The sequence below is a fragment of the Camelus bactrianus genome, chromosome 2, assembly GCF_048773025.1.
Source record: "Camelus bactrianus isolate YW-2024 breed Bactrian camel chromosome 2, ASM4877302v1, whole genome shotgun sequence".
Classification (NCBI taxonomy): domain Eukaryota; kingdom Metazoa; phylum Chordata; class Mammalia; order Artiodactyla; family Camelidae; genus Camelus; species Camelus bactrianus.
In genome coordinates this window covers 116,880,889-116,952,977 of record NC_133540.1, presented here as the reverse complement: position 1 = coordinate 116,952,977, position 72,089 = coordinate 116,880,889, and the positions used below count along the sequence as shown (strand labels likewise).

The following is a 72,089-nucleotide window of genomic DNA, read 5'->3' as shown; positions in this document are numbered from 1 at the left end:
TTGTTGTTTATCTTGCTTGATGGAGTGAATGGCCTGAACTAGCTTGGTTTACAAGGAACACTGCTGACATAAATGGTTGTGGCTGAAACAGTGTTTGACAGATATTCATAACAAATTCTACGCCTGAAGTCAAGCTCTCAAATTAAAAGAGCACCTTTTCTGGAAGGATGATGCCCAGCTGATCTTAAAAGGATCGTTCCTTTGGGAGAAGAAGTGAGGTAGAACAAAGTAAAATACAGAAGGTAGAGCAGAGAAAATAGGATGAAAGAGGATGCAAACAGAAAGAAGGAAATCATTGTTATTAGGAGAAAAATAGCATTTTTCTCATAATTTTTGATTCAGCAAAGGAAACTTGGTGAATAACGCTCTTCTATTGGTGGCGTCAGAATGGAAACAGGGAAAGAGAAAGACTCAAAACTATGATAATATTGCTTCTCTGAGGGAAGAAAAACCAATACTTTGACCTGGGGTTGTGCTTTTTCTGTTTTAAATGAGCTGTGCCAGCCTTCTCTTATTGGAACAGGTAATGGAGATGTCACTGGATTCATGAGACCTATGATATCAAGCTTCAGCAACTCTACAGCGGTGTCCTAGACCGAGGCAAGAATAAAACACTCCATAAACACAGTGGTTCGACTTCAGCATACATTTGGAGTGGGTGCCTCGTCTTCTCCAACATTTTTTTTTTCTGACATAGAAAACTTTTAACGTCTGTAGACGCATTAAGTCCTCATTTACTTAAGGGTTTGGGCGTATTGGAAAGTATTATGAGGGAGTCACTATTCTCAAAGTCAAAGCAATCATTTTGTTTGAGAGAGAAGAATAGTTTCTCCCATTCAATGGCTCCTTCACGGCATCCTCTGTGCTCTGTTGAGCAGGCATTGAATACCATCTGCCAATTGAAAAAGGTGTAACTTTCCCTAACCCAAGGCGCTAAGGGTACTTATGCTTCCAACACCAGTTAAAAGCTTGGAGAAAAGCAGAGAACGATGATTATTGCATCTCTCTCTGCTTGGGCTGGAGATAATGAACCACCCCCGCTGCCCTTGTACATGCATAACGCCTACTGATGTCAACCAGAGCCTCATGGTGTGCAGGAGCCGTTAGATTACATGTATCATCCTGAAAATAATAAGGACAAAGGGACACCTTTTTTTTTTTTTTTAACTTGGCAAAGAGAGCGTCTATGGTTCCAAGTCTCTCTAGATAGTCCCAATTAAGAAGAAATAATTTTCCTAGAGTGTCTGCCTGTGTTTCAAGGTGAGCTTTTATGAGGAAAGGACAGAGCAGTTCCCGAGACTGTTTCAGGTTTCCAAAGTCATTTCTCCTGGGAGACATGATTAGGAAGTGTTAGCAGTCCTCTCAGAGATTGATCAAAAACATGTAACTTCTATATATAGCAAGGGGAATGAGGAAAGTTAAAAGCAGAAAGCAAAAAAAGTGAAAATTCTTTCTCAACTGCGGGAGGCGAACTGCTTCTTTTGGAAATTACTTAACTCCTTTGGGCTTTTTGTTTCCTCTTGTAATGAGGGCTTGAGTGCAGATCAGTGTTTCCCAAACTTAGCTCATCATGGGTGTAACTTGGGGAACTTGTTAAAAAAGAAAAATAGTAGATTTATAGTTTCCTCTCTTGGGAATTCTAATTCAGGGGATTCTGGGTAAGTCCTGGCACCCGCATTTTAAGCAAGTTACTTTGATAATTATGTAAGTTGGGAAAACATTGGTAGATGTTCTCTGGTGTTCTGAACATGAGAATTCTTTCTTGTTTTATTGTTCTTTCTGTATGAGATTAGGGACTGGCCTTGTGTAAATAATGACGAGTTGCATTTGGAGAGACCATATCTGGCAACCATGTCTAGTTATTGGCCACAGTGGGCACTCAGAGGACAGATTTCAGAGGTTGGGAAGAAGTCTACTCTGGCAGACAGGACATAATATTAAATGCTATAGCCACAGGGAGCAGACACTGATGCTAGCAAGGTAATGGATCTGTCCAAAGAGTTAGGTAGAGAGGAGATGCTGGTCTCTCAAATTCAGGTCTATCAGAAGGTCTTTGACTTCATTGTTCCTTGTACAACACAAACCACTGTCCCCATGTCATTGCTTCAAACAAAAGCCTATGGTTATCCTTGATTCTTCTCATGCTCTTGCCTCTGAGCATGATTAAGCCTTCACAAGTGGGCTATATCTATCCTCTTTCCAACATATATCCTGAATCTGACTTCTCACCATCATCAAAGCTACAATCTTAGTCTAAGGCCCCACCGTCTCGGGTGTGAACTACTGCAGTAGCTTCCTAACTGGTCTCCTTGTCTCAAATCTTGCTTCCTTGCCATCCTATAGAAGGAACTAGTATAATCTTTTAAAAACATAAATCATGTTATATCACCCCCGTACTTAAACTTCAATCAGGTCTTCTCCCAAAACTCTCTTAGATGCAGGTTATAGTAGAGGGTCTATTTTTTTCCCCAATGGAAAAAACAATTTGAGAATGCTTAAGGTCACTCCATGACTAAATGACACCCAAATGTTTCTTAACTCACAAAAACAACATTTTTTCTGAATTCCCTTTTGCTGCATTGCCTTTGCTGAGGCGTAATTGACTGAAACTTTTGCACATATGAAATCTTCATCTCTCTTAATCATATCAAGTGAATTCGGGAATCCAATTATGCTTGCTGCTTCTCTTGAATGCAGTCAATGGTCTGTAGTTTGCTGTTAGGAGTGCTTTCTCAATCAATTATTTACAGTGACTTTTTTTTTTCCCCCTGAAGTCCCTTTCCTTCACTAAACATTGGATTAAATGATCTCTAGTAATAAAGACAGTCAGGTGAAGTGCTGGAGAAAGGCATTATGGGAAGAGGGAACAGTAGGTCTGAAGGTACAGATGTGTGAAGTAGCAGAACAAATTTAGGACACTGCAAGTCATTCAGGGTCTTTTGACTGAAGTGAACAGTGCTCTAGGAGGCAGAGGGAGGTGAGGTCAGGGATGTGAACAGATACCAGGTCATAAAAGTTCTGGTGAACTGCATTAAGGGATTTATATTGTGAAATTTATGGAGAGCCATGGGATGTAATTCAGGCAAGTTGGATGATAACGTCTGAAGTGTGGAAGGACCTCTCACATCAGTGTAGCGGGAAAGATGGTGGTTAAGGGTATGAAGCCAGACAAAACAGAGGTGGTGGATTGACAAGACATGGGGAGGAAATAAAAATCAGTATCAGGAAATCTTATAGAGTCTACCTTCAAATTATAAATAGAACATGACCAATTCTTACCATGTACACTGTTACCATCTTGGTACAAGACATCGTCATTGCTCTCCTGGTTACTGAAGTGGACATCTAAAAGTTCTCGTGTTTTTGTCCTTGCTTCACCTCTGTCTGTACTTTATTGTCAACCTAGTAGCCAGAATGATACTTTGAGAACATAAATTATATGATATGGCTTTTCTCCGCAAAGGTTTCCAGTGGCTTCTCATCTCACTCAGAATAAAGTCAACGTCACTGTGATAACTACAAGGCCTTACAGAAAATAACCCCTTGTTGTCTCTGTCATCTCATCTGATGAATTTCCCCTTCTCACTCGGTTTCATCTACACCAAACTCCCTCTTCTTTCAAAAGACTAGGCATGTACCTTTTTTAGGGCCTTGCGATGGCTGTTCCCTCTGCCTGGAATGCTCTTCCCACAGATATCCATACACAACTAATTCCTTGATCCCCTTTACGCAATGATCAACCTCTTTTAAAATTGTCACTTACTGCAACTTCCTACCTTGAACACCCTAGATTTCTTTTATCCTGTTCTATTATTTCCCACAACACTTGCCACATTGCAACATACTGTATGATTTACTGACCTTTAATTTTATCATTAATTTATTTATAAATTTTGGTCTATACTGTAAGCTCCACAGGCTGGGGTCTTTTCCAGTTTTATTCAAGGATACAGTCCAAGAGCCTTTCAAAGACAGCAGGCTTGAGAAGAACTGTAGGAATGGGAAAGGTGAGGTTTCCTAGGATGTTTTTTTTCTTCCAGAATTCAAATAAGCATTAAAGGAACAAATATCACTTGCAATTTGTCTCCTAGGGTTTTAGAGTTTTGGGTAATCCAACTCTAGGATCAGCTGATTGCTTTCAAAAGAGATTAAAACCTCAAGTACTCTATCTCCAGGGCCTTGGGATTCCTCTCTGGCTCTATGTCTTTACCATCTATCCAAACAGAGTGGCTATGCCAAGAGTGAGTCTCATCTAACCGTGTGATATTGCTCAGGGGGAATAAATATCTATAGGCAACATTGATTGACTTCCATCTCTTAGAACAGTAGTTCTGAAAGTTGTTTGTGGGGTAAAACTTTTATACATTATGAGAAAAATACTGGCATTTAATTTTTATAGAAATCAAGGAACTTGGATGTAAGCAACAGTAGTTAAGTCCAGTTATTTGAAATAGAAAGATAATCTGTAATCTTCTGGACAGGTGGAGAATCAAGCTTGAAGCTTTCACAGCAGCAACAATGCCCAAGTTTTGCCATGGAAAACAGGACCTCCTGGGCACTGCCACTGAGCACTGCTCCTCAGTATAGATGTCCAAGCTGGCACTACCAGTTCTCAGATGCTGAATATTAGTCATTACAACTAGAGCCATTATTGCCCCTGCTACCTCTGCAAGCTGGATCTCTACAAGATAGTCACCCCTTCTAGTACTCTCACCAAAAACAATTTTGCTCAGACCTTGCTACTTTGTGTTCCCAACTTGGGTTTCAAAGTCTGGGCAGGTGCAGGTGATTAGTGAAGCATGGGAAAGTGAGAATCTGGCATTTTCAACTTCTATTGGTACACAGGAGGCATTCTTTTAGCGTCCTAGGAGGAGAATGCCTTTCCTTTGTTTTGTGAAATTGAGGTTTCAGAAGACAAAGGAAGAAAGATTTTCTTACTGGGTAGCTAAAAAGAATGATGAATGTCTATCAGAATCTGCGTATTAGTAAAAAATGTGCCTGCATTTATGTATACAATGGAAAATGACCTCCAATAAACATGAGTGCAGGTAGCTCAAGCTGTCAAACTGTACATAATCAGGACTCTTTTGTCAGTGGTGAAAGGCATGGACTGGTTGGTGGAAGAAAATTTCCAGATTGAGATTCTTCTATCCATAGATTAATTTTTCTTCTACAAATTAGGCAACCATAGTCAAGATTTATTTTCATTAGCTGATCACCTTGGTTTAACTTTTCAACTTCTGTTTGAGGAGGAGCCTAATTCGAGAAATAGAACTTAGTTATGGGGGGAAGAGAATGGGCGGATGAGGAAAAAGAGGAAGAGGCTGTGGTGAGATGGGAAAGGAGTGGGGGAAGTAAATCTCTCCAAAGGGAAAACTATTCATTCAAATGGTTATCCTGATGGTCTCAAAGATAGCAACTTGTGGTCTAAGACAAAATTCAATGCACAGTTGTGTTTTATTTGGCTTTCATAAAACAACATTTTTAATATATATATTTTTTTCATCTGGAGATTTCTTAGAAAAATCTGGTTTTGTGGTTTCTCTTGAAAAATCAGAAGTAGATTTCTGGTTTCTCTGGAAAAATCTTACCTGGACATCTTGCATTCAGGACTTCCCCTGCATGCTCTTCTGTGCTAATCGGTTGAAGCTGAATAGCTTCTTTCTCATTTGGACAGATGCCACACTCCCCACCACTCCCCACTACCTGCCCATAGCTGAAGTTGTGCGTCAACTACTGCATGTCATTATGCTTTTACTGCCATTTGTCTTTTAGCAGAGAAATGGTTTTCTACCTGTCTCTATAAAAAGTTAGAAAATGTATGCTTTTCTAATGTTAGAAAATGTCAGAAAAGAATGTGTTTCAAGAAAATTGAGAGAAGGCTTTTTTTTGGTGGAAATTAAAAGCATTTATACATGTTTAACCAAGTGTCTGTCAAAAATTCAATGCAAGAGGCCTATGTAAAACAAAGCACAATGAGAACTATGAAAATTGTGTGGGAAAAATGTATATAGAAAAGGTACATGGTGAAAAGTTTAGTGATTTACAAAAGGACGTGGAGAGTAAACTTTCAATAGAGGCTGTTTTTTAAAGTGAATAAGTAAATCAACCTGTATTAACTAGTTCGTTTTACTCACTAGTGTTACCTTCCTAGCCTATGAGGCATATGAATTTAGTACTGGCCTTTGCAGATAGTTAGTTCCCAGAATAAAAGGAAGGGAAGGAACTTTAATGTTTTATAATAATGCTCCTTTTCTCTTCCCAAACTTTCCCACTGATCAGTGTTGTGGTTGACTTGTTGTTCCCAAAAAGACACATTAAAGAGCTCACACCTGGTGCCTGTGAATGTGACCTCATTTGGATATAGTGTCTTTGCAGAAGTAATCAAGTTAAGATTGAGGTCATACTTGACTAGGGTGGACCCTAATCCAATATGACTGGTGAGCTATAAGAAGAGGGGAAGAGGCCCAAAGACAGGCACATTAGGAGAATGCCATGTGATGAGACCCAGGAGAGAGCTCCATTGAAAGGGGGAGAAAGAATGGAATGATGAATATACAAGCCAAGATGCACCAAGGATTGCCCGCGAACATCAGAAGTTACGAAAGGAGCATGGAATAGATTCTTCTTCAGAGCCTCCACTGTGCACCATCCCTGCTGGCACCTTGATTTGGTACTTCTGGCCTCCAGAACTATGAAAGAATACATTTCTGTTGTTTCAAGCCACCGAATTTGTGAAGATTTGTTATGGCAGTTCTAGGACACTAATAAAATCACTTTCAGGATATATTTGGATGACTGGTCTTGACTCAAATCATCTTATTTATTCTTCTGATGCTTCATTGCCAATGACATCAATTTATAGCTGCGGGTATCATGCCTCTGTATCAGACTGTGATTCTTTTATTTTTCTCTGCAGAAACTTAGGACGTTACTTTTCTGTCCATACAAAGTGGTTTAAAGCCATTAATTCGTGTCTCATGCTCAAGGTGAATCTCTGAGCATTCTGCACCAAGTGCATGCTTAACATGTTATGTGCTACTGGCTAATTTGAAAGGCAGGTTAAACTTATCTTTTAGCAGGATACTGTGATAAAGCGAGGCTCTAAATTGCTTGCTGACCCTTCTAAGCAAATTCACTTTACCACCGAAATAATAGTCTTCTTTCAGTGCAAACCTGCTGCTTTTGCTCCCGTGGTGTTACCATTTCACTCCCTTGGAGAAGATAACACGGTAGGCGGACTCATCTGAAGGAAATTGACTAGGATTATTTTCTCAGTGACAGCTTTATTGTCATTCTGCAACACATTCTTAGTTGATGAACTTGATAAACAGGGATGCTTTCTCTATCTACAAGAAAAAAGAAATGTCTCGAAAAACGTAATTTTACTTTTTGTTTCATCTCAGTCGTCTACTCAGAAACCAGTCTATTTGGCCAAGAAGAGAATTTCACTGAGGTCTTAGCTTACAGTCTCTTTTTAACTTGCTAAAATGCAGGCTCATTGATAGGAAACTGAAAAAGAATATAAGCATCATAATTCATTAGCTAGACTTAGTTCGCCCCGTGGTGTCACTTAATTATTACTCAGATTATTTTATTATGTTTATGCAACCTTAAAAATGATTTAAGAGGCCTTTACATTTTCATGCTTTGCTTTCCTTTTTTTGTATAAATTATTTAAATTGTCATAAACTGGGATGCTTTGATGAGCATGTGGCAATAGAGGGGCTGCTGCACCAAGGGAGAAAAACTCTGAGGGCAAAAATTTTTAGAAATTGAGATCGCTTGCCAACAGATCCAGATCACGATGAATGATCTGTGATTGTTATTTGCCTCATTGTTCATAAGGGAGAGTTTCTACTGGGTATTTAGGACCAAACACATACAGTTTTCTTTCTTTTTTTTCTTTTGTTATCTTGGATACACTCTTCTCTATGGTCAGTGTATGCCTCACATTTATTTGTATATTCAGTGAGTTGTTTTTAATAACGTGATAAGCATCTGGGAGTCTGCCATGCAGAACGGACACTAAGACCTTGAAAATAATCCACATCCAGCAGTATGGTTCATCCCTATAGTTTTATCCTCAAGCCAACCCCTTCGTCTGACTCCTGTGTTCATTCCTTTGCTTTTATTTACACTGCCTCTATGCCCATTCTTAAAGCAATATGTCTATTTTCATTATTTTCAGCTTTTAAAACAGGATATAGTGCTTCATGGAATCATTGGAGACTTAGAATTGCACTTAATAGATGACTAAGAGTCATCAGTTTGTTGTGTGAGACCGGAGTTCATTTTAATGCTCTATCATGTGAATACAGCACATTTTGTTTATAGTCTCCAGTGGGCAATTGGGTTATTTCCAGGTTTTCGCTGTTATGGACAGCACTGCCATGAATATTCTCAGTAGATCTTCTTTTAAACCTTCGCAAGAGCTTCTCTCGTGTATATGATAGGAGTTGAATTCCTGAACCTTCAGATACGTGCGAATTCAATACTAGACTATAAAGTCAAACTCTTTTCTAAAGTGATTGTGCTTGTTTGTATCCCTGCCAGAAAAATATGAGAGGGCCGGCTGATCCTTTCTGACATTCGGAATGTTCAGATGTTTTAATTTTTGTGAATTGAAAGACTGTAAAATGGTATCTCATTAGGGCCTTGATTTTTATCTCTCTGATATAATGGCCAGCTCTTCATGTTCATTGGTTATGTTTCCTACTCTTTTTTATTATATCTGGTTTTTTTTTATTGACGTATAATCACTCTAATATGTTGTCACTTTCTGGCGTACAGCACAATACTTCTGTCACACAGGAACATACCTATATTCATATTCATATTCTTCCTCACCATAAGTTACTACAAGATATTGAATATAGTTCCCTGTGCTATACAGTGTGAACTTATTGTTCATCTATTTTATATATATTAGTTAGTATTGCAAATCTCTAAAGTTTCCTATTCTGTGAAGGATTCTAACGTTTCTCTTGCCCATTATTCTATATTTTTATTTGTTCTGGATACTAATTTATATTGTATTATATCATCTTGACATTAACCTTTTGGCTATTGTGCATAATATAAATATCTTGTGCAAGTATGAGATTTTTATTTTCACTTTCTTAAAAAAACCTTAAGTTTTTGTTCGCTGAATGAAATTATTAAATTTAATGCAGCATAATTGATCAATTTTTAGATTTTTACAGTAAACATTATAAGAAATCTTTTCATATCTCAAAGGCTAAAAAATTATAACCTATGCTTTCTAAGAGTTTTCCTTTTTATTTTTGATATTTAAGTCCTAATTCGTATAGAATAGATTTTGCATTATCGTGTGAGGTAGGGATCCAATTTCATTTTTTTCTATATGGTTAACTATTTTTGACCCTGCATTACTGATTGATTAATCTCTGCTTTCTTCATCTTACATAATATATCTGTCATGACCAAGATCCATGGTCATATTATCTATCCATGATTACCGTATTTCATGATGTATAGTAAGAAGATTATTCCCTGCTGTTCCTCTTCAGAATTGTCCTGGCTATGCTTGACACTTTATTTGCCATACAAAATTAGAATAATCTTTACAAAGTTCAATAAAAACATTTTTTGGAAAGTTATTTAAAATTTTATTGCCCTTATAGATCAGCTTTTGGAAAACTGAGATTTTCATGGTGTTAAGTCCTCCCATCCAACATGGTTTATATCTCTTTTTATTTGGGTAATCCTTAATACTGCTTCACAGAGTTTTATAATTTTTTCATTTATAAATATTGGGCATCAATATCTGGATTTATTCTTATGCATTTAGTATTTATTTGACACAGTTCTAAGTAGAGTCCTCTCCTTAATTATATTTTCTATAATTTGGCTGTTGGAGAATAAAAATCCATCTGACTTTTGTATTAAGCTTATATCTATTCACCTTATTAAATGCTGGTATTATTTCTAATTATTTTTCTGGTGTTTATAGGTGAGTGATAATATATCTAAATATGAAAGTTTTATGTCATCCTTTCTAATTCTAGTGACTTTAATTTTTTTTGTTTGCTTAACTCTAGTAGCTAGAATTCAATGCACTGTGGGTTAGAAGTGATAACTGTGCTTCCTTGTATTGTTCTTGATTTTAAAGCTAATGCTTTAGAATAAGGTGCGCCTTTTGGGGTTTTTTAAAATCAGGTTAAAGATATTCCTTTTTATTCCTAATTTACTAATAGCTTATTATCATGAATGAGTTTTGTATTTTATCAAATTTCTGTATCTATTGAGATGATTATATAATTTTCTCTTTTAGCTCATTACTGTGGAAAATTACATTAATGGATTTTATAAACTATTCTTGCATACTTGGAATAAGCCCAATTTGGTCATAGTATATTACCTTCTTAATGCACTGTTGTATTAATTTTTCTTTATTTTGTTTTTTCTTTTTTAGGAATTTTTGTTCTGTACTTATGAGTGAAGTGGGTCCATAATGATTTGTCTGGTTTGGGTATCAGGATTATATTAGGTTTATACTTTCAGTTGAGGAGTAATCCTCCTTTTTTTGTTGATCAGAAGAACAGGTACAGAAATTTGGTGAAAGTTTGGTAGAACTTGTCTTTTAAAACCAACAGGGCCTGGTATTATGTTTATCAATTTTTTTGACCACTGCTTCAGGTTCATTAATGATTACACGAGAGTTCGAGATTTTAATTTCTTCCTGGTAAATTAACTGTTTCCTAAAGCATGGTAAAGAGTTGTGAATACTATTTTCTCATCTTTTTATTCTTCATATTATCTGATTGTATTTATTCATAATACTGCTTCTACTCTCTTTGTCTCTCAAACAGAGTTAACAGGGGTAAATTAATTTTGTTATAATTTTTATTAAAATAACCAACTTTTTCTGTGTTGATCTTTTTTTTTTAGTCTATTTTACATGCATTTATTTTATTCTATTCACGTGTGTTGGTCTTTTTAAAAAATTATGAATTTCTGTTTTTATATTTATCATCCCTTTTCTTCTATTTTGTTTGGGTTTGCTAATGGTTTTCGAGTGGACCACCTAACTTCTTAGTGTGAATAGCTCATTCATTTTGAGGCATTTACAATTTTTAACATAAGTATTTAAGATGATAAATAACTTCAAACAGCTGTGTTTGATGCATTCCACGTATATTGATATATAGTATTTGCTATTATCTTTTAAAAATGTCTATTATGATTTCTTCTTTAACTTGTGAATGATTCAGCAGGATGTTTTTAAAACTTTCTCCTGTAAACACTTAGAGTAGTTTTTATTTGCTTCTTTTGATGAAAGTCTAAACTCTATTTCCTGATCTGTAAAAGTAGAATCTTAATAACACATACCTTGTAGCTTTGTTTTGAGGATTCAATGAGTTAAAGCATGTAAACAACTTAACAAAGTTCTCGGCACATAATCACTTATCAAAAATACTAGCTGAGATAATTTTTACTATATATATTATAAATCATGATCTTTGTCCAAAATTGGAGAATTTAGAGTTTCTAGAGATTCTCAGCATGCTTAAAGATAACATGCCTGGCAAATTCTGTATGAGGAGATTTTTAAAAATTTAATTCCGTATTCAATGGAAAACAAGAATTTGAAAAATGCTGCTATATGGACATATTATTACATTTTCCTATAGCTTCATATGCCTCTCTCTTTGTATATCAGGAAAAAAATCTTGTGCTGTCACTATTATAAGAGATAATCCAAATTCAACAGCTATATCCAAGAGAAAATAAAAGTCATGCCACATCATGCCTTAAATGAAAATAAAATATTTCTGAACAATATGCACTTTTCCATTTATTTTAATTGAATAGCTGCAATCCATAATTAGTGAGCAGAAAATCAGAGAACAAAATGCTAGTAGGAATTTAACACAAATTTACTTGCATAGATTTAAATTGCAGTTTCTATAATAAAAATAGAAAGGCTGCCCTTTCACTTTTGCAGATACTTAATTAGTATCCTTCCTTGGCATGAAAATGCTCTTGCTATAAACAAGACCCTATGCTGAAGGAAATGTAAATGTCTTGGCATAAAAACAATACATTTGCTTTGAGATCTTAGTTTCCTCTATTTGGGCACTAATTGTAATTTAAAAAAAAACATACTTTTTATACAGTGCCTTGCAGTTTTCAGGGCATCTTCCTATTCATAACCTTGTTTGAACCTCACAAATTCTGCTGAGGTCAATGTGAGAATGTTATGATACCCATTTTCCAGATGAAGAAACAGAAGCCCAGATCAATAAAATGACTTACTCAGGATTGGCAAGTCAAGTCTGTAAGTAGCAGAAACAAGACAAAAGCCCAGATTTCCTAACTTCAATCAGTGCCCTTTCTAGCGCTCCCTATTCCCAGACGTACTGTCCACTCCTGCCCCACATGTGTTTGAATCTTAATCAAATTAGCTAACCTGCTTTATACCTGCCCAGGTATTGCGTTCTTAAATGGCAGGGGCCTTTGAGAGGACACATGTATCTACTTGTCTTCAACAAGAACAGCACTGTGTCTTGCTCATTTGCCAATAAATGCTATGAACTATTGAAAAATTATAATGCCCTGCTTAAAAAGATGATCTTATTTTACTCTCACATAACAACACTTTGATGAAGAATTGGACTCAGTACTATTAATTAACTTGTCACACAGTCTATGAATATTGGAGCCAGGAGCCAGTAGTCATCCCTGGCCAGTCTGATTCCAAAGATCCAATTTAATCTCTGTATTACACTACAGCAAAGGAATAAAGATGAAGGAACAAATAAAGTGAGTTTGGTAGCAATGATATTTTCATGCACACTATGGATAAAAATAAAATAATTTTGAGCTCAAAGCATTTTTTAGGTCCAAGAATAAAGATGATTATTTCTCAAGCATTTACTTTTTGCTTGAAGTTTCACAGATATTATTTTTAATTTCCACATCATTACCATAGGAGAGGTATTTTTTTTTCATCATTTTTCCCATTTCATAGATGGGGTAAATACTAAGAATGTGAAATATGGTGTAACAAGTTCAAAGATAACTTGTAAGTGATTGAAATGGGTTTTGAACTCAGTTCCATTCACTGTTAAAGCCCATGCATTTACATTTGTTTGTATGTTTACATTCATTGTGAAAAGAAACAATTAGTCACAGCATATTAAAAAAAAAAAAAGCCATTGAACCAGAGATGAGTTAGTCACAGTATTCAGCATAGCTTCTGATGTCTTGGAGTAAGGAGCCAATGAGGAATCTTACTTTCTTTGCTCACTACCCACAATTCAACTACGGATAAACCACTTCAATGTGCTTCTTTTACATCAACTTTTTCTCGTCTACAAAGCCAGCACTGATCCATGGTTTAATCATTACAGATTATCCAGGTACTTTTTCAAACTCTTCATAAGAAGGTTTTTTTCTTTTTAGTAACATATCAGTCTTCATATTAGAAATATCTAATTAAACAGATACTAGTAAAAGAGTGACTTCTACTGTCAGGAATTCAAGAAAATTTGTGGCAGTTTAAAAAAAGACTCCCAAGCTTTTGACATTCCTTCACTGAGCAGTTGTCTATGTCCCCTTCTCTTAAATTTGAGTGGGCTTATAAATGCTTTGACCAATGAAATATGGCAGGAATAATGCTATGTGACTTCTGAGGTGAGGTCATAAAAAGCCAAAAGGCTTCTACCTGGTTCTTATGGAACACTTTCTCTCTGGAAGTTCCCTCTTGGAATGTCCCCTTTTTGACAGCAGTCACCATGCCATGAGAAGCCCAAGTCCCAGAGACAAGTTGGGCATACATGCTCTAGTTAATAGTCTGAGCTGAGCTAAGCCTTCAGTCCAGGGGCCAGTTGTGAGTGAATAAGGCATCCTGAAAATGAATCCTTCAGTTCCAGTTACTGGAATGCCCAATGTGCAAGTCATCCCTGGCTGTTCAACTTTACCCAGCTGAGGCCCCAAATATCCCAAACACAAGCCATCCCCACTGTGCCCTGTCTGAGTTACTACCTCACAGAACTGTGAGCATGATAAAATTATTTTATTCCACTAAGTTTTGGGATTTTTTTAATGCAGAAATGGCAACTGGGACAAAATTTGGTATCAGAAGTGAGATGCTGCTGTAACAAAACCATAAAATGCACCATTGAGATTGGTGATGTTTAAAAACCTAAAACATGTGCTTTTGAGGTTAGTGATGATTAAACAAGGCCTTTAGGAGCTTATTAATAGAAGCTAGAAAAGCCTCAAGGAAGCTGTTGGTGGGGGCTTAAAAGAGATTGAGGGAAATGTTGTTGAAACCTGAAGGAAAGAAGATCCTTATAATATAGCAATTCAAAAAATTTAAATATTGCCACCAGTAGAAATGTGAAAAAAGGATAACATTCTTAATGAACTGATGCATCTGGCTAAGAAAATTTTCAGAAATAATGTAAAAAGTGTTAACTGGTTTCCTTTAGCTGCATATTATAAGATAAACTATAGAGAAATGAGCTAAAAAGGAGATATTCAGTTTTAAAATAGTTATCTAGAAGAACTAAAACAATATTCAAGACTTTCTGTGCTTGAAAATATTTATCACCCTCAGTGTCTCCTAGGGCAGATAAAATCCAGGACACAAACGGGAATATGTATTCTTAGGGTAAAGAAATCAAGGGTGAGACTATAACATATTTTGTTTAGATCACAAAAATATTTAAATGTGATACTTCATAATTCTTCCCAGCCAAAAAGCAATCTTTATGGTTACACCTCATAGACCCTCTCTGTTTAGCAATAGAGTTTCCGGGAATCTTTAGGAAGTTGTCCCACAATAGCCTCATACCAGGCCTGAGCAAAGCATACCTTAGGAAGAGATTTGTGAGTGTGACTTTTATTCAGGTGTGGACTTATAATTGATACATAAGAAGCTGACAACGTTTTTAAGATAACTATTTTGGCAGAAACACCACCAGCTTGGACTAAAAGTGAGAGAGACAGAGCAAAACAAAAAGGCTCTTGGACCTCCATACTTTAATGGTCAGGGAAAAGGTTGAAAAAAATCCTCAACAAATTTAGGGTTATTTTTATGGAAATGGAAGAATAACTAAAAGGGAGAGTTCAGAGTCTAGAGGCTGGAGCTAAGATCAATGGAGAACAACGCCCATAAACTAGAACAGGACAATAATCTAAGTTCTGGCAACATGTGCCTACTTGGATTTCAGAATTACTATGATCCGGGGATCATGTGCGTCCCAGTATCCTTTTAAAACACAAGTATCTATGTTTATTCTATGCCCATCTTAGTACTGCATGTTGGGTCGTTGTGGGGTTGATAGCCGGTCTTTAGTTCACCACTTTTCAGATAAGAGGATGCTAATGACTCTTTTCCACACTTTAACTTAGTTTAGTTGACACAATCCTAAATTTGACCCAGAGACTGATACTACAATGGGATGATTCTTTGAGTACTATTTAAAGAGAATGAGTGTATTATTTATATGGAAGGAATTCAAATAACTTGTGACCAAAAGACAGCATGTCTTTTGGAGGTTTGGAAATACACTACACAAAATCTTTGGCATTACTTCCTTCAATAGATGGTGATTATGTCCCCTCCCCCAGATTCTGGGCAGTCCTGTGATTTCATATAAAGGGCTTTGCAACTTCTTTTAGGTTCTTTTGGAACTCTCCCTCTCAGGTTGCTGCCTCTTGGAAACCAGCTGTCACGCTTTGAACCTACGCCACGTAGAGAGGTGAGGTGTAGTAGCATCTGTCAACATTCTCAGCTGTTACCAGCATTCTTGTCCTCTCAGCTAGATGTCACATGTTTGAGTGAATAAGTCATCTTGGAAGCAGATCTTTCAGTCTTAGTTCTAGTTCTCATCCCTTGGAGTCACCTCCAACTATTTGATTCCTCCTACCTGAAGCCCCAGTCATTGCAGAACAGAGACAAACCATTCCTGCTATCCTCTGAGCAAATTCCTGACTCACAGAAATCATGAGTATAACAATATAGTTGTTTATGCCACTGACTTTCTGGAGTAAGCTGCCAGATGTGCTATAAGTAACAAGGGCTGCTGTGAGTGTACTTGACATTTTCTGTAAGAATTGGACTTCTAACATCATCATTAACAAAAGACCATATTTGTAGATATTGTGTAGGTGGTATTCATTATATAGATACATAAATATATGTATGTATATATATTCATACATATATGTTTATATATATATACATGTATATACACACATACTTATTAGTCTGTTAGGATTGCCATAACAAATACCACAGACTGGTGGCTTAAACAATAGAAAGTGATTTTTTTGCAATTCTGCAGGATAGAAGTTTGAGATCAAGTTGTTAAGCAAAGTTGATTTCTTCTGTTTTTCTCTCCTTGGCTTGCAGATTGCTGTCTTCTTCCTGCGTCTTCACGCCCTCATATGATTTTTCCTGTGTCTGTGTCCTAGTCTCCTCTTCTTAGAAGGATGTCAGTCATATTGGATAAGGGCGTACCTTGATGACCTCAATTAACCTTAATTAGCTCTGTAAAGACCTCATGTCAAAAGACAGTCACATTCTGAGGTGATGGGGGTTAGGGCTTTCAACATAAGAATTTTGATAGGAAACAATTCAGTACATAGCACTTTCTCTCTCTCTCCATATATATATACACATACACATATATATGGATATGGCTATAGATTCTATCTATCTATCTATCTATCTATCTATCTATCTATCTATCTAATCTCCACCCAGGAGAGGATTAAGCAATTTAACATGCTGACTTTAACTTCATAGACACATTTTGCAGTATCTCTTCCTTCATTCTCTGAGACACTTGCATTTCATCTAGGCATGATTTCAAGTCTTTTCTGAGAGTATCTTTTCTAAAAGAACAGTATCTCATTAACAATACTTCTAGTTTCATCTTTGAGAAAGGAAACGTGGAAAAAATTTCACATTCTTCCTATCAGTTACAGCTGAATATTGGACACCAAGATGCCATCTTACCAAACAGGTGCTGTAAATGCTCAGTTGAGTTATGATCACAGGGGCACAAGATCTGGTCACTAGACATTCTAATTTCTGTATCTCAGCATTCTGAAACACATCAAGTTCAGAGAATCCTTGGCATAAAGAATATAGAGCCTTCATAGAAAATACTTGTGCAATGTTTTCTATTTAACTGTGAGAGAAGAAGCACAGTAAAAATTGAAGATAAAATAATTCCTTAGAAATGTTTCTTTTCTACCTTAAACCTAATAAAAGAGAAAGAAAAATTTGGTGTTTTTTTGCTTTGCTAAAGAAAAATGCCTGTGCACTGTAAACATGAACTGTTTAGACGATAATGCAGTGTGCCAGATATCAAAGCTCTTTCTATATTAGTTGAGAATGTTTCCGAGTCTCCTAAAGAAGGAGAATTATTTTGTGGAGCAACCCAAGGCTCTGTCCTTTTGAGGAATATGTTGTACTTTTGCATGGAACACCATTAAATATAACACACCACATCAGTGGCGAAGACTAAAATAAACTTCTGCCAGAGAGAATAGAGTGAAATTGGAATAATTTATGTCCCATGACTCCAGGTCAGCCAGATTGAAGTCTGCAAGGCCAAACGTTCTGGATCTCTGGACACATTCTTTGTTGTGGGCTGGGTCTCTGTTGCCCACTAGGAAAGATTTTATTTTATGTATTAATGAGAGTAGGCTCACAGAGGCTTAGAGAGCTCCTGGTGATACTGACATGGTTCTCCTGTTGAGAACCACTGACTGAGATCATCTTGGATTTTCACTTGCAGTATTTTATGAATTCACTCTTACGTTCTTCTCTTCTCTCCTCCACTTCCATAGACAGATAAATAAGCAAATTAAGTAATAGTCCTCACTCATGTCAGTGTACTTTCTTACCTGCCTCAGTGAGCAATTTGCAGGTGGGCTGGCCTGGATCGTTCGTAAGACTGGCTTAATTTTTCTCTGGACACTGTGTACTTCCTTGCAGAGACTTTCCTTGATCACCTAGTATCATCTGAAGATTTGTCTGGCCCCTTTCTTCTCTGTCAAAGCATTTTCTCTCCTTCATTCTGCTCATTATAACATACAATTACTTTTTTTTTTCCTGGTCTGCAGTTTGGCTAGTTCACTCTACTGCAGTAGAAGCTCCATGAAGGCTCAGGACTCTGCTTTTCTTGTTTAGCTTTAGTCCCAGTGTATATATTAGATGTTTGACATATATTTATAAATAATGAAGGATTTTGAGAAAACAGCTGCAATGTGGGGTTTCTTTTGTGGTTGTTATATGTTTCTGATCAACTACATTTAGTCCTTATTAAAGATTCTGGTTTATAATAGAATTCAAGGTCATAATATCCACCTCTGGATTTCAGGGAGAACTTACCAGAATCATTTTCCTTTGGATATATACCCAGGAATGGAATTGCTGGGTCATATGGTAGTCCTGTTTTTTTGAGAAACCTCCATACTGTTTTCCACAGTGCCGGCACCAATTTACAACCACACCAACAGTGGCTGAGGGTTCCCTTTTCTCCACATGCTTGCCAACATTTGTTATTTGTGTTCTTTTTGATGACAGCTATTCTGACAGGTGTGAAATGATATCTCACTATCGTTTTGATTTGCATTTCCCTGATGATTAGTGATGTTGAGCATCTTTTCATGTGTCTGTTGGCCATCTGCATGTCCTCTTTGGAAAAATGTCTATTCAGGTCTTCTGCCCATTTTTTAATTAGGTTGTTTGTTTTTTCAATGTTGAGTTGTATGAACTATTTATATATGTTGACTATTAACCCCTTATCGGTCATATTATTTGCAAATGTTTTTCTCCTATTTTATAGATTTTATTTCATTTTTGTCCATGGTTTCTTTGTTCTTTGTTCATGGTCTATTTGCTTATTTTTGTTTTTATTTCCTTTGCTTTAGGAGACAGATGCAAAAAAATATTGCTACCATTTATGTCAAAGGGTGTTAGGCCTACATTTTACTGTAGAGGTTTTATGGTTTCTGGTCTTACATTTAGGCCTTTAATCCATTACGAGTTTATTTTTGTATATGATATTAGAGAATGTTCTAATTTCATCCTTTTACTTGGAGCTGTCCAGCTTTCCCAGCACCACTTATTGAAGAGACTAATTTGAATTTGATACATGTACCTCAGTGTTTACAGCAGCATTATTTACAATTGCCAAGATATGGAAGCAACCCAAATGTCTATCAACAGATGAACAAATAAAGAAGATGTGGTATAGATAAACAATGGAATTAGTATTCAGCCACAAAAAAGATTGAGATTTTGCCATTTTTAACAACTTTGATGGACTTGGAGGGTATCATGCTAAGAAAAATAAGTCAGATACAGAAAGACAAATACTGTATGATTTCACTTATATGTAGAATCTAAAAAATACAGCCAACAAATGAATATAACAAAAAAGAAACAGACTCACAGATATGGAAAACAAATTAGGGATTATCAGTGGGGTGAGGGAAGAGGGGATAGGGAAATATAAGGGTAGAGAATTACGAGGTACAAACTATTATGTATAAAGGAAGCTGCAAGGATATGTTGTATAACCCAGGGAATATAGCCAATAGTTTATAATAACTGTAAGTGGAGCATAACCTTTCAAAATTATAACTTACTATATTGTACACCTGTAACTTATATAATATTGTATACCAACTATACTTCAATCAAAAAAAAAGAATCACCTCTTTTTATTTCAGATAACTAGAAAGGTCTCAGGTTCTCTGATGACAAACAACTTTGCATTCTCTTCCATTAACATGATTTTATCTTTGTAGGATATTTTTTAGGCATTAACAGGGCAATTTAGGTAGATTTTCCAAAATCTGTCGCATTATGGTTAAGGGGCACCTTTGTGTGACTGTTTTGTCATAAATAGCATAAGATGAGTGAGACACATACTTGATGACTATGTAGAATTGTTGGGTTGCTGAAAGAAGTATACAGATTTGGGGCTTACACAGCACTTCGTCTAAAAACAAATGTCATGAAACAACAAAACAAAACCTTGACCTCATGTTGACAACTACATTAAAGGTACCCCAAAGGAAATTTTAAGAAAGAGCAGGGTTTAAGCTAGGTAGTTTAAATGTCTCAGCATATCTGAATCCTACATTTAGGTTGTGTTGACTTTATTGTCATAGGTGTATTTGTTCGTTCTGAATTGCATGCAAAAATTGTGATTACAAAATTCTAAAACTTGGCTTCCACTAATCATCAAAACTACTGACTTTATGATGACACAAAGAGCTTCACAATGTAGCTATTATGATATATCTTAATTCAGAGAGGGATTACTGGTTTGCATTGCAAATGTAAGGAAGAAAGTTTTGGTAATATTGAGGACTCTAATTCACATCATTTGCAAATATTAATTCAATGTGAATCACAGACATATACCTGAAAGATAAAACAATAAAGTTTTTAGAAGATTATCTTCATAGTGTTGGGATTGGTGAAAATTTCTGAACATAATTCAAAAAGTACTAGCAATAAAAAGTAAAAACTGATAAATTGATCTTCTGTTTATCAAAATGCATCATTAAGAAAGGTGAAAGACAAGCCCCAAACTGGGAAGAAAGATTTTCAAAATATTTATCTGATAAAGGACTCATATCCAGAATAGACGAGAAATTTTACAAATCAAAAAAAAAAAAAAACGAAAAAAAAACCCACAGAGAATTCAATGTGAAAAATGGGAAAAGTCTTGAAGCGGTACCAACATGCATATGTAAAAGTGTTCAACATCATTTTGAAGAAATGGAAATTAAAACTATGGTTGAAAACTACTATGTGACCACCAGCACGGTAAAATTTAAAAGGCTGTCAATTACAAATGCTGCCATGAATGTAGAGTTAATGGAAACTCTCATGTATTGTTGATGGGTTGGTTAATTGTTTTAAACACTTTGGGAAAAATTTTTGCAGTGTTCCACTAAAACTAGAGATAACACCAACCCTATGATTCCACAATTCCATTCCACACCCAAGAGAAATGAGTGCATATGACCATGAAAAACATGTACAAGAATATTCACAATGACCCAATTGTTAGGGAGTGGAAAAATATGTTTCAGTATATTCATATTAGGAATTCTCCACAATAAAAGGTAACAAATTCTGATAAGTGCAACCACACAATGAATCCAAGAAAGATGATATTGAATGAAGGAAGACAGGTAAAAAAGTTTCATAATGTACGATTCCACTTTTATGGAGTGCAAGATCAGGCAATTCTAGCTCATGGTTACAGAAGTCACAACAATGCTTTCCCTGCAGGGAAAGGCAAGTATTAACTGGAAAGGGACTCAGTGGGATCTTTTGGAGTAATGGCAATGTCTTGACATTGACCTTGGTGGGTTGCACGGGTGTATACAAATATAAACAATTTATTATGTTGTGCATTTAAGATTTGTGTATTTTACCACATGTAAGTTATAACTCAGTCAAACACGTGTTATGCAGTAATTACTTTTTCTTATTTTTCGTATTCTTGTTGCTCTGGCATCTGAGCCCTCACTGACTTGAGAGAAATTGCCCTGATTCTTAGAGATCACAAATGATTTCTTTCAGGAACATTATTTTAATATGCAAACTAACCAGTCCAGAGCCCATATTCCAAACCACCCCTTTTATATGGCTTTTACTCCAAGAGACAATATTCCTTTGCTGTAATCATCCCAAGGCCAGGTGCCAGGCAACTAGAGATAGCCCTTTTACCCCAGAGGTGCTGTACCTGGAAAATTTTTAAACTAGCCCAGTAATTAATAAAAACTCTTAGAAAGACAGAATATGTAATTACCAGGAGAGTAGGTAATAGGGGATGGTGAGATCAAATGGCATAGATATAATTAAGCAGAAAAAAATTTAAATGGCTTTTTCATCAATGTATTATTTATGAAGCATATTTTACATAGCATCTCCAGGTAATCATTGATATAAAATAGCATAGCATTATTAGAACTATTTGTATATTGCAAGCAACAGAAGAGGCAAATCAGAGGAAGAAGGAAAGAAAGAAAGAAAGAAAGAAACAAACAAACAAACAAACAAACAAACAACAAAGAAATTTTCTGGCTGACAAAATTAAGCCAGCATGGAAGAGTCAACATCTCAAAATAACATGGGCAACATTGTTGGACACCTGATGTCTATTAAACCATTTACCAAGAGAAGAAGAAGTAAAGGAATTGAGGTGGTGTTGATGGGAATGAAGGTTGAGAAGTTATTTAAAACAGCAAAATGTATATTATAAAATTGTGCTTGGAGTCCTTTCTCTTCTTCCTATCTCTCCAGATATTATTACTTCTTATTAAAAAATCTGAAATGTGAATCAGAAAACCTCATCATAGTCTTTTAAAGGTATCTGATGATTCATGAATATACATATATATGACAAAATCACTTTTTTGATTTTGGATAAAATTGTGGTCTTATTTGTTTTTGACAAGCTAGTTTAGAATGCCTGAAGGTGTAGTAAGTTTTCCACACACACCTCCTCAGTAGTTGTCCTTCTGTAGTCCCACCATGCTTACTGAGGTTTATCCATGTAGATGCCAGGAGAGATTGCAGCTGACAGTTTGAAATAGTTGTGAAGGATTAACTGTCAATTCCTCAAAAAACCATCAGGAGAAATGGTTATTCAAACAAAGCTAAGTTCATTAAACCTACAGTGAGGGAGAGGGCTACTTTGACAGTCTCAGTAGTGTCTCAAAAAGGAGAAGTTTGGGGTAGATACTGATAGGAGTTTGGATTCTGGGATCAAATGCTTTAAGATAGGTCTTTCAAGGCACATTATCTGATAGGGATTGGGTAATGCTCATGATGCAGTATTTTTAGTTTGGTGGGCACAGGGAAGCAAGAATCTTGAAGGGAGTTTTGATAAATAAGCAGCTGTTTAATAAGTGAGTTGTTTGGCCAAGTGAACCATCATTGTTCCTAGAGCAGGGGCTGTTTGACCAGATAAGCAAACTATTCATTCAAATGTATTGGCTTTTAGGAAATTCCTGGAACCAATAGTGAAGTTATTTATTGGTTTACAGCCTTATCTTCCTGGACAAGAATCTCCTGGAACAAATAATTTAGAGTCATGTTGACACAAGTGGCTTCAGATTTCAGTCTAGATAGTTAAAGCTATGTGGATGCAGGTGGTCTTGGTTCTCAAAATTAAATGCAGAGGATGGAGAATGAAATTTGGTTGTAAGGGCTCTGAAACCATTGGGATGGTATGTGGATTTGAGAGAGCTCAATGAGACAGAAAGTCAACTTTGAAGATGTTTCGGGTGCATCTGAAGATTTAAAACTAGTCTAGATTTTCTTTGATTGTGAGATGAATTTTTCACCCAAGTGCATTGATTATAACTGGCTGTGTTTTATTTCACAAAATCCAAGACCTCCATTTGCCTCAGGATATTAAGAATAGAAGCCTTCCATATTCCTATTCACACGTATGACCATGTGGGAAGTCACTGTTACTTGATATTCTGGCTTCTGAGGTTAATTATTTATATGATTCCAGTTTTTGGTTGTTTGCTTGCTTGTTTTGCTCCTATCCTCACTCCACATGTATAATAGTTGAAAAGCATGGCCCATCCTTCCATCAAGACAATAGGCTTCAATGGTAAGTCACCAGTAGGTAACCCTTCCTTCTTCTATGACTTACAGCAGTTTAGCACAGACTTGTTGATATAAACATAAATTCTGGAGATTTGACAGAGATCAAGTGGCCTCTACCTGTGTCTTTCTATCACATTATGGTCACAATATCTGTCCTAGTATTGAGCTGAGTTGAGTCGTGGTTAAAGGGTAAACAGTTTTTGAGTTACTGAAGGGCTACTGATGCAGAGGGGGACAAATACCTTCCATTCAGAAGAAGTTCCAAAGCGATAGATGTATAAACCCAGAGAATACATGAAAGAAAATATTTAATCAACCCCAGTAATCCCTGGCCTTGGTTAGTTGTTCTGGGGATCTCTTACTCTAATACATGGAATCTATATGACATCACTCAATACCTTTGCTTGTTGGGATTTGGAACTGAGCTTTCTGACATTGCCAAGAGACTTGCTACAGGATGTTAGGAATTATTCAATCAGATGTTTTGAATGAAGTGAAAAAAAATCATAATATTTCCCAGTTAGAAAGCAGATCTCTTGTCTAGGAGGTCTCATCACAGACAAGAAAAAGTGGCAGAAAGAGTAGTTAGTACTTGTATTCCCAGCTCTTTCCAGATGTACGATGGTAAGTGTTGTAGGTCTTGGAGAATAAGCTGGAATTTGCAGCTGTACTCTGGAAGACAGATTCTGCAGCTAGGTCCAAGCTTCATCCCATTCCTACTTATTTTCTCACTCAAAAGTATCATGGAAAACTTGAACTTTGATTGCTCCTTCCCCAAATAACACATCTTACTTTTCCCGTGTTACTTAAAGGACTACTCCATAATATATCTGGCTTCCATTATGGTTGCATATTGTCTTTTCTCATCTCATACAATATTAAGATCCTTTAAGCTCACAGACTTGATGCATTCATGCAATTTTTAGTAGGTGCCAACTACATGACAGTTCTGTGATCGTTACTAGGGCAACAAAAAGGAAGACATCATGCCTGTCCTCAAATAGCCCATTTAACAATTTTCATTTTACTCATGCACTTGACTCCTTAAGTCCTTTGCATCTTATCTTATGCACTATTCACATCCCACAAGTATACCTTGTCCTTAGTTAGATTGACATTTGTCATTTAAGAATGAGGACTTTAAAGTCACCCTAACTGAATTGGGATCAATTCCCCCAGGGTGTGTAATCATTTTATATGTTATTACAAGTATAAATAAAGTGAAGCACATAATAAAGTTGTTAGTATAGTATGTGGAACATATAAAGTGCTCCAGAAATGTGAAATTTTCATTAGTCATTATTATCTAATTCAGGGGTCTTTAAACTTCTGTAAATATTTTTGGATTTATGCTCAGATATATGGTCCCAGGGACAAGTACTCAACTTTGACATCTTGGCACAAAAGCAGCCCCAAACAGCATGTTAACAAATGGATGTGATGTGTTCCAATAAAACTTCACATGTGAATGTGGGTGGCAGGCTGGATTTGGGGCACAAACTGCAGTTTTCTGATCTAATTCAACTTTCCAAATTTATAGAAAAGAAAATGAAAGTTGCAGCAGAAAATTCAATTATCCTGCATGCCACATACATGTTTGTCTTGTTAAAAGCATTACATTTGCACCATCTTCCCAGTCAGTTGAAATGCTGATGGTTAAGTTTACATAAATCAGGTGGTAATTTCCTGCCAAATTCCTTTAATGGAATTCCCAGTTTTTGATTTTATTGAAATAATTGGATGAAATTCTAAGGTAGTAACAATAGCATCATTATTTGCTTCTCAGATGAAATTGACTTTTATTTCAAAACTTTAAAGACTAAGAAAATTAGATTGTGTCAAATAGAAAGGAATGGAATTCAGTTTTCATCGACCACTGTTGTCAATGTAGGAAAGCGTGCAACTTTCCAGTTTTTTCAGGCTAAATATTGTTATGCTTCATTTTGTATTTCAAATATTACAGGTTCCCTTCTCTCCTGATGTAAATATTTTTTTTGCTATCCTTTCAGCTTTGACTGCAAGCGGTAGTGTTATAATTAACGAAAGGAGTTCTTATGGGAATTATAATGAGAAAAAAAGAGGTGGAAAATAATTTCTCGTTTTGGGAGAAGTCCACTCAATCTTTCCTCTCATATCCATATCCAGTTTCATATTCATAACTGAAAGGTCATATCCATATTGACAATGGCACTTAGTTTTTGCTGTGTTGAAAACTCCTCTTCTAAGGTATATAAGTAGTCTATAGTTAAGATTGCAAACTGACCTACATTGGTATGTCTGGTATTTTAAGGGTAATCATTCCAGCATGATAATCTTTTCCCCAATAATTGGACAAAAAAAGAATGGTCTCAGTACTGGCACACTTTGCCCAGATAATTTTTATTTTTCCCAGAGAGAAGGCCAGCTATGAAGGATTGAGGATAGGAATGGCATTGGAATTCTCATACTCAACCCTGGAAAAGAAAAGGCAGCAGATGAATGACTTAATTATTGAGAAAACACCAATACCCAGTTCCAACACACGGGGGAAGTGTTTTGCTTTCAAATCCTTTGGCTGGTGTCTGGAAATCACATTTTCAAATGATAATAGTTGAAAGATATTGATAGAAAGATCAGACACAAAAATAGTCTGAAATAATAAAATAGAGTAGTGAAGCAAATCACATAATCAGGTTTCACATTTCAGAAAAACCACCAATATTTTGCAGAATATAGGTAGATACAAACACCCTGGTGCAAAATCCTGGGTTTGAAGATCCTTCCAACTTCAGTTCTTTGCCCTAGAGTTTTTTTTCCTTAAACAATTTTACACCCCGAAAGGTAGAATAAATCCAAGAACAATGTACTACTCTTACATGTGTTTGAAACATTCAAAATAATACATTATAGTACTTGTAAAACCTTTTACATATAATGTGTACAACTATATATTTTATTATGTATTATGGTATTTTAAAATTCATCTCCAATACAAAATGTTAGTTGACCTTTTTCTATTTTGTTATTGAATAGTTTTGGATTTGCTGCAGAATTTCTAAAATTATGTTTTTCTTCTGTAAATTTTTTCCTTTTGTTAATTTTCATTTGGACAGATAATCTTTATGTATACTTCATTAGGTAGTGGTCAGAGTTTAGTTTCTCACTCATTCTTATTCACATGAATTATAAACTCATAATTGTATCATATCCCAAATTTTCCTCATTCAAAATGAAAACCATTGAGCCACAAATTATACTGGTATACAGGCCATGTGTAGGACTTTCCAAACAGCAACTTTATTTCCCATGTACCATCTGAATTTTTAATCACAATGTTTGTTCTGTGTTTCCTATTGGCCCTAAATTGAAACTAGTGTTTTCTTCTTTTTAGAAGATAATATATGTTGGATTGTATTTCGCAAACATAAATTAGACTGATTCAGAGATTTGGTAAGTGTGAATACTCATTACTGTTAAGGTAAAATGTAGAACATTTCCATCAACCCAAAAGTTTCCTGTGTACTTTGCAAGCTATACCTCTATGCACCCACTTTCAAGCTCTAAGCAAACACTGATAGGTTTTCTGTCACTATAGCTTTGTTTCTCCTGTTTTAGAACTGCAAATAAATGGTCGTATAATATGAACTCAATTTTGTCTTACTTTTTTCACTCAACATAATTTTTTTTAATTTATGTTATATGCATATATAGTTAACACTGGTGTGGACACTTTTGTATGAGTCTTTATGTGGACATATTTTTAATTTCTTTTGGTAAATAACTAAGAGCATACTTATTGTAATATTATAAATTAATGTTTAATTTTGTAGGGTACTGACAAACAGTTTTGCAAAGCAACTGTATCATTTTGCAGCTCCTCTAGCAATGTATTAGTGTTCTGATTGCTCCACATACTAACCAATATTTGATGTGACCTGGTATTTACTTCTACTCACCCAAATGGATACATAGTAATATCTCATTTAAGTTTAAATTTGCATTTCTTTGATTGCTAATGATGTTGAGTATTTTTTCATGTGCTTAACTGCCATTCGCATATTTTCTTTTATGAAGTATCTGTTCAAATCTTTTGATATTGTATGTGTGTATGTATGTGTGTAGTTTCTCTTCTTATTGATTGGTAAGAATTACTTAAATATGGTAGATGCAAACTTTTGTAACATATATGTTGCAAATATTTTATCACATCCAAACCTTTACTTACTACTTTTTATTTTTCTTAATGGTGTCTTTCAAAGACCAGAAGTTTTTAATTTTGATAAAGTCCAATTTATTATGATTATTTTTATGTTCCATGATTTTATGTCTCCTGTGTAAGGAAACTTTATTTTTTCCAAGGTCAGAAATATTTTCTCTTCTGTTTTCATCTAAAATTAGGGCAATTTACTTTTAGCTTACGTCTATGATTAATTTTTCATTTTTTTCCATGTAGTTACCTGGTTATAACAGCATCATCTTTTGATAAGGTTACTGTTTCACTATTTTGTTATACCTGTAATATCTTGGCATTTTTGTCAAAAATTAATTGAACCTGTCAATGTGGGTTTATTCTATTGGGCTTATTATTCTGTTGTTCTCTACAAATTGTCTTACATCAATAACATATTGTGTAGATTACTATAGTTTTATTGTAAATCTTGAAATTAGGTAGTGTATATTCTAATTTATTTTCTTTTTCTTTACTTTTATATGTAAATTATAGCTTTACTTTATTACTTTTTCCAAAATGTACCATTTGAATTCTGCTTAGGGTATTATTGAATCCATAGATCAAATTAGAGAGAATTGGCATCTTAACAATGCTGAGTCTGTTAATCCACGAACATGGTATATCTATTCATTTATTTAGGTCTTCTTTAATTTTCCTTAGCAATGCTTCGTAATTTTCACTGTATCAGCTTTGTATGTATTTAATCAAATTTATTCTTAAGTATTCTTTGATTTTAGACATTATTGTAGGTGGTATGTTTAAAATTTCTTTTTCCAATGATTTGTTTCTGGTATATAGAAATAAAATTGATTTTCTTACATTGAATCTTGTAAACTGTAATAATTGTTCAATTTCTTTGCAGTTCTAGCAATAGAGATAGGTACAAAATCAATATGCAAAAATCAATTATGTTTCAATACAACAGCAAAATAATAGGTAGAAATAAAAATTGTTTTCTTAGCAATTGCATCAAAAATATCAAGTATCTAGGATAAGTCTAATAAAATATACGCCCTCTACAGAGGACATAACAGAACTTGATTAGAGATATGAGGAATAACTAAATAACTGACAGCTACACCATATTCATGGACTTGAAGTCTCAGTCATATAACTAAATTCTACTTAGATTAATTAATAGATATAATGCAATCCCAATAAAAATCAATGCTTTCAATATTTTTGGAAGGAATCTTACAAAATGATAATAAAATTTATATGGAAATGCAAAAGGTTAATTTTTGAACATTCTTAAAGAAGAATAAGCAGGCAAAACCACTTTTTTTCTACTGGATATAGAAGTTTATTTTGAGGAATTTTTCCAAAATGTGATATTATGGATGGAACAGCCCATTGCAATATAATTGAGCATCTAGAATTACACCACATATATATTAACACTTAATAAAAGATAGTGGACATTTGTACACCCATGTTCCCAGCAGCATTGTGAAGCCCACAGATGATATATAAAGAAAATTTAGCATAAAAATAAAATGGAATATTATCTAGCCTTAACAAAGAAGGAAATTTTGACACATACTTCTACATGAATGAACTCTGAAGCCACCATGCTAATTGAAATAAACCAGGACAAGTATATGATTCCACTTATATGGAATACTTAAAGGAACCAAATTCAAATAGACAGAAAGTAGAATCATGGTTGCCAAGGCCTGGTGGGAGGAGAAAATAAGGAGTTATTGTTTAGTGGGGAAAGAGTTTCAGTTTGGGAAGATGAAAAAGTTTTGGATGTGGGTGCAGGTGATGTTTGCAACAGCAATGCAAAGTACTTAATATCACTGAACTGTGCACTTTAAAAAGGTTAAGATGGTAAATTTTATGTTTAATGTATTTTACCAAAATAAAAAAGAAAGTGATAGCATCATAAAAAAAGAAAAGGTGCTGTGAAAGATATCCACAAAACATGGATATGCACAAAACTCAGTTTCTGGTAGATTGAAGACCTCTGTATGAAAGTCAAGTCAAATGACAAGTCAAGAATATAGTATAGGACTTTGGGGTAGGGAAATAAAAGTAGAAGTTAACTTTAAGTTAATTAAAAACCAGAAAAAGTCATAACCATATGGGGAAAAAAAAGGATATTCATTTTCCCAAATTTATTGAGCTAAATAAACACTTAAGATTTGTGCATTGTGATGTATGAAATTATACATTAATGAACATTAGAATAATAATTGGGCAATATAGAAAAATAATGAATTTTTTGAGTGGAGTTTCTAGAATTAGTAAGCTGGAATTATAGAAGAAATTGCAAATATTGAGATGACAGTGGTAATAGTAATTGGAGGCTTAACTGGGCTGGAGGAAAAGATAATTGTAAGGAGAAAGTCAAGAAAAAGAGAGATTAGAGTCGTGAGTGGATTATCCAAGAGTATCTCGAGTGTTTTCAAGGATACACTTGATCAGGTAAGAGGTGGAAACAGATATCATGAGCATCTTAATATTTTATTTATTTATTTTTTTAAGAAAAGAGAGGAATGTCACTGAGAGATCAGGAAATGACATTTACAGAAAAGGAGAGGGGTAATGGTTATTATTTATAATGTTTAAAACTTCAAAGTCTACCATTAAGATTTTTTTGTGTGTATGCAGGGGGAAAGATAAAAATAGCTTGGAAGTGAAAATGGGACAAAGGAGTATTCTGCCTATTTCTAGCATTGAGAGGTTTGGGGTGAGGGAGAAGAAAGTCATTGTCCACTTGAGAGTGTGCAGGGCCAAGGGTACCCTCACAAATTGGCCTTCAATCAATCAAGTAAAAAAAGAAAAGTTAATGGAAACTTCAAGAAAGTTAAGGATATCAAAGCTTCTATTTTTATTTTTTTTAAGACAGTCTATATGTTTCAGAGGGTAGCGTGGAAGGATGTGGGAGGCGGGGGAGATTAGGTTAGTTAGTGGAGTGTGTGGACAAGTGTGGGGATGAGGGTGAGGGTGGATGCCAGGCTGGGCTTCCTGGAGTCACAGAAATACAGAGTTGGTAGCTTCAACATTGGATGATACCTCCCTTTTTGCAGCCTTTGACTTGCTCATTTTGCAGCTGAGAGAAGTAACGATGTCTTTTTGGGAGCCTTTATACGAGTGCTCTTTTCTTTTCCAAATGGGACAATATCAAAGGGCCTCAGAGAATGAGCAATAAAATTGTTCAATATTCTATCTCATGAAGATGTTTTAGGGTCCTAATAATACCAGTTGAAAAACATAAACTAAGCTATTGGTTCTAGAAAATATGTAACATACATACAATACATAACCTATATTAAAAATTTTTTTAATTGGAGCTCAGGTTTCAAGCTGGATGTCAAATGGAGAAGTAAATTCAGCAAGCAGCAGTGTTGGCCACATTAAGCAAGAGAGGGTTAAATATGCTTTGTTTTTATGATACTATATCAGAGCATCCATCCTTTGAAAAAAAGGATAATTTAAGAGATTAAAAAATAAGTAAACTTTATAAATTTTAAGACTTTTTTTCTATTATTTTAAAACTCTCTTTCTAATAATACTCCTGGAGGATTACCCTATATTCAGCATATGGAATGGAGGAGTAATCACTGATATTGATGAAAGAAAAACATAGGTAAACTTTGCTTTCCTGAATCAGAGAAGAAGCTGGTGAAAAATAAGACTCAGTAACCACGACTTTTTTGCAGCATGAACATAGAAGTTTGCCGCAATCCTTCATTCATGGTTTGGCTGTCTTGCTTGATGGTTCAGCTTATGTGTCTGTATTGAACTTGGTGGGTGAATAGGGATTTGGGTCACTCTGTTCTCCTTATGTGGTGCAGTGGCCTCTCGAGAGAAAAGAATGCAGCTAACCTTCCTTTGAAGGGTCCTATGAGCTACTTTCCACGTTATTACTTGCAATCCTTATAGTCCTCTAAGGGAGGTATTACTATCGCCAACCTTACAGTTAAAGAAATTGAAGTTCACAAAGGTTAAGTGAATTGCACAAGGGTGAACAGCTCATAATGCTGGAGTTGGGAGTTGAAAAGAAAAGGAAATATTTCATCTCTGTATTTTTGGGCTCCCAGTGCAGAATATCTAAGTTCTCAGGGCGGAGACAACAGCAAACAAAGTCTGTAAGTGAGAGGTGGCCCCCAGCGTCTCATCTAGGCTACATGGATTCTAAATTCCTTTACACAGTTGACAGACTCATATACAAATAAGCTGTTTCATCAGCTGCCCCAGGGAGGCTGCAAATGCCCTACATGCTTCACAGGATCACTGTGAGGTTCAAGGAAGAGCACTTATGTGAACGCGCTTTGAAGGGATAGGGTCACATATATACGGGTGCTCTTGGTGCTGGTGGTGGTGGTTTATCATTCCTGTGTTTTTCGGGGGGGAGTTGAGTGAGCAAGACATTGCATATTCTTGTATGGATTTGGCATTTTTATGAAAAGTTGAAGGTACTGTTTGAGATTTAATTGGGTTCACTATGCACGTGTGTGAGAGAATTCTAGAAGAGGGGTCAGCACCTTGTTAGTTATCAGCTGTCCCTTGTAGAGATTTGGGTCAGCAGGCACCAGAGCCAAACCAAGTTGCTACTTTCTGAGACATCACAGCATCAGGAATAAGGCAAAGATATGAAGACTAATTGTTTTTAGAGAAATAATTGGATATTTCTTGAGGGAAGGCTACATAGAGTTGTTCTAAATTCCAGATGATAATAAGAACAAGAATAGCAAATATTTATTAAATTCTTAATATGTGACAGTTAGTATGCTAAGATAATTTTATGCAAATATTCTCCTATGGCCTAAAATAACTTTATATGGCAGGTATACTATCATCATTATATGGCAGGTATACTATCATCATTGCCTTTTTGCAGAAAGTGAGATGAATGCAGTGTTTATGTCTCTCCCAAATTTGTATATTGAAACCCTTACCCCAAATCCTTATTAAGAGGTAGAGACATTTTGGGGGTGATTATTTCATGAGGGAGGAACCCTCAGGAGTGGGATTAGTGCCCTTATAAGAAAGATCCTGGAGAGCTCCCTTCCCCCATCCACTGTGTAAGGACCCAGTGAGAAGACAGCAGCCTATGAACCCGGAAGCAGGCTCTCCCCAGACAGCAAATCTATCGGCACCTTGCTCTTCCATTTCCAGCCTCCAGAGCTGTGGGAAATAAAAATTTGTTGCATAAGCCACCCAGTCTATATCATGTTTTTGTTATAGCAGCTCAAACAGACTAAAAGCAAGAGACTAAAACTTAAAAGCATTAGATGACTTGCCTAGAGCCCCACTATTAGTGAGAGACAGAACTCAAACTTAAGCCTACCTGCCTCACACCTGAAGGCTTAATCATTAGAGGACATTTTCTAATAAGAGTTAATTAATTAAATTAGACAAATCCATATTGAATTTACCATGTGACAGGTATTCTCCTAGCAGGAAGAGTTTATCTATTAGGTTTCCAAAAGTTAATTATAATGGAGACAATTATAATAGGAAAGTAATAAGGGCTATGTTAGAAATAACCCAGAGGCAACTGCAGGGTTCAATGAGAAGCATTAATATTCATTAATTCATTGATTGTTGCATTCCTTGATGCAGTCGTGGATTCATGTATGTATGTATGTGTGTGTATATGTACTTATTGCAAGGAACTGGCATACATTATTGTCAGGGCCTACGAGGCAAATCTGAAATCTGTAGAGTAGGCCATCCAAAGGGCTGGTTGGAACTCTCAGGTATAGGCTGACACTACTGGTCGTGGGTAGAATTTCTTGTTTCACAGGGAAGCCCCAGCTTCACTGTTAGGGCCTTTCGATTGATTGAATCAGGACCAGATTATTTAGGATAATCTATTTTATTTAAAGTCAATTGATTATCAACTTTAATCACATCTACAAGACATCTTCATAGCAACACCTAGAATACTGTTTGCTTGAATAACTGAGGATTGTAGCCAAGCCACATTAACAAATAAAACTGACCATCACAGCATCTAACTCAGAACAGGAGAAGGGGAATAAGGCATCAAAAAAAGTTGAGTGAAAGAATTTTTTCCTAGATGATTCTTAAAGGATAAGTAGGAATTAGAATCAGAGTGGAGCAGAGGAGTTCCAGCTGGCAAAGGAAGATGCATGGCTTTGAAATTGCTAGATTATAAACTTTATTTTCCTTTGCACTGGAAAATGTATGTATAATTTTGACACCCCTTTGAACTTAATTACTTATAGCCTACTGTTGACTGGAAGCCTCACAGATAACATCAGCAATCGATTAACACATTTTATATGTCATGTGAATTATATACTGTATTCTAACAATACAGCAAGCTAGAGAGAAAAACATGTTACTAAGAAAATCATAAGGAAGAGAAAAGACATCATAGTGCATATATGTATTTATTTAAAATTTTCAAGTATAATTGGACCTGTACAATACAAACGTGTGTTCTTCAAGGATCAACTTTATTTTCTTGGGAAAAAAATGTATAGTTGAAAAGAACTATCATTCATCCCAGAGTCTATAAGAAATAGATGGCTTAAAGCTAGACTTTGAAGAAAGTAATTTAGGAGAGCAGAGAAGCTTGGGTGGCACTTCAGAGAGGGTGCCAAGTGACCACTCTGCTGGCCGTGTCTCCATATCCATGAGCCTCCCCTGCACTCCTAGCCCCTCCACAGCTTCCTGCCTAAGTGCCCCAACTTCCGACTTGCAACTGCGACTGCTACTGTTAGCTGTTTCTGTTAACCCTGTCCTGTCCTTAAAACTGATGGCTGTTGCCGTGCCTACCATGTTGTAGGCCCTGTGCTAGGATTCTAGATGCTTACATAGACCTTTACAATGAGTATGTGAAAAAGCATTATCTCCATTTTACAGGTGTGGACTTTGAAGTTCAGCGAGGTGAAAGGGTGCTTCCAAGATTACATATGTGTGTGTTTGTGCCTGTGTGTATTTTTTTTTAACTATGCCATTAGAAATCATCAGAATTTTTTACTCCTCTTGCTGTTAGAAACAGACCTCTACCAGGAAGACATGAATTTATCAAGCCCAAGTCATCTAACCTGAGTGAACTTTGTCTCATTTAACTGTTTCTGTCTTAGGTGTCAATCCATACACCTGGCTTAAAGCTTCCAGGCCTACCTGCCTAAAAGTAGGCTTGTGGTTACAGGCATATGAACTTATGTTCCTGGATTTCCCCTCCCAATTCTGTTAAAGGGGAGTAAGGATGCTGTGTCTATCTTCCTGACTAGAAGAGATGGGGTCACAACAACTGCTACACCACCACCATCATTGCTGCTACTCTGTCACTCACAGCAGCAAAACAAAATGCCTTGAGCTTTCTATGAGCCAGGCACTCTGCAAGGTGCTTTATCTCACACATTTACCTTTGAAGTAAGCCTATGATCCCCATTTTATAGGTGATAAAACCAAAGTAGAGAGAAAGTAAATACATATATTGCTTAGGGGCACACATGTTTTAAGTCCTGAGTCAGGATTCCAGTGCTCTCAGTTCCAAGTTCTGCCTTGTCTCCTCAACCCACGGAAGCCTTCTCTAGGGTACAATCTGTACCTTCAGAAGGTACAATTTTCCCTGAAGGTGTGCGTACCATGTACTAACAAGCCAATTGTTGCAGGAAAGTAGGGTGCAAGAGGATGTTCATGTCCCAGGTCTCAGATGCACCCTGCCAAGTTAGAGTCCTTGGCTTTGCGCAGGAAAGAACTCAAGAGCGAGCCATAGTAAAGTGAAAGAAAGTTTATTTAGAGAGATACGCACTCCACAGAGAGTGCAGGCTGTCTCAGAAGGCAAGAGAGAGCAACCACACGGTGTGGGGTTGTTAGTTTTTATGGGCTCAGTAACTCCATGTGCTAACAAGTGGGAGGATGATTCCAGCTACCTTGGGGAAGGGACTGGGATTCCCAGGAATTCCCAGGCCACTTTTTGGCCTTTTACGGCCAGCCTCGGAACTGTCAGGCACCTGTGGGGGTGCCATTTAGCATGCTAATGTATTCTAGTGAGCATATAATGAAGGTTAAGGTCTACTGGGAGTCGAATCTTCCACCATCTTGGGCCTCAAGGTCTACTGGAAGTTGAATTTTCTAACATCTTGGGCTTAGTCTGGTTTTAACCGGTTTATGTCCTATCCTCAATTACTGTGTTATTCTTTTAATGGTTGAGCCCTGCCCCCTTCCCTCCTGTCTCACAGTGATGGTTTCTCCACACATTTGCATCCTGTTTTCAAGCACAACAATGCAGCTACGTGCCCTCAGAAGAAAAACACAGTCATTTCGCGGAGTTCGGATGCCTGCATTTTAACCTTTGGCCTCAAGTAGATAAAATAGCTGTTTGAATTTACTGGCAACAGCTTATAGTGGCGATTCAGAGGGAACATGGTAATATTTCTCAAGAAGATAAAAATTGGAACTTGCAAAATTTATCGAGGATATTCTTCAAAGACTCCAGGATCCTTTTTCTGTTGTGTGTTTTTCACAGTGGTTGGCAAAACAGGGATGGTTTATCTCTAATGCTCTCATTTCAAGAAGTGCACTCTGATTTGTGAGATAGCAGATATGACTTTTCAGTCTTTTCATCCAAGGATTTTACACTGACACCCGTGAATGCCAAGAAATAGGTGAAAAAAATATATGTATATACATTAGAACGAAGTCAAAGTTTTCTGAAAATGGAAATGGATCTATTTTAAGATTCCATAGTAAAGGCAGTCACCTTATCAAGATGCAGGGAAGAGAGCTGGAGTTGGGAAAGCAGAGGGTAAAACTTTCTAAAAGTTTCACCACATCTGACTAAGGTTCTTATTCTCCAATGATAGTTACTAACTCAAAATTCATTCAACTCTAACTAGGCAGTTATTTTCTTTTTTTTCCCAATAGGTTCCTTCAGTTTGAACGATAGGAAGGATCATTTAGTAAAATCTCTCTGTTTATTAAAAATGTGCTTATGCTTTGATCTAGTTCCTTCTAGGATTTTACTCCACTAGCATGCATATATGTGTGTTTGAGAATTTAGGTACAAGAATATTCAGTGTAGCATGATTTGTCACAGAAAATGTTTAGAAACAGCCCAAATCTTCATCAGTTAGGGTCTAACAAGATAGCTTCAACACATGGCAGGCAAAAATTGACAGAATTCAATGAGAAACTGACTAATCGATAAATATTTTTTAAAAATTTAACATACTTCCCTCAATAAAAGTTGATTGAGCAGTCAAACTTTTCAGGGTCTAGATGATTTGAATAACACAGTGAAAGCATGCTCTCATAAACATACATGGAACATCACACTCAATGTTAGTGAACACAACCTTTTCAAGCAGATAGGACCTTTCCAAAAATTGACTGTGTAACCTTGCACAAGATGTAACTAATTAAATATTGAAGAACCAGAGTCAACCAAAGACTTTCTCTAATTATGGTGTAATATCATTAGGAATCAACAACAACAAAAAATGAAATTAAAAAATCAAACAAAAATTAATATCTAGAATATATAAAGAGCTTATACAAATAAACAACAAAATAAAATAGCCCAATACATAAATGGAAAACGAGTATAAACATGAAGTTCTCAGGAAAAAACTGAAAATCTCAATCATTGTATGAAAGAAATACTTAGCCATACTAGCAATAAGGAAAATTAAAATTAAAATGTTAATAAGACACCATGTCACAGATTGACCAACTTCAGTCAACCTAATAAGACCAATTATTTGCAATGACGTGGGGCATTCAGAACTTGAAGTTTCTACCCTAGAAAACGACTTGCTTTTTTATGAGTTCCAAGAAGAAGAGCGCTTACCATGGCACAGTAAAAACTATCCCACAGAAGGGGAATGCTATATCTATACAATAGACGACACTTAAAAATGCTTTCAAAATGAATCAGGTATTTACATTCATTGAAAAAAAATCTAACAACGTAATACTGTGTGGAAAAGGAAATCACAAAATGTACATGGCGTATGATACCATTTATATGAAGTTGAAAAACAAGAAGTTATTCTTAACCACACATATAGTTGGTAAAAGTTTAAACAAATAGAGGGAAATCATATATACCAATGTGGGGAAAGTAGTAATATCTGAAGAGGAAATAGGAATAATGATGACTTTTTTATAGATGTAAAGGTTTTCATTCTACCTTTCTTCCTCCACCGCCTCCCTTCTGTTCTCCCTCCCTCCTCCTTGGTCTTCCATCTTTTCCAGAAGAATTCTTAAGCAAGTGTGCTGTAATTTTGATACTTAATTTTTTGTTGTTGATGGTGGACACACAGATTTTAGTTATATTCCTTTCCAAATTTTTCTGTCTGTTTTCAGTGTTTCATAACTAAGAGTAAAATATTTATAAAAAATACCTGATTCTAAGGTTCTTTTTGGTTCACATTTTTCAGCCCTGAGCAGAATCCTTATTACTCATGCCCAATCACTGCTGGACTTCCTTATCGAGACCTCTGGCCCCCATCCAGTCAAGCTGGCATACTGCTTCCAAGATATTCCTAAAAATACTGCAAAGCAGGTAGAATAAGCTGCTGTGAGTCATTGACTTTATAGATGAAGAAAGAGAGAACTTTTGTCCAAGGCCATATAGTCAAAAAGAAGACTTCAATCACCAGGCTCCAAGTCCAGTGCTCATTTTGTTATTAACATTGCTTTAAATTGTTCCATGTCTTTTTAGCTTGAAGGATAGTTGTATTATACAATGATGCAAACATGATGAAGACCAGCAGCAGGGCAACTATATTTCACCTCTTACATCAAGCCAGATTAATTAGTAATTATAGTCTGTATTATGAGTGTCTGGTGTTCACTGGGGATCAGCAGAAATTGGGACCTGATTATACCTCAAGAGTTGGAGACATATTTTTCATGTTTCAGATTAACATCCAGGACAGTAATAACCACAGGGAGGGTCCTTACTTAGTGTTGATTCTTAACTACTGAAATGTAAGATGTGTTTGTGTTTCCTTTTCCATGTACTCACACAGAAATGTGCACGTGACTAGCATGACTATTGTCTCTTGTCTGTTCTGTTTCAAACTTTGGACTGTGACATTTTATCCTAATGTTCATAACCATTATCCCAGTAAGAGCTCAGTCTTGCTATGTTGGGTGACTTGCCCCGTGTCCTATAGTTCAGTGGAATCTTTTATTGATTCCACTGCGATTTCTTCAAATCCAAGTGCCTTTCTCCCCTTGAGAAGTGCTTAGATGGTCCAAATCAGGCTACAGATCTTCCGTAGGTGACTCACAGAGTCAGTGGTTTAAAGTCTTACCCCAGGCTACACCAGCCACTTTAAGCAGAGTGATAGCAGTCTGCCAAGTTAAGCAATCAAACCATTTCAGTTGCATTTTTCAACCAATCGCAATTTATCTTTTCCTCCTTAATGTTTCAATAGTGTTAAACTATTAGAGTTTTCAGATCATATTTACTTCAATAATTGCTATTTTTCTTTGCTTTTTTTTTTTTTCCTTGAGGGGTAGGGGAAAGATAATAAGGTTTACTTTTTTTTTTAATGGAAGTACTGGGGATTGAACCCAGGACCTCATGCTTAGCAGGCACAGACTCTACCACTGAGCTATTTCATCTTCCACCCCACCACACTTCTTTCAAAAGTTGTATATGGAGGAGCTTTTAAAGTCTCTGCCTCAGCCAGTCATAGGAGTGGTATGGTTTTGTCAACGAGAAGTCTACACCCCTTTCCCCTGTTAATCTCTGAGACACAAAGCGAGGCAGGTGATGAGGCTGTCCCCAGAGCCTTCCCGGGGAGGAGAGTGCCTCTTGAAATCCCCTCCTCTCAGTCAGGGATCCCTTTTTCTCCTAAATCCTCAGCATAAAATCTGAGGTGTGAAGTCTTGCTCTGCTGTCATCGCCCTCAAATCTCTCACCATCCATTTCCATTATCACTGCCGAGCACAGCTGGGTTTAATGATCTCTTGCAGCAAAATGAATGGGAATGGAGAGCCATACAGAGCGAGTCAGGAAGGAGTAGGATGTCTTTCTCCCCGCAGAAAACACCCCACTGAGGGAGAAAAAGTGGTCATTTCTTTTTCATTTTTACCGTGAAAATCAAGTTAAAAAAACCACAGGTCCTAGATTCTATAGAAAAAGAAGAAATTGCAGTAATTCCTTATATTTAGACCATTCTCTTGTTCAAAGTGGCTGAAAGCTTTTAACAAACTTTTTCTCAGCCACAAATCCCCCAGGCTTTAATGAAGCCTTCTTGAAACACTTGTTAAGAGATTACGTTCTTTTATTGGTTATTTCCTTATTCTCATACTCCTGAAACTTACTGGCCAGCAGACAGTAAATTTTTCACAGCGGAAACATTTCGTTTCTATTTATTCATGAATATTGATCTCTCTGCTCCCTTGGCCTTTAGGATTCTTGCCCTATGGTTTATTTTTAAGGTTCTTCTCTAAGAACATTATGGATGCTCTCAAAGGACATCCTACTGATGTTTGTGTCAGGTGGCAAATTTGGAAAAATGGAGAGGAACACCCTCAATATTTACAATCCAGAGACCTAGGGCTTGAGTTCCAGTTTTGCTCTGTATTATTGACCATAAGTAAATTAATTTATCTTTTTGGACCCAAGCTTCCTGATCTGTAAAATGATGTGGTTACTCCCTTGTTAATGACAACATTTTATGACATGACAGCGGGGAAGCCTCAATGAACGCCAGCCTCTGTCTACACTTTCTCTCACTACACCTTTGTTCTCCTGGGAGCGCCTCTTCCTTGGCCATCAACCCGACTTCCTCATTTGGCCTCCATCTAGAATCAGTCATCTTAAGAGTTAAACATTTCTTTTTAAACAAGTCATCTGTTTTTCCGACGACAGATTGGATAAAATAGTAAAATAGTACTTTTCTCAGTGAATTGAATAGAAACGATTTAATTTGACTCTTTGTGTTCCTGCTGACTAGCATTTCCATTTCTTACCTCCTTTGGGAAGGAGGATGATTTAGCTTTGCCATATGGTGCTCACACCGTTTCACCTCTGATTATTCCTGCAAAGGTGCAATGGAACTCGTGTTCCGTATCTATGTTCTGAGATACTTATACAGCCTGAAGCTATGAATGAAGACTTCCTTATTGTCTTTAGGGTATAGCTATTCAAAGCAGCTAAGTAAAAGAATGAAGGTTTATACACATTACTGTATATAAAATAGATAAACATCAAGGACCTACTGTATAGCACAGGGAACTATATTCAATTTCTTGCAATGAGCTGTAATGGGAAAGAATCTGAAAATATATATATATGTATGTATTTGTGTAACTGAATAGCTTTGCTGTACACACGAAACTAACATTGTAAATTGACTACATTTCAATAAAAAATAAGAATTTTTAAAAAAGCAATGGTATAAAACAATAGGTATATAATTATATTGTTGGGCCTATAAAATATAGAAATGTAATACATTTGTTATTATTAGCACAAAAGATATGAAAGGGAACAAAGCTGTTTTAGAATAAAGAAATAACACTAGAAGATAATTTGAACCTATGGAAACAAATAAGAATCAGGAATTGTAAATAAGAAAATTTATATTAAAATTATTTTAAAAAGAATGAAGATTTAAACATAGTTTTACATTTGCTTTGTTTTTGTGGGTCATATTTTTCCTATAAGTCTCACTCATACTTTTAAATCAGCTATGCTCTTTGTGGAAGCCCACTGATTTCATATAATTTTATAAATTATGTTCTTGTTGGCTTTTTCTCTCCTGTTTGTCTCTCTCTTCTCTCTTGCCCTGCCCTGAAGTGGGGGTTGAAGCCTGGGGAGAAAAGAACAGATATGCCCCGATCGATGTTATTGGTGACTTGGCAATCTGATAAAGGGACTTCGGGGCCCGGCAGGTATGGAACAATGACCCTGTGTGGGTGCTGCCTGAAGCATTTAGAGGCTTGCTTCCTGGGCCTTCGGATGTGGACCATGTGTTTTCCTCTGGGTGCTTACTGTCTCTGGAAGTCCAGTTCACGCAGACCCCTCTCTGCTGGAGTCCCCTGCCCTCCAAGCAGTCCTCCTGAAGGCAAGACATCGAGCTGGACATGGGCTCTCCTTGTGATCTGACCCACATTTGGTCCATGGCAAGTGCTCACACATCTTCTTCCTTAAAACTCAGGGCGTGCAGAACTACACATCACTTCTCCTTCAGTCAGCAGCCAGCTGGGCCATCCCACTCACCTTCTCTATTTTCTACAAGTGGATCAGACATGTCCACTCTGCTGTCTATAGTCAACGTTACATATACTCAATTCCATGAATGGTCCCACTGAATCCTTTCAATTTTAGGAGAGGATGGAGGTTGAGTTCCCTACTCCTTCCTCGGGTACAGAAGGTACAGATGTGTGTGTGTGTGTGTGTGTGTGTGTGTGTGTGTGACAGAGAGAGAAAGAGGTGATGGTGGGGGAGAGAGAGAGAGCTCCTCTGAGCAAGAGACTCAGCCTTCCATAACCCTCTTCATAAATTCCTTCTATGCCTCTTTATATTCTTAATATGATGGAGCCAAGATACCTGCAGCCAGTTCTCAAACAGTGGCTTCGACGATTTCTGCAGGAGGAGCTGCCTGACGCCATGCTGTCAGAGACAGCTGCTGTCTGCTGTATTTCTGCCTCTCAGCAGAAACTTTGAATTTAATGTGATATTAAAAATGTGTTCATAAATTTGACAAGAAATTTTAAAATGCACATCTCTCCTCACAGTCAATCTTTTAAGAAGATAACACGTCCTCCAATTACTTACTCTTTTCAACAACTGTTTCCTAAATAATACCAGATCCCCATAAGATAGAATAAAAAATTCTCCCATTTATTAATATTTTCTTACAACGCACTAGAATTCATTCTACAAATATCCCTTGAGCACCTACTCTGTCACTCTTTGTGTGCTCCTGTTCAAAGGTGAATAAATCAGAGCCCTTTTTCTCAGAGAGTTGGCAAACTAATGGGGAAAACATGTAATTACAATACTCTGCATGAAGTGCTGTGTTGGTTCATAGATAAAAGCACTAAGGTACATAGAGGAGCACCCAGCCCCATCTGTGGAATGTCATGGGAGGCATCCTGGAAGAAATGGTGGAAAGAATGAGCTTCAAGGTTGAGTAGCATATGGCCAAGAGAACAGAAATTAGGAAGGTTCCTGGCAAAGGGAAGAAGATATGCAAGGGTCCCAAGGGGTTAGAAGACCAATTCATGAACTCAGACTGGCAGAATCACTACAGTTAGAGGATATGATTTTTAAAAAAGTGATAAGAGAGATGATCTAGGACTAATCACAATGGACCTTTTAAAAATAACATTAAAGAATTTGAATTTTACTTATTAGGAAATCAGGAACATCACATTAGGTGTTGGGAACATAAAGCTAAATAAAGCAGAGGTCCGTAACTATCAAAGACTCAGAGTATAGTGGTTATCTTCATTTGCATACATGCTTTGTAGTTTATAATATTTTTGTATATTTTCTTACTCAGCTATTACAATAAAACTATGATAAAGGTGTTATTCTCTTATAGTGATGAGTAAAATGGGCTTACTGGTGTTAAAAGAATTGCTCAGTCATACAATAGTTGTGGTAGAGCTAAATTTTGAACTTACATCTTTTAAACTCAATTTTCTTTTATTTTTGTTGTGTTTGTGTTTATGGATATTTGAAAAACTCTAGATAATTTCATGTTTTAACCAATGATTGTTTATACATAAACACCAATAGAAGTACAATTCTGAGAAGACTTTATTAAAAGTGAGCTGTCTGTTCTTGACTAATGCATTTTATTCCCTTCCTTTCTAGCTATATGAAGAGTTTTACTTCTACTAAAATATCTCTCCACAAGGAAGTCCGTGAAGTTTCCTAGGTTACTCTAGTTCCCTATTTACTGCCTAAGATCTACTTTAATTCATAACTACCCATTTAATCTGGGGAGCAAGTAATCCTATGTGATAAATAGATCAATGTATAAATAGATATATAGATACACTCTCAGACTACTTAATAAACTCCTCAAGATCAGCAAGCTCAGTTTCCTGTTCCTTTGTAAACTTTAAATAATTTTTGTTATTAGAAAGGAAAAAGAAAACAAAATGAAATCAAAGGCTAATACCATCTAAAATGATACTTCAGACCTAGAAGCTGAGAGAGAGTAGATTCTAGATAAAGACACTTACTAAGTTTTCTGGGTAAAGAGAGAAATAATGACTTTGACTTTTACCTTGAAGGTGTGGTGTCTTTCTAGTATGTGTTAACATCTGTTATCTTCTCATAACCATATCAATTTCTTTCTGAGAAGTAAGGATTGATTCTTCCTATTTTGCTGCAGTGATTTACTGGTCCCCAAAGCTGGCTACTGCACTATAAGCTCAGACAGAGTTATGGTGGGACAAGATTAATAGCAAAGACCAAGCCAAAGGGCATCATGTATGGGTTGATTTGAGGTAAACACAGAACCACTGGAGAGTGAAACTGCAGAAATGTCACCCTTCTGGTTTTATCCAAGGTTGCTATCTAACTTGGTTTCCTTTTTTTTTTTTTTTTTGGCAAAAAGGAGACTCTATCAGAAAAACAGAGACGCATATGGTTTCATGGAAAACTAGAAACAGACTTGGAGGCCCAGAGACCTTCCCTCTCCATCACCCTGATTTGTTTCCAACAAATCCATGACAAATGAAGAGTTGATTGATAGTAATCATGATGTTCATACTATCTAATTTCTTTACATTTAAAAAGTTAGACATGATTTTTTGGAGGAGCAGTTTTAGGTTCACAGCAGAAGTGAGGGGAAGGTACACAGATTTCCCAAACATGCATAGCCTCCCTCATTATCAACCTCCCCCATCAGAGTGAGCTATTTGTTACAACTGATGAATTTACATTGACACATCATAATCACCCCCAATCCATAATTTACATCACAGGTCACTCTTGGTGGTGTACATTCTATGGGTTTGGACAAATGTGTAATGACACGTATCCATCATTTTAGTGTCATACAAAGTACTTTCACTGCCCTAAAAGTCCTCCGAGCTCCACCTGTCTGGTTATCCTCACTTGAAAGTGGAGGAACCGATACCAACATGGGGAGTCTGTCTCGACAGCCTAAAATCCTCAACTCAGCACCCTAGGGTTGTTCTCAGATCCAGTTTTAAAAGTTTCAGGAAAATTCCCTGAAGGTCTCTTTTGACATATTTGCCTATTTCTTGGTGAATAATTTGCATCCAGAGTCAAATAAAAACATGAATGTTTCTGTTGGAAACCTGTAGTGGGAATGTAGAAAAAGCATCTTGCAGGCACAATGTGGAGGAATGCTGGGCAGACAGAGCAGTGGAGGCCACTACACTCCCTGCATTTTCATGGAAGGGTTGTCTGACCTCTGCTTACACGCTTTAATAATGGGAAAACCATTACCTCCAGGTATAAACGTTCGGTGTATTCGTTCTGAAAATTTCCCTTTGTGCTTTATATCAAACAGAAGATGCTGTTTCATTAACTGAAATACATATTGAGCTTAGAATCCTTTGCTTTCTCAAGATCTTAAAAAATGGCAAATCAAACTCAAAGACCAGCAGGATTGCAGTCTTGGGAGATCCCTTATGGTGCATTTGTTGCCAGAGGAACTGAAAATGAAAAAAAAACAACAGTGTAGTGTTTCCAAGCACTCAAACTCCAAAGAATTTTGTTTGTGAGTGCTTTGTTTTATCATTTTTTTTCTAAATAGAGGCTCAAGTTCAAGTAACTAAGCTACCTTGCTTTAAACAAATAAAAGAAGAAAATAGAACTGATTTGATTCTTCATGAATGCTAGGTAGCATATTGTTAATGCATTGAAAGGGCTCTGAGGACCGTTCTGTCAAGGAAATTGGTGTCATTTCCCACTCTAGGTGTGGGGCAGGGGGTATGGGAAGAATGTGCGTGGGTTAACAGCCACCAACAAACAATGAGTAGAGAGACGGGTGTGATGGAGGGACATCTTGGTCTTGCCCTTCTCAACATGCCTGTGGTCTTGATTCCTTGATATTTCATCAAAAGCAGAATGCTTCTCTATTTCTTTATACACAGTTAAGAATAAGTAAAATGGGAACGGGAGATTTTTCAGCTGTAGTCTTACAAAAGCACTTAGACCAAGGTTGGAAGATCAGGATTTAAGCCCTGGTTTTGATAGTTTACAAGGTGGCTTTCTCTCTCTTTATTAAGTGATTATGATATGGTAGACATTGCTCCAAGTACACTTATGGAATTATATAATTACTTACATATAATAATAAATTTAATCCATCCTCAAAACAACCTTTGATCATACTGTTATTATTTTTCTCTAGTTTAGAGACAAGGAAATAGACACAGGTAAGTAATTGCCAAAATCACAAATCTAGTAAGTAGTAGAGCTGGCGTTCATACTCCCCTAGTGTAACTCTGGTCCCCAACACTCAGCTCTACACTGTCTTTCAATAGGTTATTTTTATTGAACTGTTTTATTATTACTGCATAAAAGATATTATTTTATCTGCTTTGCATGCTATTTGATTTTCACCCTTATCCTAATTAAATAAAGACTTAAACTGTGAGGGTTCAATGAAATAACATGGTTCATCAGGGTAAAAAATAAATGAATGCAAGACTATTATAATTGTTAATTCTTTTCTAACTTTAGGGAAAATTTATAGAGTAATATTTATATACCTAATTTATACAGCTTATATTTTTATATTGTATATTTTATGTAAAATAATAAAATTTTGTGGCTTTTAAAATTTTATATAATTATAATTATATAAAATAGTTTAAAGTATTATAAATAAAATACAAAATTATATAATAATAATAGTAGCACTGTTAGGTTCTATTATAACTGTTTTGTATCCAGTGTTGATTTAGTCCTAAAAACCACCTGTGAGATAATACTAGTATTTTTCCTAATTCAAGAATAAAAGAAAAGAGGTTCAGAGATGGGAAAAAAATCAGAATTACTCATTTATGATTCTTAATCCAAACTTTAACTGCTCTGAGAGTCCAGTTCTGACAGCTCCTATTTTCTAATCTTTTTTTCATGTATTTTCAAGCACATGCTGTTTCCTAATCATATATTTTATCCTTATTTTCTAATGCTATCACATTGTCAGAGAATATGACCCTGGGATACAATTTTTTTGCATGCAAATCTCCAGTCAGATAAGTCATTTTCCCCTGGGAAAGAGAAAGGGGTAAAGAGATGCCATGGATGTTACAATGACAGGTGATCTGTGCAGGGAAGGGATAATTTGAAATGGGAAGAAGCATTGCCCAAATTCAAGTCTGCCAGCCTATCTAGATGAACAGTCCTACCTATGTGCAGCCTCCACTTTCTCACCGCCTTCTGTTTCTTTAGAGAGGGAGGAGTCGGTGAAGGTGAAGATAAAGCAGGCAGAGTATCTAAAATTCTCAGTGTGTGTGATGCATGTGAACAAAATTCCTCCTAATGAGCATCTCTTTTCCTCCCCACCATCTCTCTCCCTGAATGCTACCCTGTCACCTGCAGGAAAACCTGAGCTGATAAAAGTTACATCAGCACCTGGAGGAAGAATGAGAATTCCAGCCAGAGAAAAAGAAAATGATTAAAGTGAAGAACATTCTGAATTTTGTGGAAGAGATAGCTCATCCTTTATTGCTTGTACACCAGCTTACTATTGGAATATAATATACCAGTCAACCCTGAAACATACTGTCTTTTCCTCATCAACACTGTGATGCAGAGATGGGAGTGGCAGTAATGCAAGGGTGGGCAGTGGCTTCTTTACATCTGTGTATGGCTAGGTGGATCCCATGCTTTCTGAGACACATTTGCACTCCTGTCTCTCACCTCCCAAAACATAACTGGGACAAGGGTGTGCATGTGAGTAAATACATCTAGGGTTATTGGATGTTAGAGCATCAAGTTCTAAAGTTCTAAAGAATGGTGGGGTGGAAATCTTGCTTCAACCTCATAATACCTGTGTGAACTGGGGCAACAGATGCGACTTTCTGTGTTTTAAAATAGGAATCTTTAAAATAAGAATGATGATATTAGTAGTATACACCTTATATAGTTGGTGCAAAGTTCAAATGAAATAATCTATTTAAAAAAACTTAACAAAGCACCTGACACATAGTGCTTAAGCATTATTAACATTATTAGTAATATCTTTATTTATAATCTCATTGGTATGAAGGACTCAGGATCACGAGCCCTTGTTTATTTGTAAAAGAAACGTGTGTGTGTGTGTGTGTGCGCGTGCGTGTGTGTGTACTGTGTGCAAGGCTAAAATACAAGCACATGGTTGAGTAGAACATACATAATGTTTTTGGATGTGTCTACTCTTCTGCCATCACTCAGTTTACACAAGGGAAGCCATCAGGAGCTAAGCTCATATCTTTTTCCAGAATGAGTTCGCCATAGACGTTCTTTGGCATCTCAGATAATGAATTTTGTCACCCAAGCCAATGGTCTTTTGGAACCACGATTACTCAAATATATAGATTGATAAACAAATCTGCCAAGACTTTTAATTTATGTCTCATAGAATTTGAAAGCTACAAGAGACCACATTACCTCTATTGCATATGAAGAAATTGATGCACAGAGAATAATCTTTTGAAAATGTGCACTGAATGATACCGTCCTTCTGAATGAAACCACTTAGTACTCTAACTTAGCATAAAACAGTCTTTAGCAAGTTTAGATGAATCTAAATGGTTGGGTTTTGGTTCTTCCTACAGAATCATTTTTCCATTTTCCCTATCTCTTACTTTTTATTTGACTTACCTTGCCTCTGATCCTGCTCAAATATTTTTCCTATCGCCCAGAATTTATCACATTCTTCCCTCAACTGCTCCACTTACCCCTTAATCTAGCTAAATTCAACTCATTCTTAATATCTCAATTTAAATCTCACCTTGTCAGTAAAGCCTTCCTTGATAGACCAAGCAAGATTGGGTTCTTGTTGATAAATGCCCTATTAGCTATCACAAAACTAACACTTTTTCTCAGCATTATTGTCTTTCTGACTACATATCTTGTGTAAGATGAGAGGTTGTGAAGAATTCTGAAACTGTGTCTTATTTGTTTAACATTGTATTTCCATTGCTTAGCACACTGCCTAGTGCATAATAGACATTTAATAGAATAGCTGAATGAACACATAAATAATTCCATAATTATGATTTTGCTAATGGCCCAAATCACATTATTGATACCAGTGAGGTAACAGCAGTGTTAGAGCTAATTTCTAAATGACTACCACAGGAGAAATAGCCTATAAAAAGTATATATTGTAAATGAAATCTCTCTGAGGAAAAAAACACATTTCAGGAAGATCCTTGAAGATATAATTGTAACTTCTTACTTTAATTCTATGAGTCACAGGAATTTGTAGGGATTTTCCTTTTGTTTTTGGTCCATACTGAAAACAACAAAAATAAGGGTGTACATACAGCGTCTTGACAAAGAAAGCGTTCAGGTTCTGCATGTCGGGAAATGGCCAGCAGTGAAAGTTCACTGGAGTATTTCTTTACAATTTTAATAATATAAACTTTCCTAATGATTTATATCAGGCATTATAAAGCAACTTATTAATTAGTCTTCCAGCTAATGTTGTGTTACTAATATTTGGGTCATTATGCTGTAGAATTAGGTATTGAAATGAATTAAAAGCACAGAACTCCGCAGCTGGTGACCAGCCGAAGAATGGTGGAATATAGCAATGTTTATACACCTTTAACCTATATTTTAATAAGTTTATTATTTTCTATTTTAAAATAAGTTAATCTACAACTTTGCTTTCACTATACATATGCTAGTTTCAGCATCCCAGGTATCGCAGTCACTTATTCAATTGATTTTGATTCTATTTTTTATTAAGATACTGGGCATCTGAAAACTCCAAAGTAAAAATGATAATAAAAAGGAATGACAAAGATAGTAACTAGAGAATTGATAATTGGCATAACTATAGAACATGATTTTTCTCAGTTTTGACACATTTCATCTCTCTATCTTTCACATATCTCATTAGAAGTGTCTTGGAATACACAGAAAAAAGGAAAACAAGCTTAGAAAGTTGATTGTATCATTAAACTGTCAAACATAATAAGGTTTATAGTAAGACAGGGCATTAATATATAAAAAGCCATTGTACATTCTAAAATTGCTTTACTTTTTTTGAAAGTTAAGTTTCTTTTTCCATCAAGATTTGTTTTATGTGAGTAATTAAGAAGCTTGTGGTCTTGAAGTACCAACAATTAAAGTAAAATAGCTCAAGCTGATAAATGTTTAACCAAAAACAAAATATAAGAATCTAGGGTTTTTTCCTTTCCTCTGAAAAAAAGAGAGCTTGTTTCCCTTTCTTTATTCTTTCTTGGAAATACGTATTTGCATTTTGTGACTTCACATCCAGGGTGAAAAATGCATGTCTGTAAGTTTGTCTAATTCTACGGTGTGTCCTTCATAAATCAGCATTTGTTTGTTCCACTATCTGCATTCAATTACCGAATAAAAAATTTAGTCTTCTTTTTTTGGGTTCTGCTACCATTTTTCTCCAGTGTCAGATAATAAAATATATCAGCCTGGCCCTAAAACTGTCTCTTTATTCTTTGTCTCTGGTGTTCAGTCATTTAACCATCTCTCTTAGCTATGCTGCCTGAGATTCAGGACCCGAGTACCCTTCATGTGCCTGTATTGGATGGAGTAGATTTGACTCCCTCCGCCAATAAGTAAATAAAGATTCAACCATCAATCAAGTCTTCTGGCTACAAGGAGAAGCCATGTTAACCAACTGCTTTCTCACTTACAGCCGTAGTATTTTCTTTGTGGCATGGGTTACCATTTTGAACGTATTTACAAGAAGCAAATTACAGAATTTTGGATTTAAAAGAGCTTGTGCAGTATTTGTCTTTCTGTCTGACTTATTTCACTAAGTATAATATTCTCTAGGTCCATCCATGTTGCTGCAAATGGCAGAAATTTATTCTTCCCTATGGCTAAGTTATATTCCATTATATGTATGTATATATCATCTCTTCTTTACCTAGTTTTCTGCTGATGGACACTTAGGTTGCTTCCATATCTTAAGTACTGTTTATTTAGTGCTGCTGTGAACACTAGGGTGCATGTATCTTTTTGAATTAGTGTTTTGGTTTTTTCTGGATATCTATCAGAGGTGGAATTGCTGGATTATGTGGTCATTCTACTTTCAGCTTTTTGAAGAGCCTCCATACTATTTCCCATAGTGGCTGCACCAATTTACATTCCCACCAACATTGTACAGGAGTTCCCTTGTCTCCACATCCTCTCCAACATTTGTAGTTTGTAAACTTTTTGATGATAACCATTCTAACAAGTGTTATGTGATATCTCATTGTTTTGATTTGCATTTCTCCAATACAAACTACTATATATAAAATATATAAGCACCAGGACATATTTTATAGCACAGGAAATTATAACCATTATCTTGTAATAATTTTAATGGAGTAAAATCTGTAAAAATATTGGATTACTATACTGTACACCTGAAACTAATATAACATAAATCAGCTACACTTCAATAAACATGAATTAAAGAAGAGCATGTGTAGCTCAACCAGTTCGAACTATCTTCCCACTTCTAATGCAAGAATATTTATAACATTCCTTGAGATCTTGTTTTGTTTTATTGATTTCCAACAGGACTTCAAATGAAACAAAGACAACTGATAACATTAACAAAAACGTGTCTTTATTGAGCAGCAAGATATAGGTAATGTCAGAATATGTAAGTTGAGCTTGCATTTAGAGTTGACATGAATAGCCCAGGGACAGATAAACTGTGTTATGGTAGCATCTCTACTGGCGGTTAGGGGTCAATGCCACGCATATCAAAGAACTGGGACAGCAGAGAAAGTTAAGAAAAACCCATCATCTACCACCAAGGCTTTCATCGATAAATAATACTTGGTTTAACACATGTCATGTGCTGAGAACTCTGGTAGATTTAGGGTTTAGAAAGCAAAGCAAAGCTTCTAATATCAAGAAAATTACAATCTCTATGAAAAGACAGTTTCCCTAAAATAATAAGTGAGTAAGTGATTAATTATGGAGTATAGGCATGTTAGTTGCAAGTATTTACATGAGTTAGAGGTAGTTAAGAGGTTTATACCAATAAACAATACCTAAAGGCAGTAAGTATCTGATAGAAGAATTAGGCATTCAGTCATCAGTTTATTCCCAAATATTTAGATAGTTTACTATTACAGCAAAATCATAGAATATAAAAAGGACATAGAATTGTTTTAATTCTTTTAGTGGCTGCCTTAGTATTTACAATGTACTTCTCTAATTAAACAGTCTACTTTTAAATATTATATACTTCACATGTAGTGTTAACCATTAGAACCATTAGTATATTCCAAACTGTTTCTTTTCATCCTTTGAGCCATTGTTATATTTTACATTTATATGTGTTATACATTTACAACATGTAGCTATCTTTTCTACTTTAATGATTAGTTGTCTTTTAATATAATTCCAATAAACAAAAATTCATTTTAATTCATCTGTTCCATTTCCTGCGTTTTTTATATCCAGATTTCTGTCTGCTGTCATATTTTTTCTTCCTAAAGAACTTCCTTTATCAGTTCTTGTAATATGGATCTACTGACAATAAATTCTCTCCATTTTTATATGAGAAAGTCTTGATTTCTCTCTCATTTTTGAAAGAAATTTTCACTAAGTTTAGAATTATAGCTTAAGAGTTTCTTTTAGCACTTTAGACATCTTTCATTATCTTCTGTCTTGTATAGTTTTTGACAGGAAGTCTTTTATATTTTTCATCTTTATTCTTCCATATATAACATGTCTTTTATCTATGGCTGTCTTTAAGACCTTTTTTTTTTTTTTTTTTTTGGTTTTTAGCAGTTTGACTGATATATCCACATTTTTATTTGCTTTTTAAAGTTTCTTTTGTCCCTTTGGTATTTATCTTGCTTGGTGTTCTCTAAGATTCTTAGATTTGGGGTTTGGTGTTGGTCATTAATATTGAAAAATTCATGGTTATTTCTTCAAATATTTATTCTGCCCTGTTCCCTTTCTTTTCTCTTTTAGGGGTTCCAATTAAATCTGTTAGACTGCTTGATATTTTCCCATGTCTCTTGGATGCTCTGCTCTTTTTATTTTTAGTTTTTCATTTTTTTCCCTTTGTATTTTGGTTTGGATCATATATATTGACCTGTCTTTAAGTTCACTGATTCTTTCCTCAATATTATTAAGACTACTGATAAGATCAGGAAAGGTAATACTGTACTTTTTATTTCTAACATTTTCATTTGATTCTTTCTTATAGTTTTCATCTCTCTGATAAATTTCCTTTCTAATTTTGCATGTTATCCACCTTTTCTCTTACAGTCTTTGACTTATTAATTAATAATTTTAAATACTTTGATAATCTAACACCTGTATCACATTTGCATCTATTTCTTTTGATTACTTTGCCTCTTGACATTTTGGTGGATTTTTCCTCCTTTTTCAATTGCATCATGCTTTTGTTGTTGGTGGTGGTCAGTGTGATGGTTAATTTTATGTATTGACTTGACTGGGTCAAGGAGTACCCCGATATTTATATATATATTATATATTATATGTGTGTAACATATATGTAATATGTGAATATTATTCCCCTATGAGAAAGAAGGAAATCTTGCTATTTGTGGTGATATAGATAAACCCTGAGGTCATTATGCTAAATGAGTAAGTCAAACAAAGAAAGACAAATACTATATGATCTCACTTATAGATAGAATCTAAAAAAAAAATAAGTTGAACTCGTAGAAACATAGTAGAATGGTGGTTATCAGGGATTGGGGCTGCAGGAAATGAGGATATGGTGATCAGAGTACCAGACTTCAGTTATAAGATGAATATGTTCTGTGCAGCTAATGTATAGCATAGTGACTATAGTTAACAATAGTATGCTACATACTTGAAATTTGCTAACAGAGTAATCTTAAACATTTTCACCACACATACACACACAAAAAAGTTAATTATGTAAGGTGAAGAACGTAACTAACTTGACTGTGGTAACCATTTCAGAAAGTATACATATGTCAAATCACCATGTTGTAAAATGTAAGTTTATACAATTTGTTTGCTAATTATACCTCAATATAGCTGGAAAAAAAGTTGACCGTTCCACAAGTTAGGGAGAATTCTTTTTGCCTGACTGCCTTCAAGCTGGGCCATCATCTTTTTCCTGACTTTGAACTAGAACTAAAATATCAGCTTTTCCTGGGTCTTAGGACTGTTGATCTTTGGACTGGAACTATGCCACTGGATCTTTTAGTTTTCAGGCCTTTGAATTATTCACACTGGATCTAAACTATCACCTCTCCTAGGTCTCCAGTTTTTTATGTGTGTGTGTGTGTGTGTGTGTGTGTGTGTGTGTGTGTGTATATATATCTACACATATATATATGTATTGTTCTTTTTCTCTGATGAATTCTTGCTAATATAGATTTTGGCACTGAAAGTGGTTCTAGAGGAACAGAATTTTAAGGATGAGTTTGCTGAATTAGTTCTTGCATTTCTGGAATTAGCTCTCTAATGTGATTAGATTTTAAATGCTAATGATTTTATTTCCAGTAGTAAACAGAGCACTGGTAGTTCGTGGTGTGATAGTCATGTTAGAAATATGCAAAATATAAACATTGAATGCTTCTAATCACTTAAAAGAAACAAGGGTCTATGTATATAATACTTCTAGACAATTTTTTTTGTCAAACTAATAAATAGAATAAGATTGGCTGGTTGGTTCTAATGTTGCTGGACAACGTGGGGAATGAAATGTATGAATGAAAAGAAATTTGCCTTTCTCTTCTGCATGATACCACTCTTGTAAGTTACATTGATGACATTATGCTGGTTGGACCTAGTGAGCAAGTAGAAACTATTTAGACTTATTAGCAAAAGATCTGCATGTTTGAGGGGACAAAATAAATGTGACAAAATTTCAGAGGATTTTTAGCTCAGTGAAATTTCTAGAGGTCCAGTAGTGTGGTGTATGCAGGTAACCTTTTTAAGGAGACAAATAATTTGTCACAACTGACTTCTCTTACAACCACAAAAGAGGCACTGTGTCTGGTGGGCTTCTTTGGATTTTGACAGCAACATATTATTCCAGCCCATTTACTGAGTGACCAAAAAACTAGTTTCAATGTGACCTAGAACAAGAGAAGACTCTGGAACAGGTCCAGGCTGCTGTGCTGTTTGGGCCAGATGATCAAGCACATCCAGTGGTGCTTGAAGTGGCAGTGGCAGAGAGGGATGCTGTTCAGAGCCCTTGGCAGGTTTCTATGGGTGAATTGCAGTGTAGGCTTTTGGGATTTTGGAGCACAGCCCTTCCATCCTCTGCAAGTAACTACTTCCCTTTTGAGAAACAGCTCTTGGCCTGCTACTAGGCCTTCGTAGAGACTGAATGCTTAACCATGGGCCACCAAGTTACCATTGAGCTGAGTTGCTCATCATGAACTTGGTGTTATCTGAACCACCAAGTTATAAAGTTAGTTGTGCAAAGCAACACTTCATCAATCAAATGGAAGTGGTATATATGAGATCGAATCCAAGCAGGCCCTGAAAGCACAAGTAAATTATATGAAGAAGTGGGCCAAATAGCCATGGTCCCTACCGCTGCTACACTGCTTTCTCTCTCTGAGTCTGCACTTCTGGCTTTATGAGGAGTTCCCTATACTCAGTTGACAAAGGAAGAGAAGACTTGGACCTGGCTTATGGATGGTTCTCCACAATGTGCAGGTACCACCTGAATGTGGGTAGTTATAACACTACAGCCCTTTTCTGGGACATCCCTGAAAGGCAATTGTGAAGGAAATCCTCCCAGTGAGAAGAACTCTAATTGTGCACCTAGTTGTTTATTTTGTTTGGAAGGAAAGAAGGTCATAAATTCAGTTTTATACCAATTCAAGTGCTGTGTCTAGTTGTTTGGCTGGATGGTCAGACATCTGGAAGGAGAATGATCGGAAAACTGGTTTCAAGGAAATCTGGGGAAGAGGTTATGTGGATAGATCTCTATGAATGAAAAAATATTGAATATATTTTTGTCTCATGTGAATGCTTAGGGTGATTTCAAAAGAGGAGAATTTTGATAATCAAGTGGATAGGATGACCTGTCTTGTGGATACCAATCAGCCTTTTTCTCCAGCTACCCCTATCATCACCCAGTGGGATCATAAACAAAGTAACTATGGCTGCAAGAATGGAATTTTTGCATAAGCTCAGCAACATGGACTTCTACCCACTAAGGCCAGTCTGGCTACTGACACTACTGAGTGCCCAACCTGCCAGCAGCAGAGACCAGCACTGAGTCCCTGATGTGGCACCATTCCCAAGGTGATCAGCCAGCTATCTGGTGGCGGGTTGATTACATTGGATTGATTTCATCACAATAGGGGAAACATTCTGCTCTTATTGGAACAGATACTTATTTTGGATACAGATCTGCCTTTTACTACATGCAATGCTTTTGCTAAAATTTTCGTGAATTTACAGAATGCCTTACCCACCATCATGGTATTAGAAGGAATTCTGATTGAAGAAATCACTTCTCAGCAAATGAAGAGCAGCAATGAGCCAAGCTCATGGAATTCACTAGTCTTACCACGTTCTCTGTTATCCTGAAACAAGACAGCTTGATAAAATGGTAGAAGGCATCATGAAGACATAGATACAGTTCCGACTAAGTGACAGTATCTACCAGGATTGGGCAAGGTTCTCCAAAGGTGATATATGCTCTGAGTCAGAGTTTAGCTGTTTGTCCCACAGCTATGATTCAGGGATCCAAGAATCAAGTGGTGGAAATGGAAGGGGCATCACTTACCTCTAGTGACCCACTAACAAAATTTTTCCTTCCCATTCTCATGACCTTAGGTTCTGCTGACCTAGAGGTCTTAGTTCCAAAGGAAGGATGCTTCCACCAGGAGACACAACAGAGATCTACTGAAATAGAAGATAAGGCTGTTGCTCAACCAACTTAGAATCCTCATGCTTTTGAATTAACAGTCAAAGAAGGGACTTACATTGCTAGCTGGGGTGAATAATCCTGAGCACCAAAGAGAAATTGGACCACTTCTTTATGACGGCGATAAGAAAGAGTATGTCTAGAAGAAAGGAGATTCCTTAGGGTTTCTATTAGTATTACCATGCCCTGTGGGTAAAGTCAATGGAATGCTACAACCCAATCTAATAATGGCCTAATAATGGCTCAAAACTTGCAGAAATGCAGGTTTGGGTCACCCAACCAGGTAAGGGACCATGACAAGCTGAGATGCTTGCTGAAGGCAAAGGAAATACAGAATGGGTAGTGGAGGAAAGTAATTATGAATATCAGCTATGATCACATGACCAGTTATAGAACCAAGCACGCTAATTGTCGTAAGTACTTTCTCCTTAGTTTGTAATAAATGTTTGTGTGTACGTATGAATATATATATTACATATATTATGCAAATACCTTTGTTTTCTTCATTCTCTTTTCTCTCTTATTCTCTTACCATGTAATGTAAGATGTATTAACTTTAACATTAATTAAACTTCAGTACACTAGACAGTTCCAGAGAAATGAAAAATAGCAAGACAATATAGGTGATAAAAACAAATAGAGAATCAGGGAACTCTGATCTTCAGTCTTTGCTATTTCGTTAAGAAATAATTTCTTTATCTATAGAAATGACCCCCTAGCTAGCTAGGCCATGAGTGCTTTAAGCAATAAGCAATATGTTTTCAAATACATTTATTCTAACTTTACCTTCCTCAAAAATGGGCACTATTTAAAGAGTATGGTTTGGAAAAATTAAAAGGAAGTAGAAAAGTAGGAAAAATTGCTTAAATAAATTTCTTACATCCTAGGTGAGGTCTGGGAAATTTTGCTTATTCCAATGTCATTTTAAAATTTTTATTGCATTGTAGCTCATTGCCTTGTTAAATAATTTTGCTTAAGACTCTAACTCTCAAATCATGAGTGGTCAGTAATTATTCATCAGTTTTTAATTTATTTTTTTATCCAGATCATTTTGCTTGATGCATAGTAGGTGGTCCATAAATGGATTTTAAATAAATGAATAAATAATAACATTTTATATAAAAAGATGTATTAATTTTATATCATAGTATTTAAGTTACAAGATATCAAAAAGAAGATTAAATATCTCTCAAGGACTTTACTTCCTCTTCTAGGGAAGAGGTTGGCACATTTTTTGTTGTACGCAGGATAGTTTTATCATGTTATGCAGAATTATGACCTTGCTCTTGTCTTTATTTGAAGATTAAGTATGATTTAAGGAGTTATCTATGGGAACTAAGTTGACAAGGGGTGGACTTGTGAAGGCTTATTTTATGGGTCAACTTGATTGGTCCATAGGTTGCTCAGATATTTGGTCAAACATTATTCTGTGTGTTTCTGTCAGGTCATTTTTGGATGAAATTAACATTTAAATCAGTAAAATGAGTAATGCAGATTGCTTTCCCTAATGTGGGAGGGCCTCATCCAATCAACTGAAATCCTGATTAGAACAAAAAGCTGACCCTCCCATGAGTAAGAGGTAATTCCTCCTGCCTGACTGCCTTTTAACTGGGACACTGGATTTTTCCTGCCTTTGAACTTGAACTGAAACATCAGTTCTTCCTGGGTCTTGAGGCTGCTGCTCTTTGGAGTGGAACTACAATATTGGTTCCCCTGGGTCTCCAGCTTGCAGACTCCCCTGCAGATATGAGGGCTTTTTATCTTCCATAATTGCATGACCTAATTTCTTATGACAAATCTTCATCCCCTCCGCCAAGGATACATACATATATACATCCTATTGTTTCTGTTTCTCTGGAGAACCTTGACTAATACAGCCAGACACCTTGTGAAAAATAATAGACACTGAGGTAAATAGATTTTTTACCTGGAAAAAGCATGTCCTTCATTCTTCTAGGCTTTTGGTTGTGGGATTAAGAGTCAATTTAGAAGTTAATCAGCATTTGGATTGTTTTGTTGTTATGTTTACCCTCAGTGCACTGCAGTCATCAAATTCCTGAGCACTCCTTTATTTTCTGATTGGTGGCAGGATTTCCAGATTTAAATCTCCCCTTACTGCTTCACTTTTCTTCTGTTCTTGTAATGCCCCCATGGGGATTTCTCTCCTCTTTAATGTTTAATGCCTATTAGCCTCCTGTTAAGGCTGGTGGGGGCTTTCCCCATTTCTCTAATGAAGCCTCAGTCTTGGGCAGGCACTGTGTCCCTGGATCTTGGGGATGTGATCAGATCTGTGCTCCTATGCCTCCTCTGGCTATAATTTTCGATTACTTACCCCTCTCCCAGGCACTGAAGGCTTTTTTTCTGTTCCTTTCCCCGTGGCAATAGGTTTTCAGCTGTGTCCTCAAGAGACAGTAATTTTTGCCCCTCTCTCAGCAGTTTAAGGCTCTTGTCCCATGGGAGAATCAGGGGAGAAGAAATTTGGTGGGTTTTATTCCTTTTCTTTAGTGGCCCTTACATCCCCAGTGTACCATGAGGGAAACTCTCTCAAGTTTATTATTTAATATGTTTGTAAAAACCTATTGAAGTCCTTGGGGAAGGGTCTGCAAGAAGCTGAAAATTCTATTCATACCTGTGAACGAAAAATACTGCAAACCATATTAGTAAACAAAGAATGCTGAAGCCATCAAGTCATCAGCAGCTGCGGCCACCCCCCAGGGAAGACAAGCCTGCAGCCCATTCTCTGCAGCCATTCACAATGGTGCACCCTGAGGGGACTCAGAATAAGAAAGGACAGGATACTGGCCCTAGATAGCAAGGTGCTTGTCAAAGGAATGAATTCAATGAGCCCAAATGTTTGCTCCCTCCCATCCATAGAAAAGCGCTAAATTCTTTAACTTGAGATAACGGGTCTTTTTTAGTTAACAACTAAGCTTTTAATGTTCCAACTATCTGGTCTTTGTTGTAAAACTCCTATATATCCTAGTTCCTACCCTACATCTTCGGAGCCGTCCCTCAGAGCGATCTGAGAGGCTGCCGTCCAGGCTCGAGTCCTCCAACCAAATAAAACGTAACTCTCAACTTTTAGGCTGTGCATTTATTTCAGGCAACATATCTATAACCCCATCAGTTTTGTATTCACTCATTAACTCACATTTTTTCTGTACCAATTTATTAACAATTTTAGCTGAATTCTTATTGGTGTCTCCGGTGAGCAAGTGTCTGGTCTTTCCTAGCTGGAGTCTGTCTATTCTGAGATTCTGGACTAGCTGATTGTCCTGTGACCTCAGCTCTCAAGTGGGTTTGAGAAAAGTTGTGAATTCAGATATCCAGTCTCCTTTATTTATTTTTCGTAAGAGTGTGAGGGATGTGCTTTCCAGCTTTTTATATTTCAAGCAGAAATTGTTTTGGCTTTGTAACCACTTCTGACAGTCACAAGAGGGTCACTGCTTGAGTTTATTGCTGTGACACAGCGTACGGGGCACAGGGCCCTGAGCTGGTACTTGGGTCTTGGTCCCAAGACTGAGAGTAATTTACAGAATGTACTCAGGCAAATCATGCATTCTCCTTGGATATCAGCTTACCTGATTTAGGTTAGATATCTCTAAAGTCTTTTTTTAGACTCACAAGGGTAATGAAAAAAATTTTTTGACAAGAATGTAAGTCAGCGCAGAAATAATCATTAGCAGACCGTCTAGTGAGTATCTAGTTCCTTATTTAGGATTCTTCTAAAAAATACCCGCCTCCTTTTTTTTTTTTTTCCAGAAGTTCTTTCCTAGTCTATCATAATATTTGAGATTTCTAGTATTAAATTTTAATTTACCTGCTTTACTAGTTTAGAGTAGTTTTGATTGTGGGCAAGAGTAAAATATAAAATAACAGGAGGAGGAAGTTCGTTTTAATGCTAATAATGATTAGAAAACAGTATCCATCCTGCTTCACACCTTTGTTACATACTAGGTATCTTTTAAAGCATGCTCTATGTATTAGCTCATTAAAAAAATTTTTTTACTGGAAAAATTTTTTTCTATACTGGGGATAGAACCCAGGACCTTGTGCATGCTAAGGATGTGCTCTACCACTGAGCTTTTATGCCCTCTGTATTAGCTCATTTAATTCTCAAAATAAATCTTCTACAATAGACACTACAGTTATTAATCATATTGTATAGCAGAGAAGACAGATTTTTCAAAATGATGTGACTGAAGTTATGTATTCTCTGACATTGGGATACTATTCATTGTGGCTTTTAAAATTACACAAATAGATACAATTTTCTAAACAATGCATAGAAAAAGGGAAGTGAAGGAATAGAGTTCAAATAAAACTCTTTCAAGACACTAGCCCAATCAGATAGAAAGAAAGACTTTATGTCACTTATCTATTCATGTGTAGTCAACCATCCCAAAGCAAAGCGGGTTAAAACAGCAATTTTAATTTGCTCACTGCTCTATGGACTTGCTCTGTGAACTGGGCTCAGATGAGATGGCATCTCTTTGCTTCATGTCGTTCTGGTTTGGGCTCTTCACGATTCTGGGACATCAACTAGGATGTCTGAGATAATTTTGGTAGCTGGACCTCTCTTCACACAAAATCTCTCCTTTTCAAGAGAGTCAGGTTTGTTCATGAATGGCATCATTGCAAGAGGTGTATGCTCTATGCCATGCTTCTTGAGGTCTGTGCTAAAAACTTGTTTAATTTCATTTCTGCGGTGTTCCAGTAGTCAAAGCAGGACACAAGTTCAGCCAGTCGTCAAGGGTCAGAAAGGCAGACTTCTGTGTTAATGGGAGGAGAGGCAGAGTCACACTGCTAAGAGTCACACATGCATGCAGAAATAAGAGCATTTGGGGGGTCAGTTATTAATCTACCACCATGTGCCCCAGGTCCACGAATTACACATATTCATCACATATGCTAAATATACTCATGCCCATCTTAGGATCCCAAAATTCTTATCTCATTTTGCCATGAAGTCCAAAGTTCACAGTTCGTGATTACATAGTCTGTATTTGGTCCGAATGAAAATGAGACTCTTTGTGTGTGTCTCCTTGTGTGTAGACCTGTAAACAGAAATGAAGTTATCTGCTCCACACACATTCAGCAAACGATACAGACACACAATGATCGTAGTAATCATTCTCATCCACAAAAGGAAGAACGGGAGGAGAGAACAGACTGGACCATAGAAATTCTGAAACCTGGCAGGACACAAATTACCAGATTCTCAAGCCTGAGCACACCAGGCATTTCTTAATTAAGGCCTTTTCTGTTCCCTTGGAGTAGTCCCCTAGTCTAGTAATTCTTTGAGGCTCTTAGCTCTTCCCATTTGGTTCTTGGATCTGCTGCCTGAGATGCCCTTTCTTTCATGTAAGAAATAGCTCATGTTTGCTGTTGAGTAGCTTTTTTTTTAGCAGCTTTGTCACCATAGAAAGCTGAAAACCCAAAGGACCCTTTTCTTTCTCAGCTATTTCAGTCTCTTTCAATCCATGTTGTTACAACTCCTTTAAATATTTTGTGAGTTTCCTGTGTATCATATTATAAAATCAATTTCATTTGATAAAAATCACAAAAAAATTTTATTTGATACAGTTCTTCCTTTACTCTGACATCCTGAAGATGCTTAAGAAGCACTTTTGTCTAGATCAGATCTACTATATACAATCTCCCATCTTTCTGAGGTATTAACAAATTGTCTTCCTGTCACATCCTCACTCTGATCTTTAGAAAGAGGTTCTATCTTACTTCTAGAACCTGTTTTGAGACTGGAATTAAGGCAGTTTTATTTTCCAACACAGAACACCCTGGACCTTCTATATTTTCTCAAAATTCATCTTGTGCATTAGAATAGCTCCTTCTTTATTTATTTCTCTCTTCTTGTCACTTGCAGCTAAGAGTGGCCAATTAATACTTTTAACATTCTGCTTGCTAATATCCTTAGCCAAATGTATAACTTCTTTAGGTATATCTTCTTTCTTCCAAGTTACTACAGCTGACATTTTAGCAATTGTTTGTCTGTCCCGTGAGAGGTCATTTTTCTTACCTGTTATAGAAGTGTTTTCACTACTTTTTATCTCTTCAATAACTTTGTTAGTAGTGTCTTTGCTGCTTTTCCAGCCTTCACCTACCAATGGGTTCTAAAGCCAATGCCACCTGTATTAAGAGTTTTGTTACAGCAGCATCCTACTTCTAGGTGTAAATTGCTGTATCAGTTAAATTTTGCTACATAGCAAATCACCACAAAACTTGGTGGCTTGAAACAACAATCATTTATTTGCTCACAAATCTGTCAGTCAGCAATTCAGCCTGGATAAAATTGGGGTAGCTCATCTCTGCTCCACAAAGTGCAGCTGGGCCCACTCTTATGTCTGGGCCCTCAGCTGGGATGGCTGTGATGTCTGCAATATCAGAAATAACTGGAGCATGGCTTGGGCTTTTTTCATGCTGGCAGAATCCTGTTAGTCATAGCAATTTGCAAGGACATCCTGATCCAAGGAATGCATGGATACAGTCCATCTATTGGTAGGAGGAATGTCAAACTTTCATGACAAAGTGGTGTTCGTATGGGAATGAAAAAGTTTTGTAGACAAATTCTACAATTTCCCAGAGATTTATAACTGGAAGGGAGAAGACTTTGAAGGAAGAGGCTTTTTTTTTTCTTATTTTGTTTTTTATTTTAAGGGAGAACTTTGTTTTTTAAATAATGGAAGAAATGTGAGTATTCTTAAAGACTCAGCCAGGGGCCAAGAGTTCAGCAGAGTTCGAAGTTTTAAGCAGTAGAGTAGATAACTGTTGGAGCAAAGTCCAGAAGTAGTTGTGGAAAATGGGATCAAAGGCATAGGATTGATTCAGGGAAGAGACTGCTTATATGAGTCAGAAGGGAAGAAACAAAGATACATGTGCATGCAACCAAATTTGGATGGGGAATGGATAGTTGAAGTAATTCTCTTCAGAATGTGATTAGCTTTCTCGTTGAGGTAAAGGGCAATATAATTTGTGGATGGTTATGGAAATAGGGGTTTGAAGATGATAAATAGTTGGAATACACCCTGAGGCAGTGGGAGTGTTCACTGACAAAGGGGAGAATGAAAGGGTTCTTGATTCATGTTGGGGGCCCAGGTGAGGGGGAAGACAAAGAATTTGCAGTGCCACAGTGATAAAGAGGAGTCACACAGGAAACAGCATGGTTAAGTTTTCATTTTTGAATGATGATAGTGGCAACATTGTGGGATTAAGCCACAGGAAGACCAGATCAGCGGTAGAATCTCCTGTATTTGTCTGAGCAGTTAAAACAAATGACCATAGACTCATTGGCTTATAAACAACAGGAATTTATTTCTCACAGTTCCAGAGGCTGAAAGTCAAAGATCAGGATGCCAGCACAGTCAGGTTCTGGGGAGAACCCTCTTCCAGTTTGCAGACTGCCAGCTTCTTGCATCCTCCCATGTGCGAAGAGGATGCGAGAGCTCTCTGGGACCCCTTTTATAAAGGCACTCATTCTTTTATACAGGTTCTTCCCTTGTGATGTAATCACACCCAAAGGGCCCACCTCCTAATACCAGCAGCTGGGGGGTTAGGATTTCAACATGTGGATTTTGGGGGGCCACAAACATCCAGTCCGTTGCCTCCTGTTAGGGGGCTGTTCCAGTCACTGTTCCTGCATAACCAATTTCCCTCACACACAGTAACTTAAAACAACCATAGTGAAAATATTCATGGATTCTGTGGGTCAGTAATACAGAAAAGGTACCAAAGGGCCAGCTTATGTATGTTTCATGGTGTCCTAGGTCTCGGGATTTGAAAGCTGCAGGTGTGCAGGTGAATTGATGGCAGAGGCTGAGATCACTGGAAAGTTTGTTGACTCACATACTACACCCTGGACTGGGAGGGACAGAAGACCAGAACTGCCAACTCCAGCACCTATTTGTGGCCATTTCAAATGGCTCTTCTTCCCTGCAGTATGGCTGCCTGAGAGTAATTTGATTTCCAGCATGGTGACTCAGGGCTCCAAGTACCGTGTGAGTGTTTAGTGAACAGGTGGAAGTTGAATCTCACTTTATGACCCAGTTTTGGAAGGCACACAGAGTTACTTCCACAGCATTCTGCTGTGTCACGCAACCACACAGATTCAAGGGAAGGGGAAACAGTTTGCCCCTCTTGCTGAGTAAACAGAAAGGTCCCAAAACAAGCGCCTGGGATGGTGCTTCTGCAGCCATCTTTGGAAAATAGTCTGTCATAGAAGCTTTATGGTCATCTGAATAAAAACAGGTGAATCTTGGAACTAAGGAACTGAGGTAATGATAGCAGAGATGGAGAGACAGGCTTAGATTTGTAAAATGTGCCATTTATGTAATCAACAGAACTGACTCCATCTCCTAAATCTTCTTCGTCACTGACAGGGTTGCAGGACACAGAGGTAAGATCGAAAATGCTTACTCACTACAACTATGTCTCAATATTTTCACTTCTCTATTTAACCAAGTTTTACAGTATTTTTTCCCACTTACGTATAGAGAATGGTAGAGGCTTATAAAGAAAGAGAAGTTATGGTCCCTTTACCAGAGATACACAGAAGCTATCGAGAGATATATGGTTCAAGTACTTGGGAGAGAAAATGTTACATATGAACTCCTTTTAAAAATGGAGTGTAATTACAACTTTCTAGAGTGATCTATGTAAATCAATTCTAAAGGAAAACAAAATTTGAATATTTGAAGAGATAACTGACACACTAGATTGCAGAAATGCAAAATATTTGGGTGAGATGTCCAGCTACTTGGTATAAAGCAAAACTCAGGCTTTTCCTCAAGTATTTATCTTCTTTCATTTTGAGGTTGTAAATGAAAATATTTTTATATTCTTCATACTGCCAGATGGCCTGGCATGCATACCTTCGGCTATTTTTTTAACTGATTAAATACATTTATTTCACAATCTATTTTCTGTTTCCACGGATCTCCTTGAGGCAGGGTAACATGTGGGGTGAGCCTCACTTCGGGGGGACAGGATTCCTTAACTTCCCTTGGACATTTTTAACCACTTGGGTGTATTTGTTCATTTTCTATCTCAGTTTTCTCATATGAGATGGAAGAATGAGTTTTGCCATATGAAATGGCAGAATGAGCCAAAGGCCATCATAACTTGCAAGAACTTCATAAAGATACCTGGGTGCAATAATACAAAATGTCCGTACACTCATTCAAAAGACTTCCTACCTCAGGTGGAGCCAAAGGATTTGTCCTCGAGGTGGGAATTCAGAACCAGAGCTGAGATTTGGGAAATAAAAGTGCATGTTATAAAAGCCGGGAGGGAGCCTTTCTTCATAAATATTTACACAGAGATCTCAGGTGGCTGCAAATCTCTAAATGTCAAACGCGAACGGCTGTGTAGGATTTCATTCCTCACACTCAAAATAATCAGCTCTTTGCACTAATAGCAGTTCAAAGGGAATTTTGAAAATGAAAGAATAAAGTAGCAACTTAAAAATTAGGAACTAGGGTAGCTGTTTAGTGTTCTGATATTTATGAAAAGAACTGCTCTGTTTGCTTAGCTTGGAAAGCTCAATTTTCTAGGAGTTTTCAATTTTGGTCTTGTTTTCTGAAAAGAGATTTTCTTTTCAAAATAAGGACATTTTAATAAAGATTATTTTGTGCTTAAAAATATGCTGGTGCAAGTGGGCTGCCAACTTGGAGCTTAAAGACTACCCCTGAGGGTAAAATTCTTTACGTGACTTTTTCCTCCTTCATCTTGAGACCCGGTGGCCCAGGTTTAACATGGAGATAGTCATCTTTTTGTTTTTGATAATGAAAAAATAATAAATATTGTTGTTCTGTGAATAGTTGAAGGAGCAGTTGAAATGAAAGTGCAGGGATTTACTTACTAGTTGTCTGACTTTGGGAAGTTTATTTAAGTTTATCTTCAGTATCCTTATAAAACAGTGATAATAATACTTTACAAGTTTCTTGTTAGTATTAACTGACATAGTTTTAGTCAACTATCATTTTTGAATACTTTATACTCAAGGGATGGGCAGATCGACAGAATGTAGCCCCTGTGTTCCAGGAACATTCTGTTTCAGGGCAAAGTGGTTGATTGTTTTCCAACATCGAACAGCTGATAGTTGTAATGTCATACCCACAGGATCTTTGCCATCTACCCTTTAACATGAACAAACACATTATCCTATGGTTTGTCACCACAGGTTTTCCTGTTGCCTTCAGAGAAACAGAAAACATTAATCTTTCCTTAATACAGAGTTTTAGCTACCAGATAAACTTGATATCACTTGATAGTTGATTATATATATACATACAAAGTTTCTAGAGTACTTTATTGTTATTTCTGTTCACATATTAATATAATCAATCTTCCAAGTTCAACAAAAAATACGTCTCTTTTATGATTCCTTCTCCTTACCTTCTGGAATTTGTCACTTCCTTATTCCTGCAAATGTGAAATATGGTACTTACTGCATAGTGTTTTATTTATTTGTCTCTCTATCTGACTTCTCAGATAGTTTTTGTTTGTTTGTTTTTGAATCTCAGGATCCAAGACAAAGTGTTTCAAAGAGAAGGTAGTGAATTAAAGAGTCAAATACTGCTGAGAAGTAGGAGAGTAAGAAAGGAGAACATACCTTGTTATGGCAAAATTGGGGCATCTAGTGATGTTGACAAGAGGAGCTATGTGTGTGAGACTTCAGTGGAGTGTAAGAAACAGAGATTGAACTAAAGGAATTAAAGAGAGAATTGGAGATAAAGAATCAGGAAAGAAGTACAGACATGTAGCCTAGGAGTTTTCTTATTAAAGTTTTGAGGATAATTCCACAGGTGCTACAAAGAGGCTGGAGCCTGAGGATTTGTCGTTGTTGCTAGGTGGGAGATGGCTACAATGTTGTGCCAGTCAGAGTGATTCAGTAGAGATGCAAGCATGAAGTTTGGCGATGGAGAAGCCGGGAGATTCCACTCATTGACAAAGGAGAATGAGCAGAGAATATAAATACAGGTACAGATGGTGGGTAGGTCCAGTGAAAGGATGATTGAGTAGTCTCGTCTCATTCTTCCGTTTTATTAGAAAATAAGATACACCGTCCATATCTGTGATGGTTACCTGTACGTGTCATGCTGAGTGACCACAGGGTGTCCAGGTTAAAACCATTTCTGGGTGTGGCTGTAAGGGTGTCTCTGGATGAGATTAGCAGTTGAATCAGTAGATTTGTCTTCCCCAATGTGGGCGGGCATCATCCAATCCACTGAATGGGCTGAAGGGAATAAAAGGAAGAGGAAGGAGGAATTTGCCCTTTTCTGTTTCTTGCCTGCTTGATTTGGGACATCTCATCTCATACTCCCCGGCCCCCCTGACTGGGACTGAAACCATGGGCTCCTCTGATTCTCAGACCTTCTAAATTGGATTGAATTACACCACGAGTTTGCTTAGGTCTTCACCTTGCCAGTGGCAGAAATTATGGAGGAATATTAGTCTCCATAATTCTGTGAGCCAGTTTGTCACAATAAATAAATAAGTAAATAAATGAATATTATTTAGAAATCTATCTTATCTATCTATCTATCTATCATCTAAATACATGTCTCCTACTGGTTCTGTTTCTCTGGAAAACCTTGACTAATAGAGTATCTGAGAGTCAGTAAGAAGAAGGCACATTGGAAAACAGAGAAGAAAGTATAAGAAACACAACTGTCTTTTGAAGAGGGTGATGGTGAACTGACTATGGGATGTTTTAGGACTTCCAGAAAAGGCTAGAAACTTTTTTATTGTTTGTGATCTTTGATTAAACATTGTGTGCTTTTTCTTCTGTCACCTTATGCCCTGCAAACTTAGGCTTATAGTGGGCTCATGATTGAGTTTAACCAGGGGTTGGGATTTCCTCTTAAGTAAATGGTGGAAGAAGACAAGGAATTGAATGTACACGAGAAGAAATGGAATATTCTTTCTTCTATCCTTGATGGTCTTATCCAGTTTTAAGGCCTCAAATATCATCTGTACATTAATACTTTCAAAATACTATCATCCCAACTTTGTCCCTAAATCCCATATGCACATTCCCAACTATGCACTTGGATTTCTAATATGTGTCTATATCTTCTTTGCAAAACTTACTTCTCCTCAAATTCTTCCTCATCTCAATAAACAACAGCTCTCTTCTTACACAATATATAATCTTGGCACCATGTTTAAGTGGTATCTTGCTCTCATACATCCCATCCTTTCCATTTGCAAATGTTGTTAACTCTTCCCTCAGAATAGATCAGAGCCTGGCCACAGCTCATTTCATCTTCACTGCTACCACCTGGCCCAGGCCACCATCTTGTCTTGTCTTCGTTTGTTCTTTCTGCTTCTAACCTTACACACTACACTTTAACACCAAGTCCATAGACGAGTGGCCCTTCATTTGTTTGTACTTCCTCTGATTGTGTGAGAGCAACACAAATCAGTTCATATCATTACTCAGCTCAAAGCATGCTAACGGTCTCTCGTCTCACTCAGAAAAATAGCTAAGTCTTTAAAATAGACCTATAGGGCTCATCTTTCTAGCCTTTTCCACTCTGACCTCATCTTCTTTTTTTTTTTTTTACTCTGAGTTTGCCTTTTTTATTTTTTATTTTTTTTCCAATTTGGTCCAGCTATGTTTCTTTCTTTCTTTTCACATTTTTTATTGATTTATAATCATTTTACAATGTTGTGTCAAATTCCAGGGTAGAGCACAATTTTTCAGTTATACATGAACATATATATATATTCATTGTCACATTTTTTTCTCTGTGAGCTACCATAAGATCTTGTGTGTATTTCCCTGTGCTATACAGTATAATCTTGTTTATCTATTCTACAATTTTGAAACCCCATTCTATCCCTTCCCACCCCCAACCCACTTGGCAACCACAAGTTTGTATTCTATGTCTATGAGTCTATTTCTGTTTTTTATTTATGCTTTTTTGTTTGTTTGTTTGTTTTTTAATGTCTACGGCCATACCACCCTGAACGTGCCCGATCTCGTCTGACCTCATCTTCTCCCACTCTCGTTCTGGCTCACTCTACTCCAGTCACACTGGCCTGGTTGCTGACCCTGGAATATAGCAGTTAGGTTTTTTCTTTTTTCCTTCAGTGACATTCCTTCATGAAATTTTGTTTTCTTAGATACTATGTGCATGGCTGGCTCCCTGGCCAGGCCTACCCTAACTCCACTACTTTGTGCAACACCCTCTGCTCTTACCCTCCTTCACTTCTTAGTCTCTTTCTCTGACTTATTTTACTCCATTTAACTTGTGTGTGTGCACACACCTTGCATTTTGGCCGAACGGTCTTGCATTTAAGTCAATAATTGACTAAAGCTGAGTGTCACTATTATAGAATAATAACTCTGAATTATAAGTAAATATTATCTATTTTTACATTTTTTGACTTTAATAATAAAAATATAGATGTCAATCTTACAAAACTTGGCCTTCCAGAACTGGAAAAACACCCTTTCAGCATTGTCAGGTGCTAGATTGTTCAGGAGATACCGTATGGCATCTTTGTGGTACTGAATTGCTTTCAAAAACTAAGACTTTTTTTCTAGCTCTGTTCACAAAAAGTAACTACATTGGTGATATTCCCAATAAATTTTTCAGTTTTTATTCCTCAACATGAGAACATAACTAGGTAAAGTATTTCATTTTTGGCCCCTAGATCAGAAAATTTTGTCAATGTTGATGATGTAGTTTCACTGAAACAATTCCATAAATTACACCTTTTATACTGCTACATAAAAGATACTGAATATTTTCAGAAGCAAAATTGAGATTGTTGCCTCATTTATTATATTTTATTTCTGACATTTTTTGCTCTATACAATACCTTAAGAAAAATGCTACTTTATTTATAAATCACAAGAAAACATCGGTCTGGAAATATGGAAATGGAGTAAAATCATGGTTTAAAGACAACTAAATTCTCCCTCGGCTTCTATTGGTGTCTCAGCTTGAATTGTATTGACGCTAATTTTAGTACCTGCTCTGGTGTAGAATGTTATAGAAATTATCAGGTGAGAAATATCTATACTGTCAAGGTTTATCAATTTTATTTGTAGTTTCCAGCAAATAAACTGTTTTCTCTGCAAAAAAAATTCTATCCACTTCAGTATTATATGCTAAATACCGCACATGACATTACTTTGCATAGAATCCCTGCTGTTCTGTTAGAACTTATTATAGTAAAATAATAACAGAATCTGTTGTGTGTTAGGATTTTGTCTTTGGCTGAAAAAAGAATGCGGTCAACTGTCTTTCTGTTAATGGCCAGCAGCTCATTCATCCTATACAGGGCTAGAATCACTTTATGAACACTCAACTGAAGGCTGTTATTTTCTATTCTATAAATCTTTCTTCTGTCAGAATCATCATGTTGTCATCTGTTTGAAACCCAGAAATCTCTTGGCCAGATGGCAAAAAAAGATACATTGTTGAATTGATCAAGAATCCATATGCGGTCAAACTTTAAAAAAAAAAATCATCTGTTGTTTCTGCATATCCAAAAACCTAACTGACCAGACTGAAAAGAATGCATTTAATATTACCACAGACTTCTGTGTGTATCGAAAAATATAATGCAGAAAGAAAAAATGATTTTGATCATTTATTTTCCAACAGGAATTTTGAACCTAAGACTGAAAAGTTTTGTAAATCTCCAAAATTTTCTTTTTTGGGGCTAAAAAATTTGCTGGTTTGTGCTAATCAAATGCATAATAATTTTGTTTACTATTTTAACAGCCATAATGTCAAAACATTAAAAGAGTTTTACTCCAAAAATAATTTTGGAATGTCTTATTTTCTTGTTTGACTAGTGAGAACAAATTGTGTTTTTTATACCTTATTTTTTTCTTATTATTATATTCTATATAATGTATCCTCAAAAAGGAATTGACACGCATGTTGCTGTATGTGATTTTGGTGTTTATTCCCCTTATGAGATTTTGAGCTGGTAGATCGATCCTCTGCTTTTAGATGCTTTTTCCAAATGATGAAGAGATGGTTACTAGACCCTGGTCTTTCTAGGGGAAAAGTCAATGGGCAGCCAAGGAGAATGCTATGTGTTATCTGTAATCAGAAAAAGGCAGGAATGGAGATGGTGGGGCTGAGGGCACTCGTCCCAGTAAAGTCTTGACCCCCTCATCCAGTTCCTGGACCTGAGCCATTTTTCAGATTTGGACTTAGTGAATGAAAAGAGGGACCCTGCAAGATAA

General features: G+C 36.4%; 1 non-coding gene across 1 annotated transcript; it reads right to left on the bottom strand.

The window, feature by feature from the left end:
- Positions 1-39,350: 39,350 nt before the first annotated feature.
- Positions 39,351-39,425, bottom strand: TRNAS-GCU (transfer RNA serine (anticodon GCU)). The gene has a single exon. It is a non-coding gene; the product is annotated as a tRNA-Ser (tRNA).
- Between the last annotated feature and the right edge of the window lie 32,664 nt (positions 39,426-72,089).